Raw genomic sequence first — 69,274 nt, forward strand, 5'->3', positions numbered from 1 at the left:
CTTTACATAATATCAAGACAGACACATTTCAGCTCGCAACTGTTCCAGTCATGGGACGGTGAACATAACATACGCCCTGCAGTTTTTCAGTCTCTATCCGTTCCGTGAATAAAGAGAAGACTACTTTTAAACAGGAAAAAAAATCATTTATTTCAATATACATTGCATTTAAAACTATATAACAGTATTTATTCAATATTTTACACAGCTCTCATCATGGAAATGGACTGAAGTTTTAGAAAATAAGACCAAGCTCTGAAATAATATGATATCCCAACCTTTAATTACTGCATGATTCCATGTTTTTTTTTAAACATAAAGATAATTATAGCTTCATACATTATTTTTGTTCTTTATAAAAGAAAAACCACACCTTTCCAAAGTAAGTTCATATGTTTCTTTGATGAAAATAAGATTGATACAGCAGTATTTAGTGATTCTTAATATGTAAAGCCTGAGGAACTGCTTTAAGCCAGAGCAGAATGGATAGGATGTGATATTTCGTAACAGGTGCTCAGTGGTCCATTTTGGCCACTTGAGAGCAATCAAATGTACAAACCAATATACTGTAGCTATGGAAGATACTGTGTATGCTGTCATTGCTGTGGAAGCAGATTTAAGAGCAGAGAGGAAGTCGAGAGTAAATGACATCAATCTGGGAACAAAAGTAATCTGGTCCTGACCGTCAGTACCACCAGAGGAACGGATGAATATAATTCAGTGTAAACACATATCAGCAAAACATTGCTCTTCTGAAAGGGCCTGTAGATGCATTTCAAACAGCAGAGGGATGTCTCTTAAATGTGGAGGCCCACTGCAATTAGTAGTCACAATATTGCACTATAGCATCATGAGAAAGAGAAACCCAGCGAGTATCAACGGGCCTGTATTCCTGTAGGCCAGCACCTGAAAAGGCCTCTGGTTCAAAGCAAATTATACACATTGTGGTGCTAATCAGGGCACTGAGTAATGAGAGGTCAACTCTCCACTAGGGGGCCTTCCAGACCTAACAGTGATGACTAAGAAATCCCTTTTATTCATCTCAGCGTGCAGGAGAGTCCCCGGAGAAAACTCAGTGTGCCGTGGTGCAACAGTAAAAGCAATGGGCACAGCCCATAACCGTGGAGAGGTGAATGGACAGTCTTGTTGAAATTCAGACTCCATCTTACAAAGTGATACAGAATTAGACATTCACTGCCATTAAAAGCATGAAGGAATCTCAATATAAAAGTCGTCCATCGTTCACTTTTGCTTGACTGGGACTGGTGGACTGGTGAAGGTTGCTTTTCAGTTCCAGTGCAGAGCAAATGTTTACTGAAGACATTTTAGTGTTTTTATTACCAGAATTACCGTTATTTACATGTTGATCACAACTTACATTCTTTTGATTGATCCAAGACTCGTGACAGTTCGGGCACAAATATAGGAAGCTCGCTAAAGCATCGGAAATATTTCACAAAGTCCTTTCATTTACACCGGAAGCTAAAAAACGAAAAGGAAAAATAAGAAAGAAGAGGGGGAAAAAGGAGGCCTGTTTCGATTTTGCTACAGAGGACCGCTGCACAATGCCAGTTTAATATCTGTTATTGCCAGCTTTTCCTCTTTCCTGTTTTTAAAAAACATGTACAGGCATTTGTGCATCATGTGGGTGCAGAGAAACCTGCTGACACACCAGAATCTCTTAGAAATATTAAATCGGAATTCAGTGGCTTTTTGTCTGGAATTTCTGACGTGTCATCTTTGAATGGCCATGCTTAGCTGGTACAATTACGACCATTAGGGGTTACCCGAGCAGTGCTGCTTTTGCTTTGTACACAGCTTTCTGTCTGTTGCATATGTCCTTGTTGTGGCAGACTGTGCATTCGCATGGTTTTCTGAGGTCAGATGCCCGCCTTGTCACTGTAGAAGGGCGTGACATGGAACATGTAGCAGTGTGTGCAGACCCTGACAGGCTTCACCTGACCGTATCGAGGCAGCGGAGCAGAATGGGAAGAGCAGCGAGAGCAGAAGATCTGAAACGACACATCATGCAGTGTATCACTTACCATCCACATGATAACGCATGAATTATCAGTTTGATCGAGTTCACGTTAAACCGAACAGATCGTACCTTTCCGCAGCTTCTACAGTGATGTTTCCTGCGGATAACAGTGAACGGAGCCTTGCAGGCAATGCAGGAGTTGCAGGCTTCATCAGGGACCCAGTCAGGAGGGTCTGCACAGAGCCAAAAAGAAACAGTAAACACAAAGCAGAGCTGTCACCAGCTTAACGTTTGCTGAGAGAAGGAGAAAGGAACTGGCTGACATTTCAAAAAAAATCTGTGTGGGTCTGTTTGTGGATTTGCTGACCTTCGAACTGGCCCTCACGGGCCTTGGCTGCCAATTCCGATGAGGAAATGGTCTCCTGACACAGAGCACAGTCCTCCAGGACTGCGCTGCGCATAACAGGCCCCGCTGAACACCATAAAAGAAGAAATGTGTGTTGTGTGACTGATTGTTATTTAGTTTAACAGCTCAGTTATAAACAACAGTGCAAAACTGCTGTTAGCAAAGACCCTATAGTGTTTTCTAAGCTGTTTTCACATATGAACTTAATTAACTGTTAATATGAAACAGTAATGGGAGGATGAAGTGACTAGATAATGTGACTAACAGCATGCAATTTAAGATTGCACTGCTGTGTCCATTACTGTGCAAGCTGTCGTTTTATTACATTTGTCATCAGCTTGTTTTGGGCCAAGCACCTGGTTCTGTTTTGATGTGGTTGTGTATTTTTCTTAGCATATTTTTCCAATATGACACAACCAGAAAAAGCCCCACTAAAACACTGCGTGTACTAGGGAGCTGGCAGTGTAAAAAGACATGCCTGATGTGCACTTGCACCCCTGTCAGGTGCCATCTAGAAAATTTTGGGGCGACAGTGCAGGCCTAACAGCTTTATTTAAAGAAAACAGAACTCGAGGAAAATTTAACTCTACAGCCAGAGAGAGAGACTGAGGAGGAGCTTCTTCCCGCAGGCGATACGGTCTCTCAATCACACCACCACACAGTACTGACCCACACATATGGTTCTTACACACACACTGGACTTTCTGGACTTTGGTTTTGCACAACACTGGTCACTATATTCTTCATTTCCGGTTAATACTTGTACAGCTGCTGTTATTGTGTATATATTTATTTATATTTAGATTTCTTCATACATTCTTATATAGTTCTATATTGTGTATTGTGTATTTTGTTGTACAGTTATTTTATTTTCAACTTTAATTTATATATTTATCTTTATCTTATTCTTCCCAGTTAAATTTACCCTTCATTCTAATTTGTGTTGTACAGTTATTTCATTTTTAACCTTAATTTATATTTTATTCCTTCCTAGTTAAATTTACCCTTTTTAATTTTTCATATTTATTTCCTATCTTATTCATAGCCTTTTCCTTTTTTTGTTCTCTTTAGGTCACGAGCAGTTGTCCAAGCATTTCACTACATATCGTACTGTGTATGACTGTGTACGTGACAAATAAAATTTGAATTTGAATTTGATATTCCTTACAAAGACCCAGCTACCACCATTTTTCGTCAGTTTCCAACCATGCCATAAAGAGCTAAAATGCTAGTAACATTTGCTATTATTTATTTATGTTGCATCTAACTGAGACTTTTGATGCAAATATCAGGTGTTGCAAATGTGGCAATGAGGATAAAGAGAATAGCAGTATTTGAACATGCTCTCCAGTGACTACATTTGTGAATTTTTGTTTTTCAAATGGGGGATTAAATCCCATTATAATGGGATTAAACTATTATTATTTATTTATTTTTAAACAAGCAGTTTTTCACGATCAGAAATGTGTTCTGTTTTATGTTAAGCAGCTTTTTTTGCTCACTTGGGGGTGCGCACCTATCACTGTTAATTTAGAGTTAATTTTTTTCACATGGAGCCTCATTAGGGAAACATCAGGCTCATTAAGTAAGGTGGTAGGTATGGTGTGTTTTTAAAGAGCTTTTCACTGAAAGCAGCTGCCTTCAGAAAACGATGCTATTCGAGTGAACAATGATCACTCTCTGCACATAATTAATGCAAGCATTCATTTTTACACTGTCACACGATCCATAATCCATTGTTTTGATTAAAAGAAAATCATATTGTGGCCACTGGTTAAATCTTTATAAGAAAGTTTAATCTTTTGAGCAATATGACTAAATACTAGTTACTACTTCTGCTTAATTCAAAAGGCTGTTTTGACTTCAGTCTTTAGTCTGTTAAAGAGAGAAAGCAAAATATTGTAACACTAAAAATATCTCATAATCAAAAAACACCTTTCTGACCTTTCTTCTGCTTATCATTGTCTCCTTCCTCACACTTGGTTGCCATGACTTCAAAAAGAGTCTTGAGGATGCTGCGAAGGTCACTCGCATAGTTGGTCTGCAGCTGATCAGCAACACCTGCATCACACAAAAACACAGAATGGAGATCAGGCCAAGCGAGAAAAAGAGGTGAGTAGAGAGCGAATCAAGAATGAGAGCTTTTATACCTGATATACAGACAAAGAGACGGTGGATGAGGTCGCTGCTGCTGTGGAAACGAGATCTGATCTTGTTTCTGGCTGCTGCTTTGGCAACTTGTACGGCCAGCTGGATCTCCTGCTGGTCTGGGTCTTCTGATGTCCCTGAGCTGGGAGTCAGACTGCTGACAGGACTGAAGGGAGCGGTGAGACACAGTGAAGGATCATCAATTAACATCTGTCCCCAAACGTCCATACATCATTTTCACAGTCAGTTTACATCAATAAAAGCAGATTTCCATATTTAAAGTGGACCAATTATCCTTTTCCTGATTTTCCTCTTATATATGCATACAAATTCACTATGTACGAGACATCCTGAGAGCCAAACGGTTCAGTTTGCTCTTAATGCTCTGCTTCTGTTTTCTTTTTCTATTCTTGAAAACTGCACAATGTAGATGAGAGTGGATACTCATAATATAGTCACTTCTGGTACACAGCTCTGGCTGTGACAACAGCACCCCTACAAAGCCTCAGTTCAAACCTTCTGTTTGCAAGAGGCAGCCAATCAGAACAAAAGTGGAGTTGCCTTAAAGTGAGAGGAGCTAAAAAAGCTTGATTTAGACAGTAAATTAACTAATGGTCCAAAATAAAATAAATGAGGACCATCTTAACTTTGCAAAGCTACTCTGGTGGAGTCCAGGAATAAAATCTTTGAAGCTCCACTTTAATACAAAGTGGAAATAAATGCACAATAACACCATTTACTCTGCCCAAATTAACAAATGCATCATTTTTTTAAAATTAGCCATTAAAGGTTTCTTTAGTTACTGTGAATGTGAGCAGGAAGTAAGCACAAACATGAGACAGACACACATTTGGATGAATGATTTGTTACCTGGGTGTATATGCACTGCTCGACAGACTACATGTGGTGACCGACACACTCTCACAGTCACTACCTGACACAGAGCTGAGTGGAGAGTTCTGAAAACTAAAAATAACCAAATACAGAGATTCATGCATATATATAAAGACTTAAACAAAACAAACGGATATGAATATTAAGAGAAAAGAAAGTGGAAAATTGTGATGAATTAAGGAAAACAAAACAAACTGGATATGTGTTAATGGAGCATGGAGGAGTCCATGTTCGCCACATAAAATATTGTAAAATGAAACTGAAACACACCTGGAGCTTCTCCTGTTGTCCTCTTTGGTGTACCTCTTCATATCCTTATTTTCTGGATTTTCGTTATCCATCTCCTTGTCCCTCTGTCGGCCGCCACTAGTATGTCTTTTTTCAGTCCTCAGCTGGTGATTACATGGGGAGGCTCCATTTCTGACACTAGAGCTACAATCCTGAGCCTGGTGTCCCAGCCCAGGAGCCTCTTCGAGTGGCTCTGCAGAGCGGGAGGAAGGAGGGCTCAAATGGGCCACGTCGTCCTTATTGTTGTGTTCGTGAGGACGAGGAGGGAGCCGACAAGCAGAGGACTGAATGACAGCGCTGGAGGCAGGCGTCGTACAATGTTTGTCCAATCCCAGAGCGAGCCCTAAACCGAGTCCAGTAGTCTCTGTGGTGATGGCATCCTCGTGGCCATCCTCGCAGCTGCCACAGCAGACGCAAGAGTTGAGCAGGCAGTGAGTGGCCACCAGGGGGCCACAGGGCTCAATCTCAGAGGGAGTAGGCCGAGGTAGCAGCAGCTTGTCCACAGCCAGTTCTGTCAAGCTGGGTGAGTGAGGGTTGAAGATGACTGTAGCAGACAGCTTCATGCCTCCCATACGATGGGCGATGACTTCAGCTGTTTCAGACGCTGTCCCCTCTAAACCCATGTCCCACCCATTGGTGTAAGGCAGAGGTTCTGAACCAGGGACATTAGTACAAGGGGGACACTTTGCAGTTGGGCAGTGTGTGTTCAGGTTGCGTGGCTGTGGACAAGGCTGCTCAGATGTTGTCTCAGAAAACCAGCCGTTCCTAACCGAGTCTGGCCTTGGTGCGAGCTTGCGCTGCACAGGACGAGCAGACTCTTTGGGAGGAGAGGTGACATAACAGCGAGGCTCTCTGGTGATGTGTTCTCCTGCTGCATCCAGGTCCTCCATGAAGAAGACCCTGTCTTCCTCCTCTGTACAAATGCCCGTCCTTCCTCGGCTCCCCAAGATTCTGCGTGGAGAGACCTCTGTGCTGGAAACCCCACTGGAGCCTGCAGGCTGTCCTCTGTTGGGATCGTGGGCTGGAGATTGACCCTGGCTGGGAGGCGACAGCAGAGTCGACATCTCGTCTCCCACGCGGTACACCATCATGTTGAGCTGCTCCAGTTCCTCCTCATCGTACTGCATGGAGCATGCCAGCTCAGCCTCCTCTGCCTCCTCACAGAGTAAACCCTGCTCCTGTTCCTCCTCTCCCCTCACAGTTTCCACCTCCTCCCAGCCTTTTTCCACTCCTGCCAACTCTTCCTCCTGACTGGGACAGACAAGCGCAGCCGGTGGCTCCTCTTCTCCCTCACTCCCCCTTTTGGAGATTTCATTAGCAGGACTGCAGGACGAGTGATTCTCTTGGACTGGAGCTGGTACGCCGTTTGTGGCCAGCGCCTGGCTTGTGGACAACTCCCCTTCTTGAGAAATGCACAAGTTTCTCTCTAGCGTCATCAACTCCTCCTCAGTCAGGGTCTGGAGCAGGTCTCTGAAAAAAGCAGCACAGGATAGCTGGAGCATAGTGATAAACTGTGAAAAAATACATTTGTTGCCATGTTAGATATTCATGGCTTTTACCTTATTTTCTTCAGTAAAGTGCGAAAAGGCCTGAAGAGCTCAGACATATCCTCTGATTTTCGGTCTAGGTTGAGAGGTCCCTCTCGATACACAACCAGCCCACTAAAAACATGTTTAAAATTCTGTAAGAGGGTGCAAAGGAATGGAAAACAAAGAGGGCAGTGAAAGGACAGGCAACACTTACCACACAATGGCCAGTCTGGGAATTGTAAACATCAGTGCAGGTTCATAGTCATCAATCATGTCCTGTGTGAGATAGCCCAACTTTAGGGCCCTGAAATAAAAAAAAGTAGTCAAATTAACCGCATCATCTCTGTGTGGTATTTCACAGAAGAGGATTATTTAGCAGAAAAATGTCTGTCTATAAATTCACCTCTCCACAGTCTCACAGAAGAGCACAATCACCTCCTGCTGTACATAGTATTCTTTGGGAGACTTCACAGGCACCATGGCTGACACGTAGCTGCCAGTGGAAGAAAACAGAAAGTGGAACGTAATGACTTTTTGGCACACTTGCAGAAATATCATTAAGTGGACGATAAATCTAGATTAACCCAGTGCATACCACTGATAATAAAGTCTTGTCTCTATTTTTACCTGAGCTCAAACTCAGCAAAAAGGCTGTCAAAATGTCGCAATGCGTCCTTCATGCGGTCTGTGTACAAGTTGAGGTCTCGCAGGGCCTGGTCTCTGGTGATGTTGCGTACCTCCTCCAAGCTGCGAGTAAGATCCTTAGCTAGGGGTCTCATAGCTATGCTCTCTATCTCCCTGTTCATGATAATGGAGCCTGCAGCCAAACACTGGACAGGAACAAGCAGAGATAATATAATTATGCACAGAGAATTAAATTGTTTACGATGGCACACTTGGCATTCAAAAAACTCAGTGTGTGAAAAAAAAAAAAATTAAATATCATTTTGTTTTGAGCCAGAGAAAGGTCATTTTTTCCCAGATTGATGAAGTTGTGAATACACTACCTCGGCTCCAAACCACAGTTGCCCTGCCAAGTTGTCATGACGAATCTCCTCGGGGAACTTGACACAAAAATCTCTGTTGGCCCGGTCGAAGGGGATACATTCATCCATGATCTGACTGATGATGTTCAACACGTTGTCCTGCAGATGAACACGGGAGTGACAGAAAACTAAATTGAACTAGTGGCAGAGAAAAACACGAGCGAGTGAAAGTCTGTTCTTGAAAAGCGTTTTTTTGTTTTGTTTTGTTTAACTAATCTTGGTCAATAATCCGTGCTTAAACATCGGTCACCCTTTCAAGAAGGCCATTATAGCGCAGTGTCTGAGGACCATTGATTAGGACGTGAATGGGAACAACTTGACAAACACATGAGACCATTATGGCCCTCACAGCTACATTTTCCTTCAATAAAAACATAATTCCAGCAGTGAAAATGCACTGTCACATACAACAAGAGCTAATCAAGAGCTTATGTGCCGCTGGCATGTACAACAGCCATAACAATGACTTACAATGAGCCTTTCACTCAACCGCAGCTGCACTGTGCACTGTAATCTTGTCGGGCACAGCACTGCGTCTTTCTCTGCTCGCCCCGAGGAGAGAGATTAAAAAGCTTTGAGAGGGAGAGCTTAACCACTGATTCCTTTATGGCTGTGTTCTGCACATGTGTCTGGGGCCGGTCCAAGTGCCACCTCAACGTCTGTGAGCGCCTCCCAGCAGGGGACACTGGTGATAACCTTCACTTATGTTTGTTTCCACGTATTCAGGAGTTGCGACTGCAGCGACACCCTGAATATGACACAAGACTAGCTTCCTTCCTCCTTTTTTTTTTTTAAGCCCATCTCACTCTCCTTATTGTCCTCATCTGGCCTCTTCTCTGCCTGTCTCTTATGTTTCTCCATCCATCTCAATCTTTGTCCATTTTGAAAGGCACACGCACGCCTGTTCCAGCAGGCCACACTGTAAGAACAGCAGTGCCAACATAATGTGAGCAGCATGCCAGCAACCCCCGCAGAGGTCCATGAATAAGAGCTGATAGCTGCAGTGGCAGGTTCAAGCACAACATTTTGGCTTGAATGTACTTGCTTTCTATTCTTAGGGCCTCTGGGCTATGGGGTATCATGCTGCTTCAGTCATTCTCAAAAAAACCTTAATGCCTTCGAGAGAAGCCACTCTAAAAAGCCTCCTCTCTAAATGTATAAGTGCTTAGGAATGGCTGTTAAATATTTTCATTGAAAAAAATCAGAGACTAATTAAAAATGAGCCTAATTGAGAATATAATGGAGAAGAAAAAAAAGGTGGCAGCACGGCAGAGGGAAGGATGGAGAGGAAAGAGAACAGTCGGGGATCAAGTGATGACCTTATTAGGTGGTTCTCCCCGTGCGCTCTGCCAGTGGGGAGGAGGCTAAGGCACAACAGGTCACATGAAAACCTCCCCTACCACCTCTAGGTCTTTCAGCATGACGCAGCATAGCAGCCATCACTCATGCCCAGCATCACCCGCTAATCTCCTCTCAGCCTTGACCTCATGAAAACCTGCAACAATGCGCTGCACGAGCACATAAATAACCCACCATGAATTCACACCTTAAGATTCTTGTTCTGTGGCTCAGATTCAACCTGATTTATATTCAGAAGATTAAAATGAGACCAATAAACCAACTCTAATCCCAAAAGGAAATCATCTCAGGTTATAAAATGCCTCTTTCTAAAGAAGCCACTCCGGTAATCATTTACAGAGAGCCCACGTGACACAGGGCTCTGTGTTATCAGAGCAAAGTTAACTGTGTCAACTGATGGCTTCCAAGCAAAGTCTACTTATCTCACTTATCAGCAAGACTGTTTCATGCAGTGTTTACTAAGGCAACAGTCATATCACCGCGCCTGTGTCCGGAAAGGGATAATAGTGGCTGTCTTTATTTTTAGTTGAGAGGCCAAATCAGGTTAGAGTCAGGAAATCATGTCAATTACATTAAAACAAGCAAAGGAAATCAAAACCAAACCCAAAATCGGGGTTAATTTACCTAAATTACAGATTCGCGTATCTACATGCATTGCTTGTAATAAAAGACAGTGAAAGTTTTGCTTGTTATCTGCCAACCTGACAGGATCTGAACTGGTTGACCAGCAGGGTACATCTCTGAGGGTCCTTCCTGCCGTCAAGGCTATCCAGCTCTGTGGCCACCTGGTTCAGCTCTTCATCGGCGTAATAGAACTGGGCCAAGAGCTGAGGGTCTGTCCTCTGCACAGAAACACAAAGCAGTAATTTCAGTATTTGACAATCAAAGCAAGGCAATGTAAATGGCATAAGCTTATAAGTTTCAATTACTTTATGATGTGTATCTATCCTTTTATCACTGACTGTTATTTCTTACCATCGTTCATCTATAGAGATTAGGGGTATTATTTCTATTCACTTCTGGGTTTAACTATTGTGCCTCATCCATCACATAAAGCCTCTTCTCACTTTTTGATAAAGGTAGCCTTAGCTACAAAATTAGCATATTAGTATTATACTAGTATATTAGCATTTTCTGCAAATAATATAATATAATTGGCCATCTTTAGGCATATTTGAGTATTCTGGGTATTAAAACATAAGCACTGAATGGAATTATTAAAGACAGAAAGCATTTGATCCCCCAGAGCAGTAGTTTCTGAATGTTAATCTGTCAGACAATTAAAAAACCATGAAGTGTTCATTTAATATTTTAGTGAATGTCTTTCATTTAGTAAACATTATTAACTTAGCGGCAAAGCAAGCAGTTCAAAAAGGTTGAGCACCCCGCCTGGTTCTGGACGGGGCACAAGGCACAAAGTCATCTGACCTAATCTTACATGTCATAAAAAGCACAGTGTTTACAGAAGAAATCACTATACATGAAAGCAAACAACAAAACCTTTACTAGAAACAATACAGACAAGGTAAAGCAAGGACTTGGAAGTCTTCAGACACTTTGGTAAGATGTTTGACTCCTGACCCAGATGTCGATATATAAAATATGTCACGTAACTGTTGTGTTTTTACTTTCACAACAGTCGCTGATATCATCTACCCATGCATTTTCTTAACAGCTGATCTTCTTCAGGGTCAACTCTGGACAGGTTGCCAGTCACAGGGCTAACAGCATGATCGCTACCGATGGCTTTTGTGATCATTCTTATGAAGATACATATACTCAAACTGACTTTAGCATTCAGTGCACACTTTATGGTTATGTCTTAGTGTTAGCCTGGATTGGATTTAGACAGACACTCATGCATCTTACCACAGGCCTTTTTCGCAGCAACCCTCTCACATTAAGCAGCAGGGAAACACAGGTGTTACTAACGACAGTGGCGAAGGTTCTGCTCGGGTTTAAATATGATTAATAACACCTGTGTTACCTAACCTTTCATAACAAAATTGGTGCTGTTTAAAATGCCCTAAAAATAAAACACAAGAAGTCATCCAATAGCGGCCATTGTGTTGCGTTTATCAGACATTTGTTACTAAAAAACAGAAAAATTGACGCTCTGCTCACTTAACAAAACGCTACGGTTATACAACTGAAGCTAAACAAGATTTTTGGATGGATTTGTTGGGTCGGTGAGTCACTCACACTCAGGGTTTGAAGGGGGAATTTCTAACAGCTGAGCAAAAAAACAAAACAGATTTCTAGCTGAAAGATGATGTCACGATTCAAAATGGATTTCCTAATTATATTACTTTCATTACAGGGTGTAGATCATTATTCATCATTGTATGCTCTCTCTCTTGTTAACTGTATGCATTGAGCCTTGTGTTTGGTTGATTATTACTGATTATTATTTCTCCTTAAACATGGCAACATTTAAGGGAATTAAGTGGAATAAGATTTATTGCCAAGAAGCATAGTTACAATAAAGAACCACCCTGCAAATAGAAAGGAAACCAAGTAAAAGTAATAAAAAATATTTTCTAATTTGCTCTTCAACTCTTTACTGAGGAACTAATAATCAAGTAAGAGAACTGTATGTTGTATTCATTCATTACCACTTGTAGACTGCACAGTGGATTTCTAGGTATAAATACATTTTGTTCTCTATCTTACCACTTTCTGCGTAGGCTGTACAAGTCAGTGGTATAATGTATTAAATCTCTGTTGTTATTAATGTTGTTTTACCACTTAACCTTTTGTTAACAGGTGGAGTGTTTATGTAAACGTACTTTGTACCCAGCTGTCAATTTAACGCTTCAAGGCAAATTTTCATTTCTCATACAGGAGCTAATCTCACACGAAAGGAGCAAAATAAAAAGAGCACAACAGAGGGAGAAGTCACGCCAAAGCAATTAAGCACTAACAGGACACAGAGGACGTATAACAAACCAACATACTGCTGATCTTTAGGGACAAAAATAAAATCAGGTAAGTAGGGCGCTGTAAAGGCCAGCGTAACGCAGGTTGCTTTCCCATTTGCTGGGATTGATTTGTGAGAAATACAATAGAAATTCATATTCGTACATACGCACATTTCACAAACACATACAGTATGAGGAAATAAATGACTAACCCTGCTAAAATCTAAACAAAAGGAGCTAACAAAGGTTTATAAGCAATGCTGTGCAAAAGTCTTGAGCCACACCTTATTTCTTTAAGTTTTGTTAGGAAAATAAGAAATCTGAGCAGTGTTTAGAGGCGCAAACATATGAAGGGCATTCAGAGTTGTTCTTTCAAGTTTGGCCACATTTTCTGTCCTCTATCAAGATGATCCAACACTGCTTCAATAATGCTGAACTTGGGGCTCCTGTGTGTGTATTTTTTTTCTTATCCAGGAACAATTTTACTCCATTTGGGGTCATTGTCATATTGAATAATGAATCTGTTGCTTTCCAGATCGTACTGTATGGTGGATCCAATCTGACAATAACTTTTCTGCACTCATAATTTTAATTCTGACAAGATCCCCAACATGACTGGCTGAAAGACAGACCCAAACCATGACAGAGCCTCCACCGTGTTAGAGATGGCTACAGACACTCACTGTTGTACCCATCTCCTGATCTCCTCCATACATTTGACCCAGAAATTAACATTTTGGGTTCATCACTCCATAAGACATGTAACCACTGATTTTCACTCCGGTTATTGGGCCATGTATCCAGTCTTTGCTTAAAGACTTGACTTTCAGATACTGTTCAACAACCTTTCATAGTTTTCAGCCCTGTCACTTCTTTGTGCCATGATATGTCATGTTTTCAGATAATATATCTTTGGGAATTACATTGTTGGTGCAAAAACTATTTCACGCCCATCAAACTGTGTTAAAACTGTGAAAATAAAAACGTTTTGAAATACCCTCAGAAAGCGTGGAAAACTAACTAAACTGCTTAAGGCAACTTTAAGAAATTACAAGAAATTTTGGCTCCTTGGAAGCAAAATACAAGGAAATGAGGAGTGGCGCAAGACTTTTCCACAGTACTGTGGTATAAAAGCTCCCTGGAAGAGCAGGTGTAATTAGAGAGCCTAGCGCTGGTGGATATCTCCTGCCATGTGCTCTTCACTGTGGCGAAAACGCACAACACAGCAAATCACTTCAAGGCTTAGCGCGAAGCACACACACACAGCCACAACACACCAGGCAGAAAAAGATACGTTAAAAAAATGGAAACACAACAACGGTTCATCTATAATTGCAATTCAAACTTAACTGGACAATCTAGATACCAAATTTCCATTTCAAGTGTGCACAAACGCATACACACACATCCTGCGAAGGGCTTCTGTTAACCAAAAGGTTAATGGTTCTGAAAACGGCGACCACATACCGATGTGCATCATCACAAACCACGCAGCCTCAGTGATGGCACAGGAGCTCAAAAGGCCAGCATGACTGTGCAGACTGGAAGCAGAGAGAGCTGCACCAGTAAACATTTGCCTGCTGTGCACTGACGGGAAGTGTTTTTTTATGACGTGAAAAACCAGAGAATACTGGTATTTATCGGAACCTCTCACAGGATCTTTTCCCTTAAGTTTGCAGTGTTTCCTGTTGCACGATGCTCTCCCCATGGAGGCGTGCTTCTCTCTCTCTCTGAATATGATACATGGTGCTGTTCCCTCACTCTCTTGCTCATTAATAATGAAACAAACAGCAAGAAGAAAACAGAGATATCTCCTACAGCTGGGTCGCATTATTACTGCGAGGTGGAAAAACTACTGTGAACATGCTGCTCTAGAAAGGTTATTAGCAGTAACCAAACACGTCCTGGCAATCCTAATTAACACGTAGCGCACAATAAAAGAACATTTTGTACATTTTTTTTGTCAAGGTCAAACTTTTATTAGATGACAATGCAATCACAAGGAAGATAATGTGTCTTTCCCAAGTAAAGACCCATGTTAAGATGACTGGAGAACAGCGGCACTAAAGTGAAGCAGATCAGCATTTCAATTCGAGCTTAGGGCTCTTTCAGTAGGGCAGATGTTTGTCATTGCCAATACGACACCCACTTTGTATCCAAACACAGCTTTTCAACTTGCTACGAGTAAAATCAATAATATCCCAGCACATTTTGTTCATGTGTGTGAATTTTTATGCAATGTTTCATATGCCGTGTTATGTTTACTGAATAAGATGGAAGCAGGGAGCAGAGAAGGCCTTCACAAGGTTGCTTTACACCCTACTTACATAGACTATAAATGAATACATGATAAATCCAGGGTAATACTAAAAATATTTTCATGAATGAAAATGTTTTCAGTGACTTCAATCTATTTATGTGGATAAAAACACCCAAATTGTGAGAAAAATGGTAGATTTATACAGGAAAAGTCAGATCACTGAGACTAAAGGCAGACTTCTGGGGGAAAAGGCCATTAAATGTTAGTAAAAGTCATAATTCTAAGATTATCAAGATTTTTTTAGTGGTCCAAAGTTGAGTGAGCATTTTTTACAAGCACTCTTTAAATCTTTAAATGACCATTTGTTCAACCATTTTTTTAAGTGACAAAACAGTTTAGGAAAGAAGAGAAGATGAGCTTTACAGAGATAAGCTGTGTATCACGGTAGCACAAAGTAATCACTGCTATCTTAACACTGACAGAAAATCCCCAGCTCCGCCTAGTTTTTACCATGTGAGCTTCACATTACCTTACTCCTTGACTATGTTGGGAGGGAGAGAAAATTCATATGGTTCCTGAAAGATGAGATAAGTCCATCAGGTCTGCATGAAACTTGGGTGATAAAGGGTTAAAGGGAATATCATCTGATACTGATGTTTAGCTAATAAATAAATGCTTCTGTCATTTCATGAGTGTATTTGGCATCACTGTAATGGAAAAAAAAAAATATATATATATATATATATCTCTATCTATCAGAAGGCAACATTGCAGACATAGAGGACAGTTACAAGTACCTGGGGATCCCGCAGGCGAATGGGAACCATGAAGAGGCCGCTAGAAAAGCTGCAACCACCAAGTACCTGCTGAGGAGTCAGCTGAATGGTAAGAACAAGATCCGGGCCATCAACACATACGCCCTGCCCGTGATCAGGTACCCTGCTGGGGTAATAGGCTGGCCAAAGGAGGAGATAGAAGCCACTGACATAAAGACAAGAAAGCTCCTTACCATGCATGGAGGGTTTCACCCCAAGTCCAGCACCCTGAGGCTGTACGCTAAGCGGAAGGAAGGGGGCCGGGGACTGGTGAGTGTCAGCACCACAGTCCAGGATGAGACAAGGAACATCCAAGAATACATTGGGAAGATGGCCCCAACTGACCGAGTGCTCAGTGAATACCTCAGGCAGCAGAAACCCAAGAAAGAGGAGGGAGACGAGGAACCATCATGGAAGGACAGGCCCCTGCACGGTATGTACCACCGGCAGATAGAGGGGGTGGCTGATATCCAGAAATCCTACCAGTGGCTGGACAAAGCTGGACTGAAAGACAGCACAGAGACACTAATCATGGCAGCACAAGAACAAGCTCTGAGCACAAGATCCATAGAGGCTGGGGTCTATCACACCAGGCAAGACCCCAGGTGCAGGCTGTGTAAAGATGCCCCAGAGACAATCCAGCACATAACAGCAGGGTGCAAGATGCTAGCAGGCAAGGCATACATGGAACGCCATAACCAAGTGGCCGGCATAGTGTACAGGAACATCTGTGCCGAGTATAACCTGGAAGTCCCGAGGTCAAAATGGGAGATGCCCCCAAGGGTGGTGGAGAATGACCGAGCTAAGATCCTGTGGGACTTCCAGATACAGACGGACAAAATGGTGGTGGCTAACCAACCGGACATAGTGGTGGTAGACAAACAGAAGAAGACGGCCGTAGTGATCGATGTAGCGGTTCCGAATGACAGCAATATCAGGAAGAAGGAACACGAGAAGCTGGAGAAATACCAAGGGCTCAGAGAAGAGCTCGAGAGGATGTGGAGGGTGAAGGTAACGGTGGTCCCCGTGGTAATCGGAGCACTAGGTGCGGTGACTCCCAAGCTAGGCGAGTGGCTCCAGCAGATCCCGGGAATAACATCGGAGATCTCTGTCCAGAAGAGCGCAGTCCTGGGAACAGCTAAGATACTGCGCAGGACCCTCAAGCTCCCAGGCCTCTGGTAGAGGACCCGAGCTTGAAGGATAAACCGCCCGCAGGGCGTGCTGGGTGTTTTTATATATATATATATATATATACATATACATATATATATATATAACTAAGTGTCTCTGAATGTGTAGGCTAATGGTAAATGAACACAAACGAAATATTATTCATACAGGAATACAGCCAAATGATCGCAAGATGAGGTATTTATCCTCTTTGTCTAAATTCGACCTCTGAACAGAGAGAAAAGCTGTGACATCAGCAGTGGCAAGACAGGCCAGTTCGACTGGACAACTGAACAACAATGAGCGAGCCTATGATACAAATGTCAATGACCAAACAGGAAACAGGAGTGGGGGACAGTGAAAGACCTTTTTCTAGTCCGGACACAACACTTCTCACAGTCTGCCGGCATTCAGTTGGAGACTTTCTGAAGGATATAGGCCAACGCTGAAGAAGGAAGAAAAGAAGTGTTTGAGACAGACACCATGCTATAGCCTCCTCCTGCAGCATTCCTCACACAAGAGGAAACATTCCTGCAGCATTGCATCATGGGGGATAAGTCAAAGGCAAGCAGTGTTCACGGCATGCTGATTTAGGTAAAGGCAGGAATGCGTGAGCTGTTTGGTCTACAGAACCATACAGCATTGAATAATCATTTAATAAGAGTTAGTACAAAGGTATGAAAGGACTGAATTTCATGCAGTGTAGACGTCTGCATCAGCCCCCTTTTCTGACACTAGTGTGAAAACCTTTAAGACAGCTGCACCAGCTCAAGTGAATTTAAATTTAGTTGAGTTATAATGTGCTACATGTGAACAGACACAACATTATCGGACTAATGCAGCCATTACAAAGACATACAGACTACAGCAGCCCATTTTCAAAACCTGAAAATCTTCTGCACCAAAACCTTTAATCTCATCTCATCCATTTTAGCCTTTTGACGTGAATCTCTTTCCCCAGATTCAAATTCAGGCAGGGGCCTTTCTGTGTTGAGTAAACATGTTTTCTCTTGGAGTAACTCACTTCATCCCACAACCCAATGACATACATGGCTTCATTAATTGGTGATTCTACATTAGTTGTAGGTGTGATTTATCCCCCGCCTCCTGCCCCATGACAACTGGGATAGGTTCCAGGACCCCTGCGACCCTCAATTGGATAAGTGGAAGAAAATAAATGGGTGGCTGTGTTGACACTGCAATTAAAACTATAAGTGATCTCCTGGGTTTTCAAGACTTGTACTCATTGTTCCAACTAACAATGCAACATCTGGTATGAAATGCTCACAGCTGAAACAAGTCTGTCTGAAGGCGTGCCAAACTAGGCGTGCCTAGACAGGCATTATGCAAATGTGGCACATGGTTATGTAGATAAGTCATGGAATAAAAGCTTGGACTCCAAACAAGGAGTTTCAGGCAGTAGGAGTGGACTTAGGACCTTACAAACATTTTAACTGCACATGCTGTATATTCTGACACCCTCCAGGAGAGGCAAAACCCAAATTATTTTTTACATTAGCGCCCACTAGATGAAAAAAGACTCATAACTACATTTAAAAATAATAATGTATCTGCAAGGTCCCTTTTACACTCAGTAGTTAAGTGGTATCGACTGGAGAGCAGAACACATGTTCGTTAGAAACTGATGACATACTCACTGAAATAGCTTTACTGGCCTTTAAAAGTAAACCGATGACTTATTCACTAAAAAAGCTTTCCAGACCTTTGAAAGTAATAAAACACAGATCAGTCCTCTGTCACAGATTCAGATCCACAGTCTCCACTGGTAATATACTTTGTTACATGCGTCATGAGTCAATGATGATGTTACAGGCTCTTCTAAAAAAGCAAACAAAAATTAAAAAAGGCAAGCTATCCATTGGAAACAAGCGCCTGCGTTCATCTGCCTACATAAAAAAAACTTTGAAAGTTTAGAGAAAATTGTTAAAAGTTTTAGAATAACTGTGAAAATCTCTCTTAAAATTTCCTTAAAATAGCAGAGTCATATCGTGGTATAAAAGTTGTAAACATCTGGGGGTTTGACTCCCGAACTCGTGAGTTGTGTTATCATCATTCAACACCAATGACAGCTCTACCTTGCGTGAGGAAATGATTCAGCAGATTTGGCTCTTGTCCCCTGTGGCGTGCCACTCTCCTGTTATAGTCCTGCTGTCACTTGTCCTGGGTGCCCTCTGTCTGGGATGACTCTAAATCTCCATCCACTGCGGTCAGAAACTCATCATTTTAGGTGACCAAGATCCCAAGATTTCATCCAGAGTGACAATTAGAGTAAAAACCCCTCAAACATCATTTCACAATGACTCAGTTGAATTTCTGCTGGGTTTTTTTGTTCAACGTTAACATCAATAACATGCGGTGTCGGCGTGACTCTCATTGAAACGTGCTACTGAAAGTTCCCTGCCGCTGTGTGATCAGCATTTTGATCATCTCAGCCAGCTCTTTTCTTGAGCTGCTGATTTCATTCCTATTCAGACTGTGCAGATGATGACGGTTGTCAGGCTAATGCTTCATGAGCATCCATAGCATCGGTGCATGCACATTGAGCCCACTTGAGGGACTTATGAGAAACCTTGCTGTGCCCTCCATACTCTATTCCAGGCTCAATTTGCTGCCTTCTGGCTTCCTTCCAACGATCAGAGGCAAATATTGTAGGGGGAAACCAGTTCACTCTGCTTCTTTCAGTCAGCTGGCAGACTGGCAAAAAAAAGAAAAAACAGAAAGCAGCTGAGAACAGTTCATCACCTTATTTATTATTCAGGACTCAGCATAAAAGCCATGGCAAGAGCAAGCCAATCTTTTTGGTAGAAAACAAGGAAACTTCTGCAACCATTATTTATGCCGTGTTATGCTGATTTACTTCCAGTTATGTTGAGTCATTCCCTTCGTATTCAGCTCGCGTCAGGAGTTTCCTTCCTACCTCAGAGTTATTGATAGTCGGCTTTCATCCATAAATACCACATTTTAAGATATTTAATACATAAATCTTTAACTGTGTTCATGTCTGAGGAGTATTTCTGCACAAACCAGCTGAAAGTTGATCTGGGTCCACAGCACGCTACCAACTTAACTGAGTGCACTGACTCAGTATTATCAAAGTGCTCAACCCATCTGGGCTGATGACATAATCTATGAGCCCGTCTGCTCTGTGAGGGATGGAAATAATCCGGTGTTGTATTACAGCAATGACCCAAGCATGTGCCCAGCACATGGTCCGAGCAGGCAGAGTGAACACACAAGTGCACTGAGGATTTAGGTGGCCCTGGGGCTTGTTCAGTATCCCACCCCCCCATGGTCATGTGGTGACACATGGGGACACCCCTCGTCCCAAAAACCTCAGCGTTCTTATGCAAGAAATAATCTGGTTATACAATCCGGTAATGTTTTCTGGATCAAGGCTAGAGAAGGGAACGCTTTTTTAGATTTGATAAAATCACAACTTTTTTTTTTCCATGTATCGCTCGGTGTCCCAATCAGATGAAAGCATTCGTGGAGATGCTCAGACCCTTTTCTTATGCTGCGATGACCAGACTTTAAGAATTTTACTGATTTTAATGAATCAACACGCAAGTCCGGTAACGCACGTCCTCCCCGTAGTTTTGTCACACACTTCTAAGTCAATCGAGCTAATTCTGTCCACATACTGACTGTTGTGATCACTGAATGAGAATGAGTATTGTCCAGGATGTCACACAATGACAGCCCGGGATAACTACAGTACTTGTGTGGGCAAACACACACCTCTGTTTGGCGTCGGTGGAGATTAAAGCTGCGGTTATGCCTGATGCATCAGTTATTGCGCACAGCAATTATGACATCAACGCAGCGTTGTAACCTTTTATACTTGAGCTTCACTTACTGCTGTCTACCTCTAAATGACAGACGTCACTGCTGAGAAAAGTATATGCTACACGACTGTAATAGCAACAGAAGAGGTGATATAAAGGAACTATGTCATTCAAGCACAGCGACAATTATCGGTTTATCTACACTTTTCTGTAGACAGTCGCACATTTTCCTTTTGGTTGAGCAATCCCAGCACAGCTTCTGTGACAACTGGGAATCCAACTGATAGTCTGTAAATATGCTTTTAAAGGAAGACCAGTACATAGACTCATGCCTCCACGTCAACCAGTTTGCATGCATGCCACGTGATGCAGGTTACAAAATTAAACACACAACCACCTGACATTGGGTCATCAGCAATAATGACTACTTTTTATGCCACCATGAGCAAAGGTAACAACTGCAAGCGTAAACTAAGCTTACATTTATGCCAGTCATCATGCTTGTGCACATGGCATTATACCTAAAAGCCCACTCCTGATACCTCAACGTCACTGCAAAACAGCTAGATGCATACCCAGCATTAAAATTTAGATTAACATGATACAAAGGTAAGTGGAAAACTGCTAAACTTTTACTGAACACAGACTGTTTTGTTAGTCATGAACTGCATTAACTTAAAGCCTCCCTTTAGCACCAGAAGTAAATTAGGCCTTGAAACATTGCAAAGTTTTCTAGTGTTGATAAAGAACGGCATTACTTCTGACTGCAACCAAGTTACTGGCCATTCTCCCTCATTTCTCTCCCATCCTCTGCAGGTGGTAGGCAAAGCCCAAGGTGTGGGGGAGGGTACTTCATTCGCAGGTGCTTTGCTCATAGCCGTCAAAAATCCTACATTTTTAAAATGAAAAGAAATAAACGGAAAAGTCATGTTAAAAAGTTATTTTTAAAATGATCTTACGGCATTTTTGTAGCAATGAAAATAAATAAAACACTGGAACCCGATGCTTCCATAGGTTAGGGTTAAGGTTAGTTAGAAACCCCTCTGTCTGTGCAAAGGAAGTGTCGGGACAACCTGTGTATTATCAGAAAAATACTGCACTGCGGGATTTAGTACTAGATGCTTCAATATGGATGGCAACAAATAAACACAAGTAACTGGTTTGTCAGTGGTTCACCCTGCAGCAAGATAATGACCCAAAACATTAGAGGAAGAGGACAAGGCAGGCTTCAGATGATGGAAAACCAGCAGTCTCCAGACTGAATCCCCATTTAGGTGAACTCGATAAAAGGGCGAAGCAAAGCAAACTAAAAGAACAATAGGTTTGGTGCTGAAACATCCAATGTGTTATTTCTTGTGGTCTGAGTTTAAAATTTAGGATAACATAAGATATATTTTATTTATCCCATCATTGTTACATTCATGCATTACAGCTGCCAAACTACTAATCTGTATCTTTCCAATTCTTCAAAAACAGTTTTACCTATTACAGAGCATTACTGTGTCTAGAAGAAATTATAGATTTTCATATTGTTTCCCTTATTGTCACTATTATATTTATGTGCTCTCTCTTTTCATTTTAACTTAACCATACCAGTTTGCGCAATCTTTAAAAAAAATAGCTCTTGCTATTGAGGCCTTGAGTACATAAAAGCTACAGAAAAAACGACACAAACTGATAATCTGATAATTACTTAAACAGTTAAGCAAAGAGTGTGTAAAGCATGAATGTTCTTAGTTATAAAATTCAGTAAGAAAAACCCCTACAGTGTTGATAAAAAGCTGCATTATTCTCAACTAAAGCCAAATCCAAAATCTAACCTAGAAATACAAGCCTACTATTCTCCTTTCCTTCTGTCACTCACATCCTCTGCTGGGAAGACAAAAGCCAAATCATGAGGGGTGGCGCTTCATTTACAGGTAATTCCAAGAACAGTCAAACTTATAAATACAGACAAAGGTGATCGTGATGTTTTTCATCAATGATAATGAAGAGAGCAATTTAAAAGGTACCAATGCCAATAAAAACAGGGTGCAGAAAAGTGTACATCCCCCTCAGTCAGGACTGAGACTTGCTGATTCTCTGTGGTACTTCAAAATCTTACTGTTTTCCACGGCTACTTTCCTTCAATCATCGTGCCCTCACACCTCTTGGGTTCTGCTTACAGTCCTGCAATGAATTTAAAAAGGCTTTCAATTGCCTGGCCTGCCTGAATCTGCACTAGGGTCAGCTCTCTAAATCCCAGCAGCTGACACCAAATCAATTACCACGTGGCTGTTGGGTAAGCAGAATGGGATGTCCACAAGGAACTCCAGAAACTGGGCTAAATATGAAACCACAGTGACCACTGCTCACCAGTCTGCAGCAAATATGCAGAACTGGCTGTGCAAAGACTAACCCCAGACACAAGCACAGCGAGAGCATGGAGCAATTATTACAGAATAAATAAGCAGCTATGGTTCCCTCTGATAAGAATATATATGAAGTGTAATAAAATTTTAAATGTTGGAGGCATATTGACAAGAAAACGAAATCAAATGAATTAAAGGTACAAACAAGGATTATGTAAATACTTTACATGTAATTACACATTTGTTACAAAAGACATAATAAAGATTAAAATTGAAAACTAAAAAAAGAAGCAAAGTTGTAAAAATGCACTCTTGACCAGCATAAACTCAAAGATATATACTACTATCAATATTTGCATTGTACATAAACATTGCGATGAAAATCATATCACAGACCACAAGCTGACATCTTCAAATGACATAAACCCAGTGTTTTATTTAAAAAGCAACAATTCAGAATTAATATTTATCTAATTATCTGAAAATTTATCAGATTTTTTTTTTGCTTCTATTAATCGTTTCAACTCTTCTTCCTAGAAGCCATTTAATAATTCAATAAATGTATTAGTAACAACTGTGTTAATGGGAATGAAAACTTGTGTTAGGTTTTGGTCTTTTAAAAAGCCAGAATGTGAAGCGTCACAAGTCTGATGACTGTGCCTTTTCCCACTTTCCAAACAGATGCGTCTGTTAGTTTGTGTGTCATCGCCACCTCTTCATACATGAACATTTCTTTTCAAATCAAATTCAAATGATGCATTTCAAGAAGGGCCCACACGGCCGGCAACAAAGAGAGAACAAAGGGAAAGCAAAAAATCTGTTTCTTTGTCGAAACCGTCAGCTGTCAGCGCGCCTCGCTGTCTTTCTGATGGTGTAAATAAACTTTTTCAGAGTATCTCATATGATGGTTTGACAGTGATTTATGAGCATGATAAATACTTGCCTGCCTTGACGTGTTTCATTTACATGTTAATAATTTTACAGCATTGTTCTTTATATAAAAAATGCATAGTTTCGAGAGATTTGATCTCATGCAAGCTTTGTTTACTGTTATATAAAATTCCCTCTGAGTTTTTATGCAGGAATGTTGACTCAAACATTGGAGCAGCTCTCCCCAGCCCAACAACAAATACCTGCTGAAAATTAATTTTTATCGGTTAGCTTCTTTAATCTTCCTCCTATTAGTTTGGGCCATAGTTCAGATCTAATGTGTGTATGATGGAATAATTGCAAAATGACATTGCTGACTGTGTCTTTATATGTGTGTGTACTTATCTTTAATTTGTGGTTTTAGTCAAACTGTTACGTTTTTTTAAAGTGTTGTACAAATGAAATTATTATTGTCAGTATTATGACTATTACTGTTGTTGTTAAATAACACTAGTAGTTATTAGAAATATGATGTAATTAATCAAATCTGCCAAGAGGAAACCTCATTGGCTGATGTTTGATGTGTTGCGAGCTAAAAGCCAATCTGTTTCCATGCTAAAGATTAAGCAGCAGCACACTATAAACAAAAGTTATCACCTGCTTCGTTCAGATAAAGAGGAGTGCAGTATGAGCTATCTACACATTAAAATGTCCTGTGGGGAGAGGGGCAAAATTAGTAGCGTGCTGCAAAATGGGGTGCGTGCACTGGGCTCGGTGCGACCTGTGAGCCCCGTCACACTGACAGATGAGGTGGTGTGAAGCTGAAGGTCAGCTCCTGAATGCCTGATGGAATACCAGCACAGAGAGGAACACAGGTTACAGAGGAAATGCCCAGGTTTAGCCGCCTGTCTTTTGTAATCAGTCACTGTGCAACTTGATGAGCGAGAGGTGAGGAAACACTCGCCAACATTGGTCTTGGCTTTGTTTTCTGCAATGTGCAATGTAGCACACTCTTATTAATCCTTCTCCAAGCTTATCTTTTTGATCTACAACTCTTCTCCACACTAAATATAACTTGAGTTACAAAACACACCAGGTAGGAGAGCTCTTTATAGATATTTGGGTTGCTAACTAGCTGCATAAAAACCAGCTCAACCAGTTTAAGGATCTACAAAGTATGTAGAAAGCCTAACCTGTCAATACTGCAGTATTATGTCCTTCCAACCCATGCGTACTTCTTAGCAGGACATCCATCTTTACACATTCATCTTGTCCAGGAACTAATGCATTGAGTTTGACTAAGAAGGGATTGTGTGGCAGGGGCAAAAAAAGTCCTGCTCTGTGTGACTTATCTTAGAGGTACAGAGCAGCTATGGAAATATCAATAGCTCTGCTTCAGTCAAAGGAACAAGCTGATTCAACATTTTTCTATCTCCAGGAGAGCATAGTTCAGTGATAAACCACTTACTGTTGATGGAAATGACAATGCAATGTGGTGTTTGACAATAAATGCCAAAATATGGGGGATGGAAACAGATTTTAATTAGTACAGAAATATTTTCTCTTAGAACAAATTAAACAACTATTGGCTAGCAAAGTGCCTCTTCAGCACCATGTGCCAAAGTCATCTGAACTTTCTTTCTTTATTACTGTTGCCTTTTCATGCTGATTGGCACAACTGTAGAAGCTTTTAGCGCCTCTCCCCACTCCTTTGAGGCAGAACTGGTCATTTAAATCCCACAGACTCATGCGTAATTCTTTTCAATCCTACCATAGCTGTGATTTGGCAGAAAAGGCACTGATGCAATAGCTCAGCACTTTAGAGGCAGTAGTCGTTTACGAATGTAACAATACTCTGGTGAACCCCAACACTTTGGCCTGACCCCAGATCACCGAAATGCTGCGACAGCAAATACAGTTTGACTCAGGAACAGGGAATGACGCAGGTGTGTGTATGTGGTCCAGAACAGGTGGACAAAGTGTAATCAGAGGCCTTTTATCTAAGCCTTGTGTGACACTACTGTTGCAAAAGCTCTTATTATAATTACCCAATGATGATGTGATTCAGCAGTTTTCTATTATCAAGAAGGCTGACTTATACTCTACTTATGCTCCCAATTGGAAATACGTGTTGCCAAACCTTTTAAAGGTTTCGGATGCAAAACGCATTTTTCATGTATTAAACACTTTTTTTATTGCCAATGTGTGAATGAACTGTAGAAACTCCCTTCCTCCAAGGCTAAAAAAATCCCTTTACATTGAACATGAATTGATTACGTTTTATTTATTTTCAGCGATGCCCAGGAAACCCTGTCTCCAGCCACCTCCTCAGTTCTTCTGGGGGAACACTGAAGTGCTTCTAAAACAGCCAAGAGATGTCTCCAACATGTCCTTGCTCTGCCCCTGGACCCCTTCTTTATGGGATCGGAACAACTCACTTAGGAGGTGCCCAGAACGCATCTTAAGCCATAGGTTAGCTAGGAAAATAGATTGGCACTTAAATCGACAGCTCAGCTCACTCTTTACCATAACAGGCTGGCACCACTCCATCTGTTAATCTCCCTGAACTATGTTGCTCTGCTCACATTGTTGCTAGCCAATCGAATCATAATGTAGGGCAAGTCCACAACAGTCCCAGTTTCTCCTACGGCCTCTTGGGAAAGTTAATTGCCCACCCATGGTCTATGCTCTATAGTTTGGCTCAAGCTCGGTTAGCTTGCCTTGTGAGTGATCACAACTGCTTAGCTATGAGGCATTTCTTGTAATCACCGCTGTTTCGTCCGATGATTCCTTGAGTGTGGAGTTCAAACACACAGTGACCTATCAGCTGACTTACCTCTTATCACAGGTATCATAATAACAAGGGTTTTTCTGAACATTATCATCGAGGAACTTTCAGTAAAGCAGGAGCATGCCAAGAAATAACAGTTACCTCCACCAGTCAACAGCTTGTTTAAGAGGCTTAATAATCTTTAAAGACTTACAATGTACAGCAGCTATGACACAGGTTTAACCTTTTAAGTGCAAGCCTTAAGTCAATATACTGACACAAACACACTGCTATAAAGTTAACAAGAATTTTCAATCCAGAGAAATGTTCACGTTCACTCATCCTAAAAGGTGCTGCAGTTGGCATATACTGAACTGTTCATTTAACAAGGCAACCAAGCCTTTAATACTTCCTCTGCTGTGTCAGGCATGTTTCCACACTTTGAGCTTGATTTAAGGAATCACAGCACATCCATTACTAGCGCACCCAAAAAGTGACGATTTTGCTGACAAATGTGTTTCCCGGGCAGGATTTGATTGTTTTGCCTTTTTTCAGACTGTATTCACAAATGGTATACAGAGCTGAGACAATCAATATTTTAAATAAACTGCATGAGAAAAATAGCTGGTAGGTATTTTGGTGGTCTTTAAGGCTTCAAATACAAAACAATGTTTTCTTAAAGTCCACCTTATCAATTGTAACAAAGTGTCTTTTTCCTGCCTGATATAAATAAAATATATTTGGACTTTGAACTGATACTACAACAAAACCATATTAATATGCAGAGGTGTGGACTCGAGTCACATGACTTGGACTCGAGTCAGACTCGAGTCATTAATTTTATGACTTTAGACTTGACTTGAAAAAATGTTCTAAGACTTGTGACTTGACTTGGACTTTTACACCAATGACTTGGGACTTGAATTGGACTTGAACCGGTTTACTTGAAAAGACTTGATATTTTACCCCAAATATAAAATTTAACATGCATATTATATAGAGATTGAAAATGTGACGTCATTCACGGGTAGAACCGCAAAGGATTCTGGGAACTCGTGGCAAGCGGTACTAGCGCACGCAGGCTTTCAATTGAAATCAGTCACACAGCGATAAAAAGAAACACAAAAATGTCAAGAAGCTGTTGTATTATTAACTGCAATAGCCGGTCGCATGACAGCCACGGGAAGCCGACGGGTAAAGAGATCGGTTGTTATCGGATTACGTCGTTGAAGAGAAATTGTTCGAGCCATGTTTCCAAAGTAACAAAGAGGCGACGGATGGTCTGGATTGCAGCCATTCAAAGATCAAATATAACGTCCCAGAACACTCCAGCTCACAGGTTAGTCTGCTCCAAGCATTTACACGAAGGTCAGTGTCTTTTAGTACTTAATACGTCATTTTCATAACATAATTGGTGATATAGGTTACAAGCAAGTCTGGCGCTGAACAGAAATGGTCGCGCTATGCTCCTTTGTTTATTGTGCATAAATAGTGAATTGTCCTGACACAATATTGCGTTTCGCTTCTGTTATTATGGTACACTGACAAAAACATATACTTTTATTCACAGGATAAAACAGGTTTTTTGTATCACTAATTGTCCAGTACGATTACAGCATACAGTATTATTGTCACTGCTACATTTCTGTGATGGGTACCAGAAATTATTTCCACTACTAATTAATTACCGTTGAGCTCAAAGGTCCTATTAATAAACGGTTAACGAATGTGTATTTATGACGACGATTTGTGAGACTGGTAAACTTATGATACGTACGATGGTCTTTCGTTCTACACGGTGCATTTCAAGGTCCTGCACCCATCCGTCGGTAAACTGTACCTGGGCTTGTTGCAGTGACCGGAAGTTACTAAACTTCATGAGTGTATGCACTCACTCCAAGAACCGTATGATTATAAATATGCATATAAATATGCTAAGATGAGATAGCTGACTTCATCTAACTAGCAAATGTTTTCCAGGCTACGTTGGTGATTCAGTTTTTTTTAATATGTATGATATTTTTGTCATGCGATTTTAAAGCCGGTCCTACAACCGCATCCAAGAATAACATGCAGCTTATCTCAGAACTGTCGGTGAAAATTATTCTTGGAGCTAGGTTTAATTGAGCTGCATTTTAAAGAGGTGCAATTTCACAATTTGTGTATATTTTCTAAGTTCACTATTTTGTCATGTGTTGAGAAAAACACAGATTAAAAAATTACATGGTCTAATATTTACATTTAGCATAACTGCAACATTATTTTTTCGTTTTTTTTTTTTAAAGACTCGAAAGGACTTGAAATTCAAAGTTTCAGACTTGTGACTTGACTCGGACTTTTACACCAGTGACTTGAGACTCGACTCTGACTTGCCTGACATTACTTGAGACTTGACTTGAGACTTGAGGATAAAGACTTGAGACTTACTTGAGACTTGCAAAACAATGACTTGGTCCCACCTCTGTTAATATGTCACCTTCTACTTTAAAAAAGGTTTGGATCTTGGAAAACGTCGACCAGAATAACAAATTCAGGTAAACTGTGCCATGTTTTATTTGTTCTTTGTTTGGAATAAACACATACTTTTATTTTAATCATGTTTTTTGCACTTTTTTTTATTTTTTAAAAAGGTGCTATTTTCTAGCATGTATATGCACCAAATGATAAACCCGTTTATTAAAAAAATATCCAGCAGAATCAATAATGAAAACAAATAGTTTTTAAGGAAATTAAAAACATGAGCTTTTGCTATAAAAATATATTCTCCTTTTAAAATATTTCCTCTTATGTGGTAACGACTTGATAATGACACTACTATTACAAGCAAAACGAATATTTTTTCAGCTGGTCTTCAGTGGTCTTGTGATTGTTATTAATCACTGATTTATTAAGGTATTTCAAACCTTTAAAATAACAAGACAGAATCACATGAACACTAATGTCAGCTGAAGACAGATGTAAGTAAATGAGTATTAGCCCAAATTGGCAGACTGTAGCATTGTTAGTCCTGACTGCAGCTTCAAAACAAAAGCATCAACAACAACAAAGGGGATAGCTGCTGATTAATACAGTGTAACATCAGGAACACGGGCTAACGTTAGCAGATGTGCCGACAGTCTATGAAATGATCAGGCTAGCGAGCTCTATGCATAAAAAATGACTGACTGCAGGGGCTGACACAACAACTTACCTTGGGCTTATACAGCCACTTTCGAAAGCGGTTCATCGTTACCTCGCCACCTTCCTTTGTCACCAACCCCTCCTCTCTTCTCCTGTACCTGTGTGTCTGACACTATCGGCGGCTGGCTGGCGGCTAAGCTAGCTAGCGCTTCTTGGGTCCAAATAGGAGGAAAAAAGACAATGTACGGCAAGTTGTCCTGAACGTTACACCGAGGCTCTGAAGGCGCACAAAGGAGGTATTGGGAAATAACCACTTATTTCCATTTTCCCTGAAGCCCGAGGTTAGCAACCTGTCCCTCCACCTGCCCAGTCACTTTCCAAGTCCCCGACGATACAGACAACTGGAGCACCGAAGGCTCCGCTGTTCTCTGCCCCTCTAACGTTACTCGATGACAGTCACGTTGACAACATTCACCTCCCACTTTCCCAGGAAGTGGTGCGTTCAAGTGCTCCTCCAAAAATAGCTTCTTTCTCCAAAAGAACTCGATATAAACTATAGCACAATTCTACAATCCTCCTTCTTAGAACCTTACTGAGTTCCTTGGACTACCCCATTGTTCTGAATATGGGTTATTATTATTTTGGTTGGATAAATACAGCATAATATCTCATCATTTGCAATTCATCCCAGGATGAATTAACCTCATTTTGAGACTAAGTAAGGGCCATATTATTTTTATTGCTTTAATATGTAAACCCTTCAAATTTAAAGATGGTTTACTTTCTTTTTCCTCATGTAATAAAACATAAGCAACAGATAAGAAAAGTTTACTAATGACAGTTGTTTTCTGTTACCTAAGAAACAAATTGGAATTTACTACATTAAAATAATTTTAGAATCTGGAGGAAGTGTGTCAAATTGACACTAACAGTATATTCCATAAATCACAAAAAATGATTTATTTAACATTTTATTTAATAACATTTTTATCTTCTTAAAATGTTATGCAATAGCTTCGCTGGCCCAGCCCACTTGAGATGAAATAGGGTTTGACCCCCCCTTATCTAGATTATATCAATAGTGTATGCATATATTTAAGTATGAGTAGTGGAGGTTTTCAGTTTTTATAACTAAGTTGTGTGAGAAAAACAATACAGTAGCCCAATGTTGTTTAATTTTAACTTTAAAATCAAATGTCAGGCAAATACAGGGAAATTTCATCAAATAAATGTATGATTTAGGATGTGTACAGATGCCATTCTTTGCAGTAAAGACCATCCAAATGAGGAGCAGCAAATTAAGCACATTTTTTAGGTTTGTAAAAGAGATTAGAGAGAAAATATCAGTGGGGAAAACAATTTTCACTCAAAATACACTTCCAGGTTATTCCTTAGCTTTCGCCTGTATTACATGATTAACATCAGCAGTGTGTGTTTGTCCAGAAGCTATTTTGGAGTCATTTCAACTTTCTGTTTTCTAATACATCACATATAGATTAATCATAACATTAGTTTGGTATTTCCTAATTTAAATTCAACAAATGACTTTGTTTTCACTCCGGTTAAGAAATATGATTATGATGATCAGGTTAAACCAGGAACTCAGATGCTCGATTCTGAGAATAAAAACCCAGTTTGCATGTGATTTACCCAGTAATTAGCTTTTGTCCCTCAGATACCAACAACGTAAAATCCCTGGTAAGCTAGGAAACACATTTTTTTGTAAAATCATCATTTTTTAAAGCACAAGCCAACAACTTTCCTTCGGTTTTTAGAACGGGTTTCCATCTTGACCAGATGTTTTAACGTGTCAATTTGATCGCTTTCTGTCTATTGTAGAATTTCCAAAAGCACATGAAGGCAGCAGGAGACCAGCACAGCCCCAGCAAGACGTCACAACACGCTACGTCATTATTATTGTTATGGACGCCAACAAAGGATGAGGAGGGCACTCTGTTAATCTGTACGGATTAAAACTGTGAAATATTTAATATGTTAAACTGAACAATAATAAAACGCCTCTTTTGAATCTAAATAATTAATTTTTTTGCTGAAGCATTCCTCGTTTAACATTTCGAGCTGGGACGTATGTCTGTTTACGCCTGTTTTTGTTGCTAAGCAACGACGCAACACAGAGACGGCTGGAGACTGTCTATGAGTCGAAGACAGCAAATGTTTTTTGTGAATTGATGTCTTTCATTAGCAGCCCGGTTGGCTTGTCTATCCCAGGGAGAACTGTTTGTTCTCTCATCTCTCAATGCGTGAGCTTTGCTTATATAAACAGTTTATTTTTGGGCTTTTCTAGTGGATTTAAGATGGCATCAAACTATGCATCACTTGTGAAGGAAGCCGTTCAACTCCTCGACAAGTTTAGAGCTAGCAGACAGTGTTTGGATGACTTCACAGAAGATGCTATGAAGGATCTGCAGGTATGTCAGACTCAGATCAATGTGAGTGGATGCATAGGCCTGCTTCTGATTAGTCTGTATTTCTTGTTTTGTCACAGGACATGGACATGCTGCAGAGGAAGTTCATTCTTGATGTTGTTTCCGGATGTGTTGAGCAAAAGAAGCTGCTGGATGTAGTCATCAATGCCTTCTTTGGCCAGCACGTAAAATCAGTGTCCAGAGGTGAACGTAGCCAGTTTGTTGGTGAGTAACTTCATTGCTACTCCTGATTTCAGCCTGAATAAAAGAACTGACACGTTTTAATGATCGTCTTGCTCCCCAGTTATCTGTTACCTGGCCACATTTCTTCTTGATGACCTCGGGCTTCAGTGTTTTAGCAGCATTGTTAAATCTCTGGACATCAAGAAAATGCACATGGTAAGAAACACAAATTCTGGGTGCAGAAGAGGGAAATTAATCAGCAGCTTTCTTATGTTTCACTTTTCAAAATTAGTTTTTAGGTTTCTTCTTCTCAAACCTCACCACGTGGATACAGGATGAGTGGAACAACATCTATGATGCTGCCTTTGTGGAGAAACAGTGGATTGGGCCTCTACTCAGGTGAGAAAAGCATGATAAACAAAAATACTACTTAGGTAATAACACTATAATAACTCAAAAAATGAATGGAAAACTTAAATCTACACATTGTGTAATTCACTGACAACAAAAAGACATGACAGCAGTCAGTAGCAAACAAAATTTTTAATCCTTTGAGGGCTGTATTCAGTGATTGATTTGACGCTGAAGTCACATGAAGTTCGGCACAGCGTCTGTAGACTCTTTCATTCCTGTCACATAGGCTCAGTGTGAACATGCAAGAGAATAGGGAACTAAGGGGTGCTCATGCCATTGATCATTGAGTCTGTTTCCTCACAGTCTGGTCAGAAATGTGCACAAGTATTCCAGTGGAGGTTGTTTTGTGAGCAGAGCATTTCAAATTCAGACAACCCAAATGTTTGCGTGTGTGTCCTTTAGGTGGCGCCCTGAGATAGATATTCTCATGGACCAGCTTGCAGTCAAGATCTCTCAAGGGAATCTGCTCAAGAAAGCTGCAACCAAAACCACTGAGCCCCAGGAGTTCGCCCTCACCGAACCTAAACCACGGCCTCTACCCATGCCCGAGCTCATCCCACAGCAGAAGAAATGCAAACCAGTCAGTATCAGTTACAAAAAGTCCTTTAATTTGAGAATTTTTCATGTCCTCAATCCTTAAAGAGAATGTAAGCTGTAAACTGTGTAGAGGCTGGTGCGTCACTCTTGTTTGTCATGCAGGTACCAAGCAGCACCTACAAGGCTCCAAAGGAGAAGCAGATAATCGAGGAGAATAAACAGAAGAACCATCAAAAGGCTCAGGTACAATGAATCTAATACAAAAGAAGATATGTTTAACAGTTAAACGGCAGCTGGCACATTTAAGTTCAATAATAGTAGATATTATCAAAAAATTTTATATTTTTAAATTCAATTACATATACTGCCATTAAAAAGTTCGCTTATCTGTTTTCCACCAAAGGAGCTTCTGTATGAAGCGAATATCAAACAGTTCAGATGTGGAAATCCACAGAAGTCTGAGCACACAAAGGTGTGTATGTGTGTGACTGTGTGTGTGTGTGTGTGTGTGTGTGTGTGTGTGTGTGTGTGTGTGTGTGTGTGTGTGTGTGTGTGTGTGTGTGTGTGTGAGGGTGGGCTTGTATTCTGTTGGCTTCAACACCATCTCATACTTGTTCCACAGAGAGTGATGTCCAAGATTGAGGAAGACTTGGATTCAAGGCTCAAGCCTAATTCCTTTCATTCCCGTGGAGCTCCTTCCAGTAATAAGGTAAGACCTAAGTACTCTGCCGGTTTCTAGATAGCCTAATGTTGGTGTAATATCTGCTGTCATGTGTATATTTTTTACAGGCTGTCAGCTATCCGATCAAACTCAACAATGCAGCTATTTTAAGGAAGGAGGCACTGTATAAGCGTTGGGTGGAGGAGGAGGTCCAAAGGTACAGCACAGCTTTTACCTGCTACTTTGACCTTTTCCAAGGTGTCTGCATAGTGCTCCACGAGGATGAAGTGCAAATCAAACACATGAAAAGTTGCGTCCTTTGTGCGTCTGTTTTTAATACAGAATTGAGCGGCTGGTGCAAGGCGAGCGCGATCCTTCATCTTTCCTGCAGTGGCAAAAGGAGATGCGTGAGAAGGACCTTCAGGAGCAGTTGCCCAAGATTGAGCGCCGACACCTGGAGGCATGCATCAGTGAACAGGAGGCAGCTCTGGCCCGCAAACGTATAATGGAGCGCAATCAGAAGGCTGCGCAGCTGAAGAAAGAAGAGGTAGGTAAAAACCAAGTGGCAACTAATAAATAAAAGGAATTCACAGAGGATTAAACTTGTTGTCGTCTTCTTTATGGCTTGTTTGCTTTTTCTAGACCGCTCAGCTGATGCAAAGATATGCTGAGAAAAGGTTGCAAGAGGAAAAGGAAATAAAGGATCTGGTGCAGCAAGTGGCAGATGGCCACAAGAATTCAAAGGCAGCTAAAGAGAAGTTACAGAAGCTGAAGCAAAGCATAGGTGCGCCTCCTCAAGCAGCTTGTCAAACGGGGCATTTCACGTGTTTCTTTTTGCTGTTCACATCAATGTCATGACAAATTTCACAGTGAAAGAAGTCTCCGAACAGAACCAGGAGCTGCTTCGTCAAGCACTGGAGGAAGCAGAGGCAGAGATGAGCCGCAAATTTGAAGTCATCCGAGAAATTCACTGCATTGAGTCGCTTCCTCGCATGAAATTCAAGAAATTTGATGACACAGACGTAAGTGAAGGAAAGCTGCAGTACTATGCAAAAAAGAAAAGTGGTTTCAATGTGGATCAAGACTTTTGCACAGTTCTGTATCTTATACTGAGATGCTGTTATCGATCTCTGTGTCACAGTTATCTAATCCCATGTCAGACTGTAGGCCATGAGCTGCTGGGAGAAATGTCGCTGTATGAGACGAAGGAGCGGCTGGCCCATCTGAAGAACAAGCAGCAAGCAGAGCAGGAGGAGAAACGGAAGCTCATCCTGGAGGAGAAGCAGAAACAGAAGCAGCAGCTGATGGAGAAGCTGGATGCCATCAACTTCCACAGCAGCGTCCTGGCACAAGCTACGGCCATCAGGTCAGGAAAGTGGCAAACAAAAATACTCAAACGCAGAAATGTGCACATGTGCATGTACTGATGCTAGTTTTGGCATGTGGCAGGAAAGAGGAGAGGAAAGCCGAGAAGGAATTAATTCAGCAGGTGGTGGCTCAGGATGAGACGGTTTTAGCTCTGAACAAGATGCTTGAAGAGAAAAAGCAAGAACGTCAAAAGCTCAAGCAAACTGAAAGCAAGGTCAAAGCCCCTGAACAGACAGGAGGACACACAGGGACACACAGCCAGGTGAGTGTAAAGTCCACAACAAAGAAGAAATGAAAGAAGAAATAAAACGTATCCATAACTCCTTTCTCTGTTTCCTCTTTTGCCAGGCGAGTGTGACAAGCTGGGAGGAGCTGGAGCAGAGCTTGTCGCGCCTTGTAGAGAATTTTTCTTGACTCAAGCTATAAATGTGTTTATCAGGCACTGCAATCTTATGACTGTTTAATTTAATAAAACACGTGTGGATAACATGTGCAGTCATTTGAAGTTGCACTTATGTACTGATGTTGATCGCTGCTTGGTTTTCTGCAACAGTCGAGTATTACGACTTTTTTTTATTTTTTGTTTCAATTACTGCCAAAGTTATCGAAACTCACGTCTGTACGTAACATGAAAAAAGGAAGCGAGCCTTCAACCGTGACTGATGAGGAATGTTTCCCTTCCCCTAAACAATACTGTTTTCTGTGGCTTTCTGTGGTTTTCTGCGTCTTGCTACCAATTTACTGTACTAAATAAATACCAAGAGTCAAGTATCATATCTTTTGGGACTATCCACAACAACAAAAAAGAGAACTACTGCAAGCATAGACACAAGAATTGAACAATATACAATAACATTTCTCTGTGATATTCTATATTTAGCACAAAGCAACATAAAGTATATTAATGATATGATTTTTTATTTTTTTTTGTAAAAATTAATTAAGTAATTTTCATGATAAATTCGTATTACTGCTTGGACCTAGTTTGAATCGCTTCACCTGCGGACCGGGAGCAACTCTGAGCCTAATGCATGATGTTTTAATAAGGCGGTGGTGTCCCTGTTGGTTGTTCCTTGTAACTACACCAGATCTGTCTTGAATTGAGCCCATTTCTCTCGGTTTTTTCCCTCTAAACCAAAATCACATGATGCCTTTTTGTCATATGACACTGATGAGTGGGCTGATTCCCCTGACAGCGTACTCTATGAAAACAAAGGAAACGCTGCCACATTTAAGAGATGAGATGCTGTAGACAAGCATTGTTTGGTGGCTGCAGTCGGTAATCTGACTGGAGCATGGACTGTCGGGGAGTTCTGGCTGCGATCACCGCCGCTTGTTTCATAGGTAAGTGGAGTGGCTTGTACCGTTAACGAAACGGCGGCGGTAATCCTATAAACCAAGGGTCTAATACAGAGATTTACTATATAGTATGAAAAAAAGCATGAAGTCACCTTAGGTTAATTCACTACTGAAAAGTGCTGATGGTTTGTTATTGAAAGTATAGAAACAGTAGAATCAGTTCTAATGTTGTTGCATCATGTAATTTAGACTTTGTTCAAAGCAAAACTTTATTACACACACTTTTCTTTGCACCAGGACACCATAATGAAATTAATACACTGGCTCACTGTATTTCCGTGGTACTTATTGCTTTTGTATTTCTGTTAATATAATTTTATCCGTTTTTACAAACTCCCTGACTTGTAATTCAAGAAGCATATCTATTTGGGAGAGAACTGCTGCTAACCCAGAGGAGACTGGAGCTGAGAAATCATATGACCCCTTTCTGAATAATTGCATTTCATGAGGAGGATGGCTCCTATTCAAGAAAGCAGTTAAGCGCAAGGCTTATGTGATTACTACCACAATGTGGGCTCTGTTTTGCTGATGTGCCTATACCTTTTGCAGCCACCTTTTTTTCTTTCTTTCCCTGTTGGATAAACTTTTTGTAAAATCATTCAGCTATAGTTGATTGAAGAAGTTCTTCCTCTTTTAATAAAGGCAATGCAGCAAGGTTGGCTCTCAGGTCACTCATCCACTTGCTAACATTTATTTTTCATACTTCTGTTGTGTCCCTGAGGCTGTGTCCTAGCTCAGTGCGTGTCTAGGGAGGAGGGACGTGAGGGTTCAACCTCAGTCCACAGCAACATTTCAAAGCAGGAGACTGAATCATGGAGAGATGCAGGGAGACAGGAGTTAAAATCCTGGTTATTATTTGCAATACTAATAAATAAACGAAAACATTCAAAGAAAAGGTATGCAGGAGGGTCCCCCAAAATGTTTGCTTACACTGTTTGTATTAATTATTAGTGATCATACCACATATTTTTGCTTTTATGCACTCGAGCCATAACTTTTTCACTACATTTAGGTACTTTTGAACCTTTTTAAGACAGCTGACCGCATATATACCATTGTGTCCTTCCTTCTCAGGCTTAGTGGTGAGCCAGACCACTCTTACTCCTGCTGTGACAGATACCACTCTGATCGAAAATGTGACCAGTCTGACTCCGACACCCGTGATTTTCAGCAGCACCACCTCAGGCTGCTTCACTTTTAACCTTTCTGCTTGTGAGCCATGTGCACCGGGGTCACAGTACGACAACAGTGAGTCAGTGACTATCATCTGCCATGGCTTTATTTTATGATATTTCTAAATATGCTATATTTAATGTCCTTTCTGTTAAGTACCTGGCTTTGCTTTTGTTGATATTAAAATAAGCTGTATGATATTAAAGCAGCAAAAATGAAGAGTAAAATCAACTTTTTGTCAATCCCCCCCAGACACCCTTCTGTGCACGTGCTGTCCTGACTCAGGGCGGTGTGTATTTCCTGGCGCGTGCCTGCCATGCACCAGAGGATTTTATCAGCCACTAGCAGGACAGCAGCAGTGTCTACCTTGCAGCCGGGGCTTCTACACCAAGTAAAGACTAATTTTGTTCCAGCAAATTCAAACTTCACTTTTTTTTTCTCTCTTTTTAAATAGAAATCCAGAGTTTACATCACTAATAATTTTTTCATATGCTGTATCCACTTCAGTTTCATTGGAAGTCCATTATGTCGCCCTTGCCCTCCTGGGTCCTTCAACAATAACACTGGTGAAGACTCTTGCACAAGTTGCTCACCAGGTTTGTTTATCTAGCAGTTACTCATTGTTTTCTATATCAGAAAACAGAGAGTGTTGATTCCCATACATATGCTTTAATTGTAAAATATTGCTATAAAATACACACAACTTAAAGAGAAAGGCACGCTTTATGCTTTTGATTATTTTCTGTTACAAAACAATGGATCCTCTTAGTGGATGTGGTTTCAAATAATAGCTTAAGGTTCAGGCTTCAGACTCCTCTAAACATTTGCTCGGTAGCTTTTCCATATGATGTCACTCTGAGGTGATATCTGTATTATGGTTATCTCAGGAAATTTGAACAGGTCCCCTTAAAGTCTATAGATATGCTTGCATTAGTATATGTTGATATCTATAACTCAAAACCACAAATTATGTATATTTCTGTTCGTTTTTTAGGTTTCTTTTCATCGCAGGGTAATTCTACTTCATGTAAACCATGTGCACAAGGACGTTTTTGCAAGTAAGTTGGACCTGATTGCTGCTGGGACTGCATTTCTGTTTGTGTGTCCATTTTTCTGTTTTGTTGTTGTTGCCCTGTAACTGAGCAGAACTCAGTGTTTGGAAAATAACTTATCTAACCACCAAACTGAGCATCACATGCTTTCATCTCATGGTTCTGAGTTGCCTGCACAGTTGCACGCCACACAAACACACCCACACGCACAGACACACACAGGACTAGCTACACAGTGTCTGCTTTGAGTAATCTGCAGCTGGCACAAAGTCACGAATGGCATGCACAGCCCTGTTTAAGTGGTTTATGTGACTCCTATTGAAATGAATGTAGTTTTGATTCATGACAAAAATGCATTATCCCTCCATTACAGTTTGAGATATGGTTACAGGGGGCTAATACTCCTTTGGATTTTCCCAGGTTATTTTTGAGAGTTTCCAGACTAGATAGGATATGTAGGCTCACGCGGTCTAGATGACGTGTCCCAAATAACCTTCACAGGGAGGCGTATTGCAAGATTCTTAATCACAGCTAAACTGTGGGTGTAAAAGAGCAACAATATTAGCTCCTTCTGTGGATCTGGGGATTTATTTTTTACCATTTAGAAACTGACAGTCATTAAACACTCATAGTCATATTAAGCAACTTCTCCATTGGCAGAGCTTCAAGGCTTCATTGTGAGAGTCTGGTGACCTCTTTGCCTGCTGAAAGCACTTCCTAGGGCTGATTGCAAGTTTGCTTCTGCACTAATAAAAGCGATATTCCTTTTTAGTCTGTCCATACTTGCCAGCCAAGCCTGAAAGCCTATCTCCTCACTGCCAGCGTCTGCCAGCAGGTTCCTGGGCTGCTGCCATGATAGGAAGTGATGTCTCACAGCCACGACTCCATATGTTATTTACAGATGCTAAAAATAGTGTTTGGGACTTGGCCTCTCTTTATTTTTTTAGTTTGATGAACTACCTCCTGCCACCACCAAGTTACAAAACATTTCTCCAGTAGTCACTGTTTTATCCACTGATCTAACTGTTAACTATTGACAACAACCATTCATATTATTAGTAGGATCTTTGATCAGTAGACCTGCTCCAAAGTGTTCACATGTATTTTACAGCTATAAATGTTGTTTGTTTTTTTTTCCTGACAGCTCATCGGGTTGTACTCAGTGCCAGATGTGTCCTGGAGGCACAGAAGCTCTGCAGACTGCCGCTAAGGACTGCTCTCCATGTCGGCCAGGTAAACTAGAGTATCTTAAATGGGCTGTCACTTAGTCATTTGTGTGAGTGTTTGCTGTGGCTTGCAATAGAGAAAGATAAGAATTGCTTTCCATCCCAGTGATGTGTGATTTTTGAACAGGTATGTACAAGGCCGCCCGTCAGAATATGTGTCAAATCTGCAGCAGTGGTTATTTTCAGATCCACTGGGGCCAGGAAAGCTGTGATATCTGCCCAGAGAATCACTACTGCCCTGTGAGTGCGCCACACTCTCTCCGATGAAATACATGCGTGTGCATTTAAAAGATATTTAGCGACAGAGCATGTTATTCTCTCAGAGTCCTGACGTGAACCCCATTCAGTGTCCGAGTGATGCCTTTTGTCCAGAGGGCAGCCTGGCTCCGGGCTACTGCATGGAGACTTTCTTCCGCAAAGCAGGGGACACTTGTGAACTGGCTCCTGTCACTATTGCTTTGTTAGTTATTGGAGGAGGGGGTGAGTAATACTAACAACGATTGTTTGATCCAAGCGATTTATTTATTTTTTGTGTCTGGTATTGTAATGGGTCATAAAGTTGCCTGTTTTCTGTAAAATTCACATTCAAATGAATTGAAAAAAGGAAAAAGTGATGAAACAAACTGGATTTTCAGTAACTTGACTCAGTTATAGTCCTGTTTATTGATATATAATAACTGTAAATGAGCCATGTTAATTCAAGCTCAATTCTTATGGCTAAATGCAGTCCTGTCAGGTGGTTCAAATAAAGATATAGTGAATTGAATTAGGAGTCATGGTCACATGCTAAAGCACTCTATGCCTGTAATGACGTGTGTGTCTCTCTCATATATGTCTGTGTGTTTTTTATTCCAGTGGCCTTACTTTTTATCATTTTAATGCTTTTACGTCGACGAAGAGAAACTGACGGAGAGCTGACAGTAGCCCGGGCTCCACTGTTACGAAAAGAGCGACCTCAAGGACGATACTATGGCCTGCCCTGTGATGCAGAACCTGTATATGCGGGCTGGTGAAGCACTAAGATACAAGAAGAGACACTGAAACACTGATAAAACTCCCTCCCTCCCCTCTAGAGACTACACCTTATCAAACCACCAGCCTGTCAATTGCAATGAATCACTGGCCAGTGGAGGTTGATTCTTTGGTGAATTCTTTCTGTCGCAATCGTTCCACTCAGAGAAAAACATTCCTTGTGTAAGTGAGGTTATTCGATTATGAGAGGTACGCTGGAATGACGAAAACAACATACATCCCTCTGCTTGGTGACAGCCTTTTTCACTTATGAAAAGCACTTTTTTTTTAACAAGGTAATTGATTTACTTTGCATTCCTGTTTCAGTGCACTTACATTAACATCTGTTGTCTCAGTGATTACGTGTAAACTGTGGATGATACTTTTTTTTTTTTAAATTTAATTTAATTATATTTCTTTTTAGATACTTTTGCTTAAAGGTTTTTTAACTGCTTTTTAAGGTTATATTTGTATGTTTTAGAAGAAAATAAAATATTCTGATTTCTAACCCTATTCAAATGCTATGTTATATTGTGGACTAGCTTTAAAATAAATGAAAACAAAAATCTGTATTGTCTTGATAATTTGTCCTAATATGCTGGGACAGTATAAAGTAATTTATTTCGAATGACCGTTAATAGGTTGTAAGTAATAGCACCTGTTATCATTAGTGTCCTCATATTAATTTATTTACTGGAGGAAAAAATCTTTTGGTGATATATCTTTTTAACAAGTACTGATTCTCCATATTCAAAACTTTTGATTGGCTGCATGTACTATATGTGTAATTAATTCAAATAATATATATATGTAAATATATAAACTTTTTATAAACAACTTTAAAACTCAAGAAAGACTCACATTTCACAGATTTCAAAACATTTTGAAAGACACTGGCTAATTTAACCAAGAAAAACAACGTAATTAATATCAGAACAGAATGTGTAATAACAACTGCCTTTCAGCAACATACAACACAAAACTGTAGTGTATTTTATCAAAGACAAACAGTGACAGTACAATGGCCTGCCAGCAGCAAAGAGTAGTGCTTTTATAACAGCCTTCAAGTAAATCTGGTGATATTATACCTTCCATTAGTGTGTAGAAAGTGTAATTTAGGCTGTGTTTTAATTGTTCAATTCTTGCTCCTGTATGCTGTGAATGTGGTGTTATACTGTCTTCTGCTAAGCGGAGAATTAAGAAATACAAACACTGTCTTAACCAGCTCTTTATAACTACCACAGCTGACATTACATGTGTCGCTTGTCTACAAAGCTTTGAAAGTAAAATTAGTTAAAAGACATTCTGAAGCAGGGCAATGGTTTTGACTTTAAAATGTATTTGAATACGTTTTAAAGCTTTTCCTACTGATAAAGTCCTCCCCCACCATGGCCATTCATGCCACAAAAAAGTAGTTAAGTAATAAATAAACAATTAAATGACAGAAAAGTTCCTGTTATCTGCTATAGAAAATTCTCTCTTTTTTTAATTTTTTTACAATGGCTCTACAAGAATAATAAAAAAGCTTCTGTTCAACAATTACAGACAGTAATTGAGAATTGAGAAACAAATTGAGATGTTCTGTTGAAATTGCTCCTCTTTTTCATATATTTACTGGGCTTTTTCACATGAATAATTAGTTTGACATGTCTGCGCTGTACCATCGGGGTTCTGATCACTCCCCAGATCATTCTGCAGTACTCCTGCAACACCAGATACACAGTTGGAGAGAACCGCGCACCTCAGGAAGAACAGATGGCCGTTACAACCCCCCACAGCCTGACACCTTCCATCAGGGAGTCAGGCTGATGCTGAGGATGCCTAAAACCACAGAAGTATGAATCAATCAATTCTTTAGAAATTAGTCATGGAAATATTTTTTGAACTATCACACTCTATTCTCAACATTAATCAGGCACTTGAATCCTCTTTTGCTAGTTTTATCTGTAACAGGTAACTGCTGCAGGTTGTATACTGTATATATGTGTCAGTGTTCTGCCTTGAAATGTTATGACAGTTGCAACCACTGTGTTGGAGTTCGGATATTCTGTCTGTGCCTCCGTGGGTTTCCTTCTACAGTCCAAAGATGTACATGTTAGGTTCGTCTGTCCCTTTGTGTCCTCGCTGTCTGACTGGTGATCTGTCCACGATGTACTACTTCTTGCCAGGTGTCAGCTGGTATAGCTGGTGAAGAAAATAGATGGATGAATGGATGGATGCTGTGGCATAATTATATTTACTGCACAACACAGCCCTACGCACAGCAGTCATTTTGATGAATCATAGCAGGGAAAGCACAGGCGTTATTAAGAACATCAATCACTATTTCATTTAGCTATCTAGATTGTGGATATTTGCTCCAGCTACATTTCTGTCATGGGCTATCTGTTCAGTAGGTACGGGGAAATTTGCCAGACTAAATAAATAAGAAAACTGAAATACTGATTTGGTCTTCCAGCAATGAACAATTCTTTCCAGATAATGTAAAAGTTCAACAGAAGAATGTGAAAAAATGGCAACTCTCAGGATCTCATGTTTACAGTGTGACAGCTATGTAGACAGACACAGCTGGAAGCTATATCATACTGTATATACACCAAGTAGACTGAATACAGGAGTATTTAATACATTTGTATTGGATAAAATGTGGTGTAGTGTGGTGCAGTGCCTGATAATCTTTTGATTACTGTAATACATGAAAGTTATATTGAAAAGTTATAAAGGACATAAATAAACAGTGCCACAGAAATACTCAATTTATGTTAAACCCACACAATGACATTTTACAAAAGCAATGGTACAGTAAAATACTAGGTATTTTATTGTAAATGTTTTTATACATAATTTTATTTTACTAAACAAAAGCAAAAGCTTTTTTAAGCTCGTCAGACGGGGGTAAAACTCTTACTTAGGCCAGTCTTAAAGAACCAACCTTATGTACAGTATTGTATTGTCCATAAACATGTTTTATTACACTGAAATGTGTTCATATGCGATTTATGCACATTTTACAAGTTTGGTTTGTCTCAAAATGACTTGAATGGTTCTCTCTCTCTCTCTTTTTAGCCTGCTCTGGTTTGCCATATCCTGCACAGCACAGCCAACCATGTCCTTCACTAGGTGGCGGTAAAGCGCTGTGTCGCTTCAACTTAACTTCATGCTTTTAACAAGAAGGTTTGTCCTAACGGGCCACCGTACTTACTTGGGCGTTCAGGAGGAAACATGGCGGCCACCCTGGCAAGGAGGCTGTCCGGTGTGTAACTGCAGTTTGACATTAATACAGTTTTATTTCACCCTCTTGATGCGGTGCTTGTTTATCATCTGTGTGTTACCGAGCAGTGCTGTTCAGTAACACATACAGAAATAGCTGAATTCGGTTTTATATTCATGTGTTTCTCTGTCGTCCTTGTGTTTGACAACAGGGTTGCTGAGGCCGCTGTCCGTGTCTGTATGTGCCCGGACACCACAGACCTGTCAGTCCAGCCTCGTCCAGTCTGCGCATCTCTACAGTTCTTTTACAGCCGCTGTCCGTGCTCCTCTCCAGGGTACAGTGTGGCAGACACCACGCTACAACATACTGCAGAGGTAAGGAGTGAAGGAATAGAAATATGAGGGCGATGCATTTGAGTAATTAAGCTCCCCAAAGTAACAGGCTAGGTTAATGTTCGTCCTAATCACGATTAGGTACAGGTTTTCCTCCAGGAAACCGTTTCACCGAATTGATAATCCGAGCTAATCTCATCTTGTGACACTTTTGTTGGTAGTGGACAGCCGGTATACAGCATAGAGGACTTGCAGTGACACAGCACCTGCTTTCCACGCTCACTGGGAGTGTTTTGTAGTTGTTTGTTTCTACTGTTGGCAAAAGGCGTCTTTATTTCGGATATAAAACACAAAAAAACTGAGATGACTAAAATGTGACTTCAACAGCTGCATCACAGAGTCTTTATAATGTAAGCACTTTGCAGCGGGTCTGAAAAAACAATAGAGTTTTCTATTATTTATTTTACCTAAAATAAATAATTTATTTCACCTTTTTGGACCCCCATTTTTTATTCATAATTTCCTTAATTGTAAAGGCAAAACAAATTCAATGATGTGCTGGGAACTGACATGACAGCATGTCACAGCTGCTGCAGATTTGTCCACTGCACATCCATGATGTGAGTCTCCTGCTCCACCACATCCCAAAGTTGCATTCTGGTGATGATGGAGCCATTTGCATACAGTCATTCTCATTGTCATGTTCAAAGATATGAGTTTGAGAAGATTTGAGCTTTGTGACATGATGCTTTATCCTGCAGCCGTCAGAAGATGAGTACAGAGGTCAGAAAGGGAGGGACGTGGTCAGCAGCAATGCTCAGCTTAGTTGGTGCTAAGGGCTCAAAATGTGCCAAGAAAATATCCCCACACTATTCCAACATCAGCAGCAGTGTCAATAGTTGATACAGGGCAGTTTGACCTGTTTTCATGTTGTTTACTCATATTCTGACCCTACCATCTGAATGTGAAGCACGTTTCCAAGGCTACCGTCTGTCGGGCAGTCAGGAATGTTACAGTTGCACTGAAACGTCTCCTGTACTCGTTTGTGGTGTTCCCCGGTCATAGACCCACAAGATTTATCAAAGAGGGATGCCACAAAATTGCAGGTATCAGGATGAACGAAACTTAATTCATGATGTGGTGATACTTGAACTACTACTTAAATTTTACATTTATGTTCACGGTTCCCAGGCGTGATTGGCTGTACAGATGGCACTCACATTCCAATCATTGCTCCTTCAGTAAATGAAGGAGACTATGTGAACAGGAAGTCTTTCCACAGCATTAATGTACAGGTACATAGCTCCCTGTAGCATTTCAAACTAACAAATTATTTCATTATAGTAATGGATGCTAATTTGTGTTCTCTGCACTGTGAAGATCATATGTGATGCTGCCAACATTATCACAAATATGGAAGCCAACTGCTCAGCCTCTGTGAGTGGTGGTGGTGGAGGACCCCCACCTGTTTTTCGGGCCTCCGCTTTTTTTTCTGTTGGCTATAACGGGTCACATTTGAGCATACAGAGTAAGCAAATATGTACTTGTAATGCTCAGATAATTTCAATAAGTGCTTACAGAAAGAAAATTAATGTAGCCTCTAACTGCAATTGATTTACATGGGACAAACAGACCAAGCACTATGGCTCATAATACAATTCCACCTTACCTGTTTGGACTATATTTTTATATTTCATTTTTACTTGCTGCCAGGAACGTTTGGGGCCTGTTGGGTTGCACCTGCGCTCACATCACATCACAAAATAAAATGTATAAAATAAAAAATAAAATAAAATATAATAAAATAACGTGTTAAATGGGTGGAAATCCCTAGATCAATGTTTAAATTAACACTCACGCATTGACTCTGTCGGCTTTGTTTTGCCATGCATGCTCCCTTTCTTTTGCAGCTGAGGCTGTGTTACTTTTTTTCCGCGGAATTTGCATGTTATCGGCATATGTTGCCATCAGAATTTCGGCCTCAAGCGCTGTAAGATACATTGACCGCGCCTTCTTTCCCTTCGTCTCCATGGTGACTCGCTTAATCTGTGCTCCACTAATCAGGGCTTTATGTATCCTCGTGCGCGCGCTTAATTTGGGGTTAAAGCAACTCCGCGTTGATTGAACTAATTGTTATCAGCCTTTCTGAAACCGAATATTCAGAGTTGGACAGTTCGGGGTTACTCAACCCTGAGTATCGTTTTTCACTCTGAGTTTTCTAAACCGGCTTCCTGAAATAGGGCCCTGGTGTTGAAGCATTTCCACCCAAACTGCTGCTCACTGGATACTTTCTCCTTTTTTAGCTCATTCTCTGTAAACCATAGAGATGACTGTTTGGGAAAATCCCAGCAGATTAGCAGCTTTTTAAATATTCTGACCCTTCTGACACAAATAACCATGCAACCATGTTCAGAGTCACTTCTTCCTCATTCTGATGCTCTGTTTTCATTTCAGTACATCCTCTACATGACAAAAGCCACTCAGTTGCTTCCATATGAGTGGATAATTATATATTTGTGTTAACAAGCTGGTGAACAGGTGTACAAAGTAAGTATGTTCTTTGTAACAGCTGTTCTGCTTCTCTCTGTTGTTGCAGGGTGTCGGCACTTGTTCCTAGTCGAACTCAGCAGCCAAGCAGAAGTCTGACTTACTATAGTGTCAAGAAGGGGAAGAGAAAGAGTGTAAAATCTGTCACAGATAGGTTCATGAGGCTGCACTGTGGCCTTTGGATCCGACGCAAGGTTTGTATGTGTTACAGCTGCTTGAGTCATATGTTAATTGTAGGTAACGTGTTAAATTTAACTTCTTGATTTTGAATATGAACAGGCTGGATACAAGAAGAAGCTCTGGAAGAAGAAACCTGCCAGACGAAAGCGCCTCAGAGAGATCGTATTCTGTAGCAAAACACAATGCAAGCTTTTAGATAAAATGACAACCTCATTTTGGAAAAGGAGAAACTGGTACGTCGATGATCCATACCTGAAGTACCACGATCGGGTCAACCTCAAACCCTAATTTGCTGATTCACGTAATGACATCTTGTCTTCTGCTTGTAATGTAATGATGTTGTATATGTGTCAGATAAATCATCACATTTTGCCATACTTTCCCTGTAAGTTTTCTTTTAAAGCAAATACGCAGAAAAAAGAACAGACACAAAAGTTCTGCTTTATATTTAATGGTTGTAAGTTGATTTCACCAACAGAAATATTTAAACAAGTGAAACAAATTGATAGTCATGAACCAATATGCCATCACATCACGTCTTTTTGTTTCATAATTCACAATTAAGTTTAAGTTGAATTAACTTGACATTCTGGCCTGCCAGAAAAAAAATCTGAGGATACGTTAGTACAATGACTTGCGTGTCTCCCACTGCTTAAAGTGTTAAGTGGCTAATTTACCAGTTAATAAGACATGTTTGTATGCGTATATATTTATTTAACCAACTGATAGCCATAACATTTCTTTTTATAAATCAACTAAAGAAGAAGAAAATGTTTACCAGCAAGGCATCTGAAGAGGCCAACAGCTTCACACAAAAGCACTTAAGAAATCAAATTCTCATACAAATTAATAACAAAACATCATGCAATGATGACTTCATCAATCTACACACAAGTATACAGATCTGCAACTTTGTAACATGTTTTTTCCTGTTTTGCTTTGAATGAATTTCAAAGAAATCACCTCCAACACTACCACAGATACTACTAATGCTTAAACACATCATTTGATTCCCCCCACCCCCCATTTTTTATAACCTTTTATCTGTTTAAAGAGCATTTTATGTGCATAATAAGTGTATCTACAACATCAGAGTGAGTGACGTGTAAACAGAACAGTTGTACCTGAGAAGCTTTTTGTTTCAAACCCACCTTAAATGATACAGATACATAGAGGAAAGTTAGAAATCTACTGGGCTAATCCTGTCAATCGACAACCAGCACAGTGATACTTTGTTTAGAACGTCGCCGAGGTTCAGGCGCAGCGAGTAAAGTTCAGGATGAAAACAAACAACGCTTCACCACGCACTGCTAATTCATAAAGGTTGTAAACCTGAAAAACCACTAAAGTCACTCTCGTGATTTTCTAAATAACAACGGAAGCAAATAACGGTAACGAGAGTCGGGCTTAGAGTTGCTCAGTTCACAGCAGAACATTGCACAGTGATTTTAAACATGTAAATAAAAAGATAAAACAACCATGTCCATATACAGTTAATGTTTAACCATGTAGTATCCTACTCTTGCTACAGCAGAAAAGTGACTTAATCCTAATTGCACTAAAAACTGCCAATTAAATGACAGAACATGCTTAGAAACTAAACAGATTGTCAAAAACAGTCAGCTCCACTAACGAAACATCTTATGTAATGACTTTTTTTCTCTTTTCTTTCTTTCTTTTCTAAATCTGTGATGCACGTGTTGTTTTTTGGTACACAAAAAAACTATTTACCACCGAAAAAACGCACAATAATGAAAGTGATTGATGGTGGTGTTCAGTGACTTATATTTATTTATTTATTCAGCTATTTTAGATTATTGAGGGCAGTGATTTCTATTCTAAACCTAGTGCATATTAATAAGAACACTGTTGGAAATGCAACATTTAAGTTTCTGCTATCTCTTTTTTTAAGGCTTTAAGAGAGAGGTAATAAACAGAATCATATCTGTCACTTGTTGCTTGATCTTCGCTTGGATAACTGATTGATTTATTAATACTTTGTTGTGATAATTATTGAAGTGCAGAAAAGCTGCTCTCCAGAGAAAAATTATTTCACGTGGGTAAAAACAGCCCGGTCTATGCTGTTGATCCTTGGCTTCTATCACATTCTCTTGCTCACTGTGCCCGCTGTAATGTTCAGTGACAGTACATTCTGTTTAATAACAGCAGACTAATGCCTGGGAAGACACACATGCATTTGCCTGTCCAGACTTGATAGATTAAAAACAAAGAAATCATAAAGATGAAGCACACATAAACCTGTACATAAATACATATTCAATAACCAACGAACTCAAAGTGTCTTCTCAGCATGGCACCCATTCACTCATTTCTCCTACCTCAACATTTTAAATCATGAGTCACTTGCTATATGCTGTATATAGAGGGGTCATCATAGGTCACTTTGGTAATACCTTATTCCAAAGCAGGGCTGCTTCAGTCATGTAGCTTTTGGCCATTCAGTATTTTTGTTTTAACTTCTTGCAGAAAAGGCAGCTGGAGTAGTCTTGAGGACAGTTTCACATGGCTTCATTGTTCGAAGAAAGAGCACTCCTGGATCTTGTGAGAGGCCTTAAGACTCTATGAGGAGGCTAGAAGGGACGAGAGAAGCGAACAGAGAGATGGAATTCAGTCAGCCAGTAGCTGCAAGGAGTCGCAAAGTATTTAAAGGATAAAGGCTGGCATTATTTTGTATTTTTCTTATTGTCAAGATGAAAGCAAAACTAAGAAACAGTTTCCCTGTTTTTCCAATTTACCTCTCAGACCAAAGCCTGTTTATTTCTACAGAAGTCATTAACAGGAGAGGAGATTGCAAATATTTACTTTAATTCCTTTTAAGGAGCAGACGGCAATTTAAAAAAATGTACTGTAAACATTACAAAAGAGGAGTAAACATTGTAGTAGTGAATAATCTTCTTCTGTGGATTATCAGCTCAGTGTGCTGGGACCAGACTGTCTCTAGGGTAAAAACACAGCATGTAACGCTTTCAAAGGTTGCCAAGTGCAACACTTTTACTGAAGAGGCCGCCTAGTATCACTATGACTGTGAATGTGTTGTGTTTAATTCTTTGTTAGGGACACCTGTTCAGCTGCTTATTAACACAAATATCTAAAGAGCTAATAACATGGCAGGAACCCAGTGCATTTACGAACAATGACCTGCTGGATATTGAGCATCAGAATGGTGAAGAAAAGTGATTTAAGTGATGGCATGGTTGTTGGTGCCAGATGGTTCTGGTCTGAGTATTTCAGAAATTGTTGATCTACTGGGATTTTTCCCACACTGCCATCTGTAGAGTTTACAGAGAATCGTATGTAAAGAGAGAAAAATGCAGTGAGTGGTAGTTTTCTGGGTGAAAATGTCTTTTTGATATCAGATGTCAGAGGAGCATGACATGATTACCCAAATAGCCACTCTTTGCAACCAAGTTTATGCAGAAGAGCTTCTCTGAACACACAAGAGCAAAAGATCACTTCAGGTGCCACTCCTGCTAAGAACAGGAAACCGAGGCTGCAATTTCTACAGGCTCAAAAAATTGGACAATAGAAGAAATGCTGCCAGTATCCTAGTATTTTATAGGATACTATGGGTCCCTTAAAATCAACTCTTTATGACCACAGTACCTATCGTCTGATGGCTGCTTCCAGCAGGAAAATGTTGCATGTCACAAGGCTCAAATCATCTCAAGCTGGCTTCTTTAATACGACAGTGAGTTCACTGTTCTGGCCTCCACAGTCAACAGATCTCAATCCAACGTAGCAACTTTGAAATGTGGTGGAACGTGAGATTCCCACCATGGATATGCAGCGGACATATCTGCAGAAACTGTGTGACGCTATCATGTCAACCTGGACTGGAATCTCTGAGGAATGTTTCCAGTATCTTGTTGAATCTCTGCCATGAAGACTAAAGGTAGCTCTGAAAACAAAATAGGCTCCACCTGGTAAGAACAAGGTGGTACTTAAAGTGTCTGGTGAGTGTATGTTGAATCAAATGTGGCACAGAATAGCTTAAATGACATCAGTGTTTACTGACTGTTGAGAGGCTGTTCATAATTTTAATATGCAGCTTAATTAAGAGCTTGTGTCTTTAAAACTTGAATTTGGCCTGGTGGTTAAGAGAAGCATGCTTTACTGTTTTTCTCACGTTTCTCTTGTCAATAGCGAGACCTTAGAGCAGGGGTGGGCAATCTCAGTCCACGAGGGCCGGTGTCCCTAGATCTCACCTTGGGTCAACACACCTGAATCACACAATTAGTTCGTTACCAGGCCTCTGGAGAACTTCAGGACATGTTGAGGAGTTAATTTAGCCATTTAAATCAGCTTTGTTGGTTCGAGGACACATCTAAAACCTGCAGAGACACCGGCCCTCGTGGACTGAGATTGCACACCCCTGCCTTAGAGAATAGTAATGAATAGGTAAGTTTGGCCTTGCATCATTGGAGCTGTTACTAACTGATTGGGAGGGGGAGGGAAAAAGTCCTAGGTCTCGAGGCGTAAATGCACATTTGTTTCTCAGCAGAGTATTTGTGGTATCAGGGGACTGATGTGGTAATAACTTAAAAACAACAAAAAACTACAGTCCCATGTTGATTGTGATGAAACATTATGTCACTTAGCGCATGCGCTGTGGCTCACTGATGTTTCTACCAGGGTTTGGGTCGCACAGGAATAAGGAACAAGCTCTTTCAGGCTTTAGCTACCCAGGCAACACTCATTTGTAGTATCAATTCATTGTTGATTTTTTCATGTGATCTTCTGACAACTGAAAAAAAAATATTGCCAGCTTTATCCTTTAATAATCCTGCTTTATTTAGCTGTTCATTGAGAACGCCAATCAAAGACATACTAGGTGTTGAGGTTTATGAATGAATGCTGGTTCATTCCAGGGAAGGATTTCACACAAACATTTCCACATCAAAACTAAAAGTTATTCTAAATGGGTGAAACACACTAGAAGGCAAACCGTGTGAATTTATCAACAATGTTTAATATTTCCAAAAAATCTGAGTCACTGCAATCATGCAATCATTATTTGAACTAAATAATGTTTCTACCAAGTTAATGCATGATTCAGTTTCATCAGTGCAGAAATTCTATTAGCAATCTGGCTCTCCACCATCGCATAGGTACTGGACCATGATGATTTATTTAGGCACGCAGCAGCAGAAATTAGTGAATCATTGAGTAAATCACCATTCTCAAGGGACAGTTAGGATCAGACAGCAGCTGAGCAGCCACGTTCACAAGGCAGTGTACCTCAGGAGCCTTCCGCTTAGTCAGCCTGAGCTGTGGAGATTTTGACGCTGCCTGCGCCTCTTTCCTCACCTCCTCAGGCTGCTCCAGAGCCACCGGAGTGGGAGGTAGAGAGGGTGCGGAGGGTGGGGTGGACTGGGGTGTCATAGTGGGTGTAATGGGCGTGGGCTCAGACTCAGAAGTTGAAGCATTCTGGGACAGAAACTCCTTGGAGTCCCACTGGTCCAACCCCAACACCTCAAACTCAGTCATGTCAAAATCCTGCCCTGTACCGTGGGAAAAGGTCGGCAGCAGGGAATGAAAAACTAACCAATCAAAGGCCTAATGCTTCCCATTTCATTACAGAAGAGATGTAGCTGATTTTGGTCAGTTTGGGGATTACGAATGCTCATATCATAATGCATCATCATCCTGCATGCTGCACGACTGAGATCAAACACCAATTTGCTGCAGCAAATACAAGCATAACAAGGCTGTTCTTATTAGCCCTCCTTATGTCCTCCTTTCTATTATTTTAAGAGTCAGAGTAAACCTTCTTAGCCTGTTTTCCATGTCAAATAATGCCACAACAGAAGACAAAAGATAATATCGTAGAAGCTTTAGTGATTTTGCATTTTGGTGATTTTGTTGTTGTCAGCAAATCCAATGATCTCACAAAAAGATCAAAACCACAAAAAAGCAACTTTCTGATGCCTCTGCGCCTTAAGCGCCATTGTTATACAGAAAGTATAAAAAACACATTAATGAACCACATCTTAGCTCCAGCTGACATTTATTATGATTCATATTAATTTTAACTCCACCCCAAACCAACCATGCAACTAAAAATACAGCTCGCCAAATGTGTATTAATCCACAGCTGAAAATAGTCCCCAACAAATGTATCCAAGTAGCTACACTGCCCAGCTGTTTAGGACATTATTTAGACATATAAACATATGCAGCCTTAAAATGAACAACAGACAACGTCTAAGTCACAGAAAGTAATGGTTTTGGTCTTTTATTTGGATTTGTCGGCAATAACAAAGATCCTCAGAATGAATGAAAATTCAAACGCTGGCTCAGATGTTTACAGCAGCTTGGTTACCAAATATTCGATGACATACCCTTGCTAAGATTCATTATTTAATAATACCGTAACCCCATCGATATTAACAGTTGTTGTTACTTCTAAATTTAATTACATGAAAATTTTTTTAAATTATCTGAAAAATACAGCACCGAATTAGTACAAATAATAACCGATTCCACTGTTAAAGTTGGCACAAAATCCCTCCAGCTGCATGCGAGTTTTGTCACAGGATGGTTAGCCCTGTGAGGGCCTGACCTGCTCCAAACAGGAAGGTAGGGCTGAGCTTAGGGGGCCAGTCAGGAAAGCTGAGGTACTAAACAATATCTTTGGGCTTAAACGAGCTTGAACAGGAAAACAGATATCGCCTCGATAATCTGCGTCACACAAACCAGGCAGGCACTGCTGCAGCATTGTAATGGCTCCTACAGTGTGCTCATCGAGCCCATATTTCCATATTTTTTGGTATGTTGTGCTATTTAACTCATTTACATTTTTATAATGCTTTATAAGACTATTATTTGTTGTTTGTTTATTTAGTTTTCAGGGCTACTGTAGGTGGCATGAAGCAGTATGGAAATCACATCTCCTCACCCTTGTAGCTCTCAGACTTGCTGCGCATCATAGGTCGGGTTCGGTGCTGTGCGGCTGCAGGCTGCGTAGAGTCGGAGCTGCTGTTAACAGGGTCAGACTGGTAGGAAGAGAGATCCTGCATGCTGAAACTCCTGAGTCTGTCTGACAGAACTCCTTGACCCTAAACCGGGAAAGGCTATGTTTTAGTATCAGCAGCAGTGTGAGACAGGCTGGGGATGACATGGCATCATGAAATACACAAACATTACAGTAATCTGCTGCGTCCTCTGCTTCAAAAACAAATGTTCAAAGCTTCATGAATGTGATCGGCCGCAAAAACAACAAGCTTGACACATTATTTACAATGCCCGAGCACCGTACCCCCAGTGCAGTACAAAACAAATGTCCAGAGTCTGCATTACCTTTGTTGCAGCCATGACTGCAGCTGTGGCTGCAACGTTCAGTCCTTTTCTCCCAAAATGCACCAGTGTGTCATAGCTTTTGTCCTTTGCTTGGCAGATATACTCATCAATGTCCTAAACAAAGAGCAAAAAAAAAGAATCACATGAACATGATGTATCTCATTGGCATTGTGTAATTGCTGGACAGCTGTTTCATGTGTTGCTTGACTGCATCATTTCATTCTGTGGCTTTTGATCTTCAGAAAGCTCATTTATCCATTTCCTGCCACACAAACAGAGGGGGGGGGGGGGGGGAAAGGTGGAAAGGAAAAGACGAATGGAAGAAGACTGTGACATGTCTTTGCCTTTGTCCAGCGGACACATTTTTAAAAGCTTAAGTGGGAAAGTGAATTGGCACAAAGACACTTTTGTTCCTGAGACAGTCGCAAAACTCCAGTTCTATTAGACACAAAACCACGCGTGTTAGCTTAAAGCCTAGACTGAACATTTTGCCCCCTATGCCTTTCCTTTAACGGCACCAGAGGAAATAAAGGAAGATACAACAACAAAAAGGAAAGGGATTTCACCTTTTCTTTTGAGGAAAGCGTGGGATGAACAAACTTCCTGTATAGCACACTGGAACCTTTAGTGTAAGGGGATAGCAGCCACACCACAAAGGCTATCTTCAGTTCATAGTAGAAAGGAAGCCTGCAGTGAAAACACGGAGTAGCAGTAAAACACAATAACTTGTGTTTTTTTATGTCTGCCATAAAGATTGTTAATGATAACCCTACAAGACTCAAGACAAGAGTTGAAATATATTCCCCGGAGGGCCTCTGTACGATCATTGACACAAAACATCTGCAGTCACCTACCAACAAAGAAACATGTCTGTAAACACTTCCACAGATGTAAATAGGGCAAATATTATCCAGTACATCATCCATTTCACCTGCAATGTCATAGAAAAGTCAAATCTGTTAATGCAAATCCACATAAAACATTTCTATTTACTAATACATCATGGTGTTACTATTGTAAAGCTAAAAACATTTTACTCACGTATTCTTTCACATCTTTGGACTTCACAGCTTTATAAGAAGAGTATGCAGGATATAGTGTACCAAAGACGAGTCTAAAAGACAGAAAACCGATTAATATTCAGACATAAAAAAACGTGCCACAAAGACATGTTTAATGCAATAAAACATGATTAAAAACAATAAACTGCTGTGAAAAAGTCTATGTTTTGTTTCCAAAGTGACAGACTTTCTTGTAATTTTTAAATTGATCTCCATCAATAATTCTCCAGGCTTTCTGAAAATCTTTCAAATGTCTTCTTTGGACACTGGCTGTTGTTTAACTCATATGCTGTACAGTCTTTGTACTGCAGGAACTATTGGTTCCTATGACTACCTGTGAATCCTTTGAGCACCTAACCCAAGGGATGAACCAGTGTTGTGACTACACATAACTGACAACTTAGTGAAGAAGTAATTTTATACCTTTAGGCACTTTGTTGTTGTCAGGTTCCCATAAAAACACAGTTTGACAGGCATAAAATAGTATTTTTGGACCAACAAGATGATTCCTAAAGAGCCAGTAGCTGAAACTTTGTAATTTCTCAGCATGGTGTGCAGCGTGTCCTTAAAAAATTTGAGGAAAACTGACAAGCAGAGAACAAAAGACATTTGATAGAAAACAGAACAAAATGCAGGCAACATCCAAAGACAAGCTTTGAATGTCCTTCATAAGCTTGGAGAACTATTCCTGAAGACTACTTAAAGAAACAACAAGAAAACTCATCTGTGAGAGTGGAGGCATTAAAGAATAAAAGTGAACACATCAGATTTTTACTTTAAAGCTTATTAGTATTGCACAGCCTGTTTTTTTCCTCTATACTCTATTTTCATGTGTATTTGCATGTTTTTAATAAATCGCTGCACCTATTTCCCATTTTCCTAGCAAATTACGAGGGGTGAAAGACTTCTCCACAGCAGTGTATGCTGTGCATTAAAGCAATCCATATATAGACATTTGGGAATAATTCTTTCTTCTTAAGCATTTGTATGTACATTTTGTTTTGAATCTTTGGACCTCTTGTAGACATTTACAGGTTTCCAGGAAAGATGAGGTCAATCAGAAACTGTAAAGTATTACTCATGGCTAATACGGGCTTGGCAGCTGACAGATAAAGTCAAGTCATTTCAGGTAAAATTAGTTCACATATGTTGTCTTTTTTCTTTAAATTCCTCCTCTTATGCAAGCACCTGTGCTGCTGGGTGTCCGGACAGAGACGTGGACTCTGTGAAAGTGCTACAACCAAGCAACAGCAACAGCTGCGTAAGTGCGACCTGATCAAATTACTGACCCACATCATGTTGCTCGGGCCTGGCCGGCTAACTCGGAGTTCAGAAACACAAGGACGCTTAAAATATCGACGCAGCTAAAACCTTTCTGTTGGCCACCGATCCAAAAACGAATCTGCATAACCAGGTTTTGAGCTGCCAAAGCGCTGGCAGTCCAATCAGTGTAACAAAATCTCGTTATCGAAATGTAATTGCTTCCCTATTTCGAGGTTAGAGCCTACTGTTGCTTTACACAGTCTGCAATGATGCTGATTCATAGTTTGTGCAGGCGAAAAATAGCCATGACCTACACTAATAATAATAGGAAACAGGCAGCTATTGATATAAAAACATGGGGGTATATGCATCCACTCTTATAACATGAAATGCTCTTGCATTGTAACCTGAGAAGGCTGACCCATCCCTTTTGGGGGTTTTTTTCCAATGTGGGACATCCACACTCAATATTGGTCCACTCAAAGACCGCTCCTGTTGTTCAGACACCTCGCCACTCAGTGACATTTAGGGCTTCTGGCTATGAAAGAAGCCCCCAGATTTCAGGATCTGACTCATTTTTATCATCTCGTATGACGATAATACATTATTCACTCAATAACGTCATCTTTTTGTCTAGAATAAAAAACAAATCACTTGATAAAAACAAAGAGTGGCAGACTGCTGCGCGCTGCCAGCCTGTTAAGAAATACAGTAGGTCTATACAGGCCCGGGGCTCATTCCGGCTGAAACGACAAAGTACAATCCCATCAAACCCGGGCTGCTTTCAGTCAGAAATGAACAGCACGACACTTGCTCTCTATGTTGACGTCTGATTCTGATTAAAAAGGCTGTCAGGCAGAAATGCGGGGGCTTGTAAAGCGCGCAGCTTCTCCACCGTTAATGTGCGTCTCGATTTGCCACCTGCAACAATCAGGCGATGCGATCTGTTCATATCCCTCTATGACAGAGAATGTTTTAAATGAATTTAAAAAGGGGACTTACACCACAAGTCTAGAGATGATCCAGGAGACCATTGCGCTGGGAAGGCGACAGGACGCGCTGTCTGCAGGGAGGAGTTTCCTCCAGATGACAGGCGCGTCCAGGCGGCTGCGTGTGGACGCACACAGGCGGCAACGTGATGCGGGACAAACAGTGAGCGGCCTACAGCTCTTATCCATAGATGGCAGTGTTGCATTGCACAGACAGCAGACACACAACATGCCGGAGCGTGAGTCCTCAAGCCCACAAGGGTGTGTGGATGTGTCGATGCAGGGTTGCAAAGGAGACAAATATCTCCTGTTCCCCCTCTCCGTGCTCCTTTTAAGCGTTTGTATTCTGTAATCCCTTTCAAATTTACCTTTTAATACTGCAACCAAATCCCCGTAAAGCTCAAAGATCCACAAACTACCTCCTACTTGGAATAATACGGTAATACTACGTGGCCGATATGTTTGAATGAATACTTTTGTGGTCATTTAAATGAAGGTACACACACACATGCATTACTGCAACGAAAACATTTTAATTAGCGATTTATCTACAAGTAAACTTCTTGATTGCTTGCTTTATGTCCGAATAGTAGAGAGTATTATCCATCACACTGCCTCAGAGCTGCAGATAGGAACAAATGTTTTAGCCTGAACACTCTTGAAAGAAAAGATTAAAGAAATGTATTAAACAACTGTAACGAGAACATGGTGTTTTCAACTGTTACCCATTAACACGTCATGCTCTTTAAACTACACACAGGCCCACTTCAGGATGCAGGGTTCTGATGTTACTACTATTCTATGGTGTAACATTTTTAAAGGGAATTTTTACAATTAATCAAATGACCACAAATCAAGTGACACTGGGGAATTTGAGGAAGATGAAGAGTAGCTAGTGTGGCCTAAAACAACGAGCAAGAGTCCAAATATTTCAGATTGTACTGACTGTAATCTTGCTCACAGTTGACATTTACAACTGAAGGTCAAACCTTATTAAAATGACCTCATAAAAACTAAAAAGTGATTTCAAGGACAGGGACATTGCCTATCCTCGAAATTCTCATCCCCTGGTCCCAAACCTGAGAACACTTGCATTACCAGAGCAACAGTACCTTGGCTTTGTCTAGCCTTTCACACACAAACTGCAGCCAGAGCACACAGGCGAGGTTTTGTTACCGTCCAACAAAAGCTGCCAAGGGAGGGCCGTGGCTGGCAGAAACTTGACCCTTTTGTCCATTTTAACAAAACGGACCAAAAAACCCCCAAAAACAAACAAAAAAAGAAAAAGCCGGTTTGAAATGGGGTGAATTGAAAATGAACCCTTCCTAAAAATTAAAATTCTGCTCCTTTAAAAAAAAAAAAAAAAAGAAGAAGAAGGCATTAGTTTATTATAGTTTGACACATAGCTCCTGCATTTAATTAGATAGACTGTTGTCTTTGGAGTAGTCTCATTAAGGTCTTTATTGTTTATATAGGCTATTTTTTTGTGTGCCGGTTGAGCCATTTTATCTGCCAGACAGCATTAAACCGACTGTGTGCACTACTTTTTCTGACCCGCTGATTGGCTGATTCACATATCCCAAAAGGCCTACTATAACAAGAAGAGACCTGAGATGTTAAAAAAACAACACACAAAAAAAGAAAGGTTAGCGTGATCAGTGCTGCAAGCAGAAACCGGCAGAGACAAGTTACTGGTAACTGTCAGCTTTATTCTTAAAAGTTAATTTCTTTTTTTCTCCAAGACATAGAAAAAATATACACACAGTACATCCACAGTACATACGTTCTGAACACCCAACTTATTTCCTCTGCTTGTTTCTGTTTAGGAGGGAATCATGGGGATGAAGTCAAACATTTAACGAGCTGACTGCTAATGTCAAAAAAACAAACAAACAAAAAAAAAGTAAAGTAGTATGCGTGGAGTTTCCGATCAGTGTAACGTGTATAGCCACAGAACGAACAGACACATTTTGACTGGACTGTACAGAAAACAAAAAGTGAACCCCATCCACCAACATCTAGTGTTTCGGATTTTGTAGGTTAACTACAGGTAAACGGAACAAACAAAATAATAATAATTTGATCCTAAGTGATTAAAAATACAGCTGAATGGCCATTTCTGATGTGACTTGTCATCAACAGTTATTCAGTCTGTTGCATTTGGGATCATAAATACTTCCACAACCAGTCTATAATAACTTTGGACAGAAGAAGAAGAGTATGATGAAGCACTGTAGGCACAGCAGGCTTTTCTTACTTACAATATGTACACCTTCTTACCCTTCTGCTTGACTTTGGATAATAAAGACTTACCCAGGGTTTACCCTTGATAATTATACACAAAAAGCAAAAACGTATTTTCTTCTGGCTGAGTAAACCAGATGACTATCGAAAAATTGACTGTCGTAGCACAATGTTAACCCCAAATGATTATGTGAATTTATAACAAGAAGCGATGAGGATACTCGAAACTGTAACCTCTGCACCAGAATGATCTCTGTCCTTCACGGAGTGAGCCACCTGACTTCGACAGGCAGCACAGCGGCAGTTCACCTTAGCTCCTCAGGGCTGCCAATCTTGACTGCATCTCTTCAATGTCCTCCTCTGACTCTTCATCTGAAGCCGCAGTGGCTCCAGCGGGCTCCATTTCAGGCAGGGCATCTGTGACTTTGTTCGGTGCTTTGCCAAGGGCACCTGACAAGAGAAAGCAGAACCAGCGTTTTCAGTGTTTTGACTTTATAGCTGATCTGTGGTTCAGACTTAAACTCCCTAAAAAAAACCCCAAAACAAACAAAAACAAAAATGTGACTTTGAGCTGTGATTTTATTTTTGTCACCTGCTGTGATATCAAAGAGGATCCTGTCGACTTCCTCCTCCGCTGCTTCCTCCATCTCCTCTCCGTCTTCCATGCTCTCAAAAGTATCTTCCATCATTTCCTCAATGATACCAGCCTGAAAGGTAAATATGCCAAGTTTTAGCTTTACTATGAAAAGTTGTGAAATTTCTTTGGCACAACAATTAAATTGATCAAAAATTTAACACAACTGTAACTAAAATAATATCTCAAATTCAACAAAGCAAAATAAACAGAATTAAAATATTAGACAACATCAGTGACACAGTGTAACAATCACGTAACAATAATATCATGGTAAACAGTGACCTTCGTCATCTCCTTCGACAGCTCCCTCATGGTGGCCTGGATCTCTGGGATTTTGACTAGATTGTGCATGGCTTTCATGACGTCTGTGCTCTTCTGCATTGCTCCAGCAACACGCGCCACAGCTGAAAACACGCAAAACAGATTTCCTCAGTGACAGAGAAGAGCATTGATGATCACAATGTCATTAGAAAACCTGCTCTAAGTGACAAACTAAGTACGCCCTCCTCCCCATCTTGTGCGCTGCCACACTCACCAAGCTGATTCTTCATGCTGAGAACTACAGAGTTCATCTGTGCTTTGGAAGCGTGAAGTTTTGTGACAGCTCGTTTGGACTGAATCACCTCCTTCGCAAGCACCACGCACACATCTTTCTGTCCCTTTTTGGCAGCGTCTTTGATGGATCGTTTAACTTTTTCTTCTTCTCTTTGAATATCTGAAACCAAAATATGTCAATTTCATTACACAGACAACACACAATTTATCAGGTCTTTGATTATATTTATTACATATACAAAAAGCTAATTTGGTATCTTTATGACTTACTGAGTCAAATGATTATTTTACACCTTCCAGATGAATAATTAAATGACAGCAATTATCAGACAATTCAAATACATTGTACTTACACTAGATTTATAACTCCTCAGTTTGGTTATCAGATATTTAGGTGAAAGTGATATAAACTGAATGTAAACGGTCCTGGAAGTGTCAAACTCTGGCTGTAGTCTTACCTCGAATTTGTCTGTCCACCACTCTCATTTCCTTCCTGATTTTATGATTCCACTCCTTAACCTGAAAGAGCACATTATCTTATTAAAACATGACACAGTCTCTGTTTCTCGGCCAGCTACAGGTGGATGTACATGTAATATTCGTTTTAACACGGGTGTCGCAATACAACGACGCCATGTACAGCTGCTAATATGTAATGGCTCATAAGGTTGGCTAAAGTGAGGACAGCAATGGTTTGTTTACAGTGAAGACTTATATTAGCATGTATGCTAACAGGCACACTACTATAGAAAGCATAAATCGGCTAATGGACACCGTATACAAGCGTGTGATCTTGAATAGTGTAAAAAAAAAAACTATGTAAGCTAATGTCAAACTTGTTGTTGTTGTTTTTTCAACTAGAGTGCTGTTGACTACTTAATTATCAGCCTGAAGTATCAACATACAGGACGGACAAGCCCTAGCTGTGTGACAGCTAACGTTAGCAAGGATAGCTAGAGCCACTGTCTTTCTTTGCTTTTTGTCCACACAGCTCTTAAAGACAGGTTCTGGTCACCATCAGTCAGTACTTACCAAATCAGCTGCTGGCTTCTCCTGTGATTTCCCGAACAGTCCCATCGTAAACAATGTGTTAAAAGGCAAGCTAACCTATTTGACTTGAACTAGCTGGCTAGCACAGCCTGTTAAACTATCACTTCCTGTTCTGGCAAGGGGCGCCGCGGGCTGAGTCCGAATATGAGTAAACATTCACGTCCTCAACAAGAAAACAGGGAAATAAGAACAAGTGTTCAAATAAAGCTGAAATCGAACGAGACACTCAGCAGTGACGTGTTATGGGTTTGCCCTAAAAAAAAACTGAAGGCATTTGGATCGAATCAAAAAGAAAGGTATTACAGTTTCTTTTAAAAAAATCTCTCTATTCTCATTTTAGTTTAGTCTTTATCATTTTAAGAGTCTGCTATATTATTATATTTTATCTTTTATGAATATAGTGTTAAATAAATAATAACAAGGTCTTCGATGTCATGTGCTGCTGTTCATCTCAGGTTGCATTTATGTACTTGTAAAACTGGCTAAGGACCTGATTTTATTATTATTATTATAAATATTTTAATTATGTTATTTAATTATGTAAAACCTTAGAATTTAAAGAATGTGTGCATTTTTGTTTTGTTGTGCCATTTAATACCATGACTTTAAACACTATGAAACCCCCCCAAAACTCACAATTAAACATTTATTTTGGAGATAGATAGATAGATAGATAGATAGATAGATAGATAGATAGATAGATAGATAGATAGATAGATAGATAGATAGATAGAACAATATGACAGCAATTTTCCGTTATTGTGTTGCTTTGCTAACAACTTGCGGAAATCTGAATAGGCTGTAGTCAAAGTTTAAAAATATTCAAATAATATAATATATTGGGTAAAGTATAATAATATAAAACACCCCCTAAAACTAATTTTTGTTTTCTTTCTACTGATATAAAATCATGTCTTTATTACTATGCACCGGTTGGCATAAGGCTGTTATGTGTGATTCTATCTTTACTGGAAATTGCCTTTTGTGTGACACGCTTACCTAACTTAAACACGATTCCTTAATCCAATAATATAATTAATATATACATTTAGGCCTTTTATCTGGAACATTTTATCTTATGGTAGGTACCTAAACAACTTAGCCAGAAAAGTTATGTATATCATATTTTGTTTAAACAAAGAAGTAAACATAAACAGATAAAACGCATTGAAATAAAACCAATGAATGAAATGAATATAATTCAATGTGATTACGCGCAGTGCAACCCTCTGTTGTCATTTCCATGGAGATAAGACACGTAAACAGCAGCGTCATATGTCGCTATAAACAAATGTTTGCAATAACAGTAAATATTACTGTACCGACTTAATAAACTTGTATGTATAAGCAATATATCGTCTTAGGGCACTCTAAGCTTTACCTCTCGCAAACAATGCTTTCAGGTACCGCTTACGTACCACTATCTCATCAGATATGATCTAGCTATCAGTAATGTTAAAGTCATAGATATTATAGTTGTATGCGTATTGATTTTGAGGCACGTGAGATGTGAAGGTAGAAACTGTACCTGCAGGTTAAATTTAGGGTAAAATTTACGTCAGGCCCGTGCCGATTACCGATGACGTACTCAATGGTCCCCTTTTCCAGGTGGTTCTAGATTTTTCTGTTATCGATTGGTTGCCGCACCAATCACGTAAGGACATTGGGTGTGACGCAGCCAATCACAGGCGTACGTGGGCGGGTCCGAGGAGATACAGTCAGTCGGAGCCGCTGGGTGATGTTAGGGCTGCCTGGGAGTGGGAGAATCCGCTCTGGACATCATTGCTCTCTGGGATTACACTGAATGAGTTTGCTATAAACAGCTTTACTTACATAACAGCTAGTAATTCAGTTAGTGCACGCTCGGCTAGCCGTGTCGTATATTTTCAGAGCGGACGACACGCTTAAATAAATTTAAAATTAGGAACAGACCGCCATTGTGTGTTATTTTTCCCCCTTCCTCCTAGGTGTGAGTGCGGTCATTTGCGGAGGATAACTTGGGTGAATTTAAGAGCGCTCAATATGTCAGTGGTAGGCATTGATGTGGGTTTCCAAAATTGTTACATCGCTGTGGCCAGGAGCGGTGGCATTGAAACCATTGCCAATGAATACAGTGACAGATGCACGCCGTAAGTATAGCCGAAATATTGACAGACATCATCGCCGTGTAAGTGTGGTCTGCCTGTGAGTTTGTTACGCAATGTTTGCAACTGGAGGCGCACTGACTGAGCGGTGTGATGCACAGGAAGGCAGCAGGGATGGTGGCGGCGGTAGTGATGCGGCCTTAGTTCATTTCCCGTCACAGCAGGTTATTATAGGTCTTTTTTAAATAACAGTTTATTTTTGTAGGTAGTTGAGATGTCTCCTGGCTATCACCACCGAGCTGCGCAGTGCACGACAAGCTGACTCAGTTAACCTACTTGTATTGTACATGTTATTTTGTTTAATATGCGTTTTAAAGTGTTTGCATACTGTACAGACATCAAAGGATAACGAATAGGTTTTGACATGGTATAACGATAATGCGTCAGTTAAGGCCCGTCTACAAACTGCATCTTTAACGCATGCAAGTGCTTGATCAGAAGTGACAGAGGATTAAATCCCAGGGTGAATGTAAGGAATCAACTTGGCGGACTGAAACAAATCATCTCCAAGTGGGTCTCCGTTTCTGTAAACTGAATTTGCTGCAGCATCCGTGGAAAGGAGACTGAGAGGAGCATTGCACCTTTAAGTGCATGAGGATATTTTTCTGTGGCAAGGTGAAGCTAGGGAGTGACTTGTCACTGCTAGCCAATGTGAAATGAATCCTTGTGTGAGGAGAAGCGTTGGTCTTTGTCATTAAACACAACGATTTTCCTGTTTTTTCTCTCTTTATTTTGGATAGAAAAAGCTTAATTTTCAAGGTGATCTGCTATGTCTCACTGCCCTAGTTTGTAGTTCTTGTTCAGACACTCTCCCCCGTGAACTATCCCTCATGGCAATGCTCAACATTTCAGTTGGCAGCCATCGAAATTGCAGTTCTTCTTCGTACGCCACATCTGTTAACAGGATTACTTCTGTTTGTTTCCTATTAAGGGCCTGTGTGTCTTTGGCCTCCAAAAATCGCATGATTGGAAATGCAGCCAAAAGTCAAGTAAGATCATCCATGAAATTTTATTTTTGGCAGACACATTACATCTTCAAACAGTTGTCTTTTTTTAATCTTTGCTAAGTATTTCCTTTCTTTCAGATTATAACAAACTTCAAAAATACAGTCCATGGCTTCAAAAAGTTCCACGGCAGAGCATTCGATGACCCATTTATCCAAGCAGAAAGACCTAAACTGCCTTACAGCTTGCATAAGCTGGCCAATGGAACCACTGGAATTAAGGTAAAGTACTTTACATCTTTTTCACCACTTCCCATTTTTTTCCCCCCATCTTTGCTTTTTCCATCAACTTCCAAGCAACCGATCACCTTCACCCTTTTGGTTTTTAATTTGCTTCGGGTCTCCCTAAATGCTTGAGTGTTCCTAGGTGCGTTACTTGGACGAGGATAAAGTGTTCACAGTTGAGCAGATCACGGGGATGCTGCTCACCAAGCTGAAGGAGACGTCAGAGAGCGCCCTGAAGAAGCCGGTGGTGGATTGTGTCATCTCTGTGAGTGATGAAAACGGTGCACAAGACTTGTCGGTGTAATTCAGAACGCGGTTTTGAGGAGAACATTAAGATTTGTACTCTGCTTTACAGGTCCCAAGTTTTTTCACAGATGCTGAAAGGCGGTCGGTGTTCGATGCAACTCAGATTGCAGGGCTGAATTGCTTGCGGCTAATTAATGACACCACTGCAGGTCGGTGTTCTTGGATACATTAGTAACTTTATGAAGTGGCCATAGTCAAACATGGAACGTAAGGGTTGAAAATAAATGTCTTGTCTATGAACAGTGGCTTTGGCTTATGGGATCTACAAGCAAGACCTTCCTACACCAGAAGAGAGGCCGAGAAACGTGGTATTTGTGGACATGGGGCATTCGTCATTCCAGGTGTCTATCACTGCCTTCCACAAAGGCAAACTCAAGGTTAGCCTTTTGCCTTCCTTCTCGTCCTCCAGCTGCATCTGCTCTTTTGTTCTTAAATTCTAAACTCCGTATCAATCTGGTGCGTCAGGTTCTTGCCACAGCATTCGATCCATACCTTGGAGGGCGTAATTTTGATGAGGCATTGGTAGATTACTTCTGCGAGGAGTTTAAGGGCAAGTACAAGCTCAACGTGAGGGACAACCCGAGGGCTGTGCTGCGGCTATACCAGGAGTGCGAGAAACTGAAGAAGCTCATGAGTGCCAACTCCTCCGACCTGCCTCTAAACATAGAGTGCTTCATGAATGACATTGATGTTTCCAGCAGGATGAACAGGTAAAAACCTATTTGTTGTTGTTTTTTTTCATCTCAATAAGCACACTTAATGTGGATATCTAAATTGTTTTTTTCCAATGTTTAAATCCTCCAGGTTACACTTTGAAGAGATGTGTGCTCAGTATCTCATGAGAGTTGAGATTCCATTGAAATCGGCCCTTGAACAATCAAGTACGCCCCTTAGAGTTATTAATTCATTAATTGATATTAATGTTAAACAAAGGAAGAATCTGCTCAGGAATGTGTATGTTTTGTCTGGCAGAGTTGAGTCGGGATGATATCTGTGCAGTGGAGATAGTTGGAGGAGCCACAAGGATCCCGGCTATCAAAGAGAGGATCGCCAAGTTCTTCTGCAAAGACATCAGCACCACACTCAATGCAGACGAAGCTGTAGCAAGAGGCTGTGCACTGCAGGTTGGAAGATCCTCAGATATTAACACCCAGTATTTCTTTCCAATGTAATATGAAAAAAATAGTAGTGATAAAATGGAGTAAATATGTGTTCGTCTTTGTGGTTTTGCTTGTGCGTATGTGTCTGTGTAGTGCGCAATTTTGTCACCAGCATTTAAGGTTCGGGAATTCTCTATCACTGATGTGGTTCCTTTCCCGATTACTATGCGCTGGAAATCACCCACAGAGGATGGATTGGGGTAAAGATAGCACCACTCTACAAGAGACAGTGTTTTTTTGTGATTATGTGTCTGGAGGACAAAAACTGGTTTATGTATACATAAATATATGTATTTCTACCCTGTTTATAGGGTAGTCCTAACCTACAGTACTGTGCAAAAATCTTGAACCGCTTTCAATTCAATCTTTAACTTTCAATTCTTTATATTTTGTAAAAAAATATAAATGCAAGGTGAAGGTGAAAAAAATGGAAATAGGTTCAGCAGTTTAGTTCATTTCAGTAAAGATGAGGGGACTTGGAAAGGACATGACTTTTCCTCTTCTGTAGATGGTTTTTAGGCCTGTCACCTTTTTCTCCTGCGCTCCACTTGTCACTTTATTCTCAGATTTTTTTTTTTTAAGGACACCCTGCACACCATTCTGATGGTAACAAAGTGCCTAAAAATACCATTTAAAACTGGTCCTTTGCTAAGTTGTCTGTTATGTGTAGATACAGCATCGATTCGTCACCTGAGTTAGGTGGTGTTTTCATGCTAGAGTGATTCATAGGTCAGTGTAACTGGTTCAGTAAATAAAAACATTCTGAAAATTGTCAGTGACTGAACTGAAATTGAGGGAAAAAGCAGCCAGTGTCCAAAGAAGAACTTTGAAAGACCTTCAGAAAGCCTGAAGAACTATTGCTTAAGACCACTTTTAAAAACATGAGGGGTAGCTCAAGACTTTTGCACAGTACTTTAATCGAAAATATAATAAATACCTAAGAGGTCTAGATAAGAGTTGATTATATGGGCATTAATCTAGTGACCTTTTTCATTACTAAAGACTAAAAGTCTGCACTTCAATTACATATTGACTGATTTACAATCCACTGTGGTGGTGTACAAAACACAAAAACTGTGTCTTTGTCTCAAACATTATGGAGGCTACTGTATGTATACTTACTGCTTTTTGCTCCTCCAAATAGACGAGTCAGCTCTAGGACACAGTATCTGCTGACTGTGATTACTTTCCATTGCCTGACTTTGCTTTTTTTTTGGCTAATTTGTGCTACAGAGAGTGCGAGGTGTTCAGTAAGAATCATGCTGCTCCTTTTTCCAAAGTGATTACCTTCCACAAGAGGGAACCCTTCGACCTTGAAGCCTTTTACAGCAACCCTCAAGAACTGCCCTACTCCGACCACAGGATAGGTAATGGTGCTAATTCTGCTCTATTAGCATCAAAGTGATCAGTCCTTACTTGGTTTTACATAGACATTGCATGTATGCATGTATCAGGTTCCTTTAACCAGCTGCACAAGTATGCAGAAAGAGGCGGCTAATGTAGGTGCGCTAAGTAGCTGGCCCAACAAATTGGATGGCAATTAGGAGTAAGGGAAGCAGGTTCTCGTGTGACTCAGCCGAACATCATAATTATCTGTACTGTATGTGTATCACCATGTGGTGGGTGGGTGTGTTTTCTCAAGTGGGATATCTTTTTTTTTTTTTCTATGCAACTGCCAGTTTCCTGTCACAAGAACATGTTGAGGTCCTATTAAAGAAGCCGCTCCTTTTCTTTCCATCTGCTTCCAGGCTTTTTTTCAGTACAGAATGTGGTTCCCCAGCCAGATGGTGACAGCTCTAAAGTGAAAGTCAAAGTGCGCGTCAACATCCACGGCATCTTCAGCGTGTCCGGCGCTTCTCTGATTGAGAAGCAGAAAGGAGAGGGCGAGGACATGCAAACTGA

At 40.5% G+C, this 69,274-nt stretch overlaps 7 protein-coding genes across 8 annotated transcripts in view; 4 read left to right on the forward strand and 3 right to left on the reverse strand.

The window, feature by feature from the left end:
• Positions 1-428: 428 nt before the first annotated feature.
• zfyve28 (zinc finger, FYVE domain containing 28) lies at positions 429-30,159 on the reverse strand. The gene is made up of 14 exons (XM_085343094.1): positions 29,805-30,159; positions 10,353-10,493; positions 8,254-8,391; positions 7,874-8,076; positions 7,650-7,739; positions 7,461-7,550; positions 7,277-7,378; positions 5,700-7,187; positions 5,406-5,501; positions 4,538-4,701; positions 4,332-4,448; positions 2,349-2,453; positions 2,111-2,214; positions 429-2,012 (listed from the first exon to the last, which is right to left on the reverse strand). Exons 1-14 carry the CDS (start codon positions 29,838-29,840, stop codon positions 1,881-1,883), a joined length of 3,006 nt encoding a protein of 1,001 aa, XP_085199220.1. The 5' UTR covers positions 29,841-30,159; the 3' UTR covers positions 429-1,880.
• A 1,764-nt stretch (positions 30,160-31,923) lies between these two features.
• cfap99 (cilia and flagella associated protein 99) lies at positions 31,924-35,737 on the forward strand. Its single transcript, XM_085343375.1, has 15 exons — positions 31,924-32,163; positions 32,241-32,385; positions 32,465-32,559; positions 32,636-32,742; positions 33,160-33,337; positions 33,457-33,537; positions 33,698-33,766; positions 33,917-34,003; positions 34,084-34,172; positions 34,298-34,502; positions 34,598-34,739; positions 34,826-34,977; positions 35,116-35,321; positions 35,405-35,585; positions 35,672-35,737. Exons 1-15 carry the CDS (start codon positions 31,924-31,926, stop codon positions 35,735-35,737), a joined length of 2,043 nt encoding a protein of 680 aa, XP_085199501.1.
• An 880-nt stretch (positions 35,738-36,617) lies between these two features.
• Positions 36,618-41,226, forward strand: LOC146612495 (uncharacterized). Its single transcript, XM_085343393.1, has 9 exons — positions 36,618-36,667; positions 37,757-37,930; positions 38,108-38,246; positions 38,363-38,451; positions 38,850-38,913; positions 40,052-40,140; positions 40,261-40,373; positions 40,457-40,613; positions 40,989-41,226. The coding sequence occupies exons 1-9, from the start codon at positions 36,619-36,621 to the stop codon at positions 41,144-41,146; spliced, it is 1,032 nt and encodes a 343-aa protein (XP_085199519.1). The 5' UTR covers position 36,618; the 3' UTR covers positions 41,147-41,226.
• A 3,127-nt stretch (positions 41,227-44,353) lies between these two features.
• On the forward strand, positions 44,354-47,782 carry mrpl35 (mitochondrial ribosomal protein L35). The gene is made up of 4 exons (XM_085343100.1): positions 44,354-44,397; positions 44,567-44,729; positions 47,284-47,428; positions 47,514-47,782. Exons 1-4 carry the CDS (start codon positions 44,367-44,369, stop codon positions 47,700-47,702), a joined length of 528 nt encoding a protein of 175 aa, XP_085199226.1. The 5' UTR covers positions 44,354-44,366; the 3' UTR covers positions 47,703-47,782.
• Positions 47,783-47,855: 73 nt separating this feature from the next.
• reep1 (receptor accessory protein 1) lies at positions 47,856-58,150 on the reverse strand. 2 transcript variants are annotated; one of them, XM_085342889.1, is made up of 8 exons: positions 58,061-58,150; positions 55,776-55,848; positions 55,589-55,665; positions 55,301-55,421; positions 54,735-54,848; positions 54,334-54,493; positions 52,674-52,936; positions 47,856-50,005 (listed from the first exon to the last, which is right to left on the reverse strand). In XM_085342889.1, the coding sequence occupies exons 1-8, from the start codon at positions 58,090-58,092 to the stop codon at positions 49,934-49,936; spliced, it is 912 nt and encodes a 303-aa protein (XP_085199015.1). In that variant the 5' UTR covers positions 58,093-58,150; the 3' UTR covers positions 47,856-49,933. The 2 variants fall into 2 exon arrangements, with proteins under 2 accessions (XP_085199015.1, XP_085199014.1); XM_085342888.1 differs by having other exon boundaries at positions 52,743-52,936; positions 58,061-58,130.
• A 1,594-nt stretch (positions 58,151-59,744) lies between these two features.
• Positions 59,745-62,651, reverse strand: chmp3 (charged multivesicular body protein 3). The gene is made up of 6 exons (XM_085342741.1): positions 62,516-62,651; positions 61,942-62,002; positions 61,464-61,643; positions 61,211-61,332; positions 60,884-60,998; positions 59,745-60,741 (listed from the first exon to the last, which is right to left on the reverse strand). Exons 1-6 carry the CDS (start codon positions 62,558-62,560, stop codon positions 60,602-60,604), a joined length of 663 nt encoding a protein of 220 aa, XP_085198867.1. The 5' UTR covers positions 62,561-62,651; the 3' UTR covers positions 59,745-60,601.
• A 1,640-nt stretch (positions 62,652-64,291) lies between these two features.
• hspa4l (heat shock protein 4 like) overlaps positions 64,292-69,274 on the forward strand; it is an 8,113-nt gene continuing 3,130 nt past the window's right edge. Inside the window, exons 1-12 of the mRNA XM_085379215.1 lie at positions 64,292-64,662; positions 65,609-65,666; positions 65,763-65,903; positions 66,049-66,171; positions 66,262-66,361; positions 66,456-66,589; positions 66,678-66,922; positions 67,017-67,093; positions 67,185-67,336; positions 67,466-67,572; positions 68,606-68,739; positions 69,121-69,274. The exon at positions 69,121-69,274 is cut by the window's right edge and continues 43 nt beyond it. Coding sequence (XP_085235341.1) covers positions 64,556-64,662; positions 65,609-65,666; positions 65,763-65,903; positions 66,049-66,171; positions 66,262-66,361; positions 66,456-66,589; positions 66,678-66,922; positions 67,017-67,093; positions 67,185-67,336; positions 67,466-67,572; positions 68,606-68,739; positions 69,121-69,274 — 1,532 coding nt within the window. The 5' untranslated portion in view covers positions 64,292-64,555. The remainder of the gene's footprint in view (positions 64,663-65,608; positions 65,667-65,762; positions 65,904-66,048; positions 66,172-66,261; positions 66,362-66,455; positions 66,590-66,677; positions 66,923-67,016; positions 67,094-67,184; positions 67,337-67,465; positions 67,573-68,605; positions 68,740-69,120) is intronic.

Source organism: Diplotaxodon limnothrissa, linkage group LG19 (assembly GCF_057381915.1).
Source record: "Diplotaxodon limnothrissa isolate DT_005_m linkage group LG19, D_limnothrissa_male_GT1.1, whole genome shotgun sequence".
In the NCBI taxonomy this organism is placed as follows: Eukaryota; Metazoa; Chordata; class Actinopteri; order Cichliformes; family Cichlidae; genus Diplotaxodon; species Diplotaxodon limnothrissa.

Excerpts from the sequence above, each read along its gene's own strand:
- reep1 (XM_085342889.1), bottom strand. The coding sequence starts at position 58,092 with ATGGTCTCCTGGATCATCTCTAGACTTGTGGT. Across the intron at positions 54,849-55,300 it reads CGCTTTCCTCAAAAGAAAAG|GACATTGATGAGTATATCTG; the intron begins GTGAAATCCCTT and ends CTCTTTGTTTAG. Across the intron at positions 52,937-54,333 it reads CAAGTCTGAGAGCTACAAGG|GGCAGGATTTTGACATGACT; the intron begins GTGAGGAGATGT and ends CCCACGGTACAG.
- cfap99 (XM_085343375.1), top strand. The coding sequence starts at position 31,924 with ATGTCTTTCATTAGCAGCCCGGTTGGCTTGTCTATCCCAGGGAGAACT. Across the intron at positions 34,503-34,597 it reads CGCAGCTGAAGAAAGAAGAG|ACCGCTCAGCTGATGCAAAG; the intron begins GTAGGTAAAAAC and ends TGCTTTTTCTAG. Across the intron at positions 34,740-34,825 it reads GAAGCTGAAGCAAAGCATAG|TGAAAGAAGTCTCCGAACAG; the intron begins GTGCGCCTCCTC and ends CAAATTTCACAG.
- mrpl35 (XM_085343100.1), top strand. The coding sequence starts at position 44,367 with ATGGCGGCCACCCTGGCAAGGAGGCTGTCCG. Across the intron at positions 44,730-47,283 it reads CGCTACAACATACTGCAGAG|GGTGTCGGCACTTGTTCCTA; the intron begins GTAAGGAGTGAA and ends CTGTTGTTGCAG. Across the intron at positions 47,429-47,513 it reads GCCTTTGGATCCGACGCAAG|GCTGGATACAAGAAGAAGCT; the intron begins GTTTGTATGTGT and ends GAATATGAACAG.
- zfyve28 (XM_085343094.1), bottom strand. The coding sequence starts at position 29,840 with ATGAACCGCTTTCGAAAGTGGCTGTATAAGCCCAAG. Across the intron at positions 5,502-5,699 it reads GACAACAGGAGAAGCTCCAG|TTTTCAGAACTCTCCACTCA; the intron begins GTGTGTTTCAGT and ends GGTTATTTTTAG. Across the intron at positions 4,702-5,405 it reads AGCAGTGCATATACACCCAG|TCCTGTCAGCAGTCTGACTC; the intron begins GTAACAAATCAT and ends CGCTCCCTTCAG.
- LOC146612495 (XM_085343393.1), top strand. The coding sequence starts at position 36,619 with ATGGACTGTCGGGGAGTTCTGGCTGCGATCACCGCCGCTTGTTTCATA. Across the intron at positions 38,914-40,051 it reads GCACAAGGACGTTTTTGCAA|CTCATCGGGTTGTACTCAGT; the intron begins GTAAGTTGGACC and ends TTTTCCTGACAG. Across the intron at positions 40,374-40,456 it reads CAGAGAATCACTACTGCCCT|AGTCCTGACGTGAACCCCAT; the intron begins GTGAGTGCGCCA and ends TTATTCTCTCAG.
- chmp3 (XM_085342741.1), bottom strand. The coding sequence starts at position 62,560 with ATGGGACTGTTCGGGAAATCACAGGAGAAGCCAGCAGCTGATTTG. Across the intron at positions 61,644-61,941 it reads GGTGGACAGACAAATTCGAG|ATATTCAAAGAGAAGAAGAA; the intron begins GTAAGACTACAG and ends TTTTGGTTTCAG. Across the intron at positions 60,999-61,210 it reads TGTCGAAGGAGATGACGAAG|GCTGGTATCATTGAGGAAAT; the intron begins GTCACTGTTTAC and ends TTTACCTTTCAG.